At 39.6% G+C, this 72,089-nt stretch overlaps 1 protein-coding gene across 1 annotated transcript; it reads right to left on the bottom strand.

The window, feature by feature from the left end:
* Window positions 1–44,237: 44,237 nt before the first annotated feature.
* LOC124621960 (myogenesis-regulating glycosidase-like) lies at window positions 44,238–69,767 on the bottom strand. Its single transcript, XM_047147488.1, has 5 exons — window positions 69,571–69,767; window positions 58,365–58,517; window positions 51,991–53,447; window positions 48,741–48,897; window positions 44,238–47,727 (listed from the first exon to the last, which is right to left on the bottom strand). The coding sequence occupies exons 1-5, from the start codon at window positions 69,692–69,694 to the stop codon at window positions 47,531–47,533; spliced, it is 2,088 nt and encodes a 695-aa protein (XP_047003444.1). The 5' UTR covers window positions 69,695–69,767; the 3' UTR covers window positions 44,238–47,530.
* Window positions 69,768–72,089: the final 2,322 nt, after the last annotated feature.

The raw sequence follows: 72,089 nt of genomic DNA, 5'->3' as shown, positions 1-72,089 counted from the left end.
TCATTTGACTCACCCTCGTAATATAATTGCGTAGGCTTCCACAGCCAGAGTCAGTTGACATAAAAGTTTTCTGGGTATGGTACCATGTCATAATGTGTAAAACTACTGCTGCCGGAGAAAAAAGTAGTGCAAACTACTCTAGAGAGAAACCAGAGATTTCCTTCTTGATTTACTTCTTTTGCCTTTGATATCTGAGGACTATTGTTCTATTCTTCTTCTTCTTCTTTCTTTTTTCATTTTGCACACTTAATAAATGTGTTTGAGACTTGTAGATGGCTTGATGATTTCTGTCTTCTAATCCCCTCAAAAACCCATCATCATTTCACTATGCCCTTTTACTTATTCTTTTGATCATTTGTGAAATGTTCCAAATGCTGGACAATTTATTATATTTTCCTCTGTGATGTTCATGTTTTGTAAATCTTACCTAGTTTTGACTTGGCTGATTTTGACCTACCCTGAATAAATAATGAGCAGTATCTTTTGATGAGACAATTGTTGTTGATTCTATAAATATGATCATAGAATTTCAAGTGTATCTTGTGTACAGCTTTATTGAACTTATCTGTTTGCTGTCAAAGTCAGATATTCTCCCCTTCATCCAGATTCCATATTCTTATATGGAGCTACATATTTTCCTGAGAATTTTTTATTCATGTTTTCCAATTTTTGTAACTTTAGAATGTCCTCCTATAATTATTTTCTCTGATTCATGTAGCGTTTCTGGTAAAAGAACTGTCTTGTAATTTCAGTAGGAAAGTTCTCCTAGGATGTAAAACTTTAGAGTAAGGGAGACCATTCACCAAAAGGCACAAGCAAAAAAGAAAGAGAGCTTTCGAAATGAATCCTTTCTTGAACTAGAGTACGCACACACACACACACACACACACACACACACACACACACACACCTGCTTTGCAGTGTCTTGTAATTTTGTATTATGAGATATTATTTTTCTTTATAGTGGTTTCAAGTCATTCTGGTGCCTTTTGAAGTTTCATGGCTCTTTCTGTGTTTGCAATACTGTTGAACCCAGATGGCAGTATGATTTGTTCAAGGCATTTGAAGGAGGAACAAAATATAAGAAACATCAACTGTCTTAGAACTGAATTAGCTGGAAGAGATGAGATATAGTCTCCTGTGTGGAAGGATCAGATAACAAATGGCACAAGATTTACAACGTTTTTCTGAGGTACTTTGGTTCCTGCTGCCCCATTAGAGAAATGAAGACAAGGCTAACACACACTAACAAATGGAAGAAATAACAAACTCAGGATTCCTGTCAGTCTTGTCAAATGGCACAATGTTAATGGCCTAGATATCCTGTAATGATCAAGAAGACTGGATATTTTCAAACAAAAGTAATGCAGCTAAAAATATGCCTTTAAAGCAGAACTTTCAAACCTTAGACAATAGGTCCACAGTAATGTAATATCAGTCTACGAAAGTAAGCAAGCCCTCCTGGGCAATAAATAAGTATAGAACAATCCTCTCAACTAGCGACAACAAAATAAAATGCATTGCAAGTAATGTTAATATCATAAAGACCCAAATGCAGTTTTTAACCTTTTTAATAAACACTTCATATGAGCAACAGGTAACCCAACATAGACTGTAGACATGCACTAACAGATATTAAATCTCATAACTCAAGCAGCAGATTTTGAATCTGAAGAGTTTAATGAACATGCAATAAGAAATATAATCCTCACATCAATGAACAAATTCTCAGCTAGATGGAGTGATATGTCAATTGCTGTAACAAACACTTATCGAAGGACTCTTAAAATGGGCCTTGCACGCATAAGAAGGGAAATATTGAAAAAAAGGCTTAATTGTCACCCAATATCATTGATCCCTACCTTTAGTAAGGTTTCTGAAATGGTTATCCTTTCTTAGTTCTTCGATGTCATTAAAAAAAATAATAAATAAATAAAAGCAGACTAGGAACAAAAAACAAAGGCATCAAGGTTAATTGCCTAGCATTTGCAGATGATATGGCCCTACTAGCTGAAACATGGGAAGAAGCCAAAGAACAGATCCTCGAATTACAGAAACAAGCAGAGAAAATAGGCCTTAAAATTTCTTTTGAAAAAACCAAAATAATCACAAATATAAAAAAGCCAATGAAATATCTTAAAGTAAGAGACCAAAAGATCGAAATTGTTAAAGAATTCAAATATCTTGGTGAATGGATTAGCTGGAACGCCCTTGAGAAAAAAGCAATAGAATTAAGAAGAAACAAAGTTGAACTAGCCTTTCAGCTTACTAAAAATACTTATAATAAAAAGTCCCTCTCATGGAATTCAAAAATAAAACATTACAACACTGTCATTAAACCAGAAGCACTATATGCAGCTGAGACATTATCTACCACTAACCATGGCCCAATTGAAAGGCTAGAGATCAAAGAAAGAAAAATATTGAGAAAAATTTTAGGCCCCAAATTTCATAACGACAAACTAATTCATACCAAAAATGAAACACTCTACAAAACCATAGAAAAACTTTCGGATACAATGAGGAAAAGAAGAATTGAGTTTTATGGGCACATTCTCAGAATGAACCCAAATAGACTTACAAAAAGAATGTTTGACTACTTCAGGAATAAATATCCAAACCAAATTGGTTTATCCAAACAGAGAAAGACTTAAGAGAACTACACATCACAGAAAAAATGCTCACAGACAGGACCGCAAAAATGGAAATGGAAATGAGCGTTTGGCGTCATCGGCCGGGAGGCCCCTCGCGGGGCAGGTCCGGCCGCCATATCGCAGGTCTTATTACATTCGGCGCCACATTGGGCGACCTGCACGCCGGATGGGGATGAAATGATGATGAACACAACACAACACCCAGTCCCTGAGCGGAGAAAATCTCCGACCCAGCCGGGAATCGAACCCGGGCCCAGAGGACGGCAATCCGTCACGCTGACCACTCAGCTACTGGGGCGGACGCCGCAAAAATGATAAGCAAAGACAGAAAAGAGGGATTCCAGCTCCAAAATAGAAAGAAAAGAACGATTGTCATCTCTGATGAGGAAAGAAAAGCAAGATCAGAAAGAATGAAGCAGTACTGGGTGAAAAGAAAGGCACAGAACACACAGAAGTGATTGATTCAACGTACCCCAAAGTTGGGTGAAACGAAGAAGAAGAAGAAGAAAAGCAGACTGTTAAGAGAAACACAGTAGGGCGTTAGGAAAGAATTGAGAACAACTACTGCAGTTACTGAATTTCTTCATTAAGTTTATAGTCTCCTAGGTGAAACCATAATAACAGAAGGTGAATCTGTAAATCTTCCTAAAGCCTTTGCCCCAGTTAAGATGGGCAAATTATGAAGAAACTGCAGATAACATCATGAACTCATGCAGGCAGTTACTGTCTGCATACTTACCAAACTGCAAGCACAACACTAAATTTTCATACAAAAAATGTAACATGGATGTAGCTGGCATCAGTTTAAAGTGTGAGAACAATGAACCAATACCATGTCCATATAAGGAAGAAGAATGCATGCACAGCTAAACTCAACACTTTATTTCTAACGTCGCATAGAGTGATGTACATATAATACCTTAAAAGAAAAAAATAATATTCAGTTAAGCACAATCAGTGTCTCCATCAACAACCAAGCAAAAAAGTAACAAGTAAAGAAAAGTTCAATGCTCAGCAAATAGCAGTCAACTGCCAGTGCTCCTTTCTAAACAGCCCCCCCCCCCTCCCTCCCCACGGGAGAGCAGAGTGTTGTCCTCTGCATTGCCCTAGGCATCATTTATGTAATTTGCTGGGAAGCCCACATTGTGACCAGAGTGCATCTTATGAGCAGGCATCATTGTTGAGGGTCATGGAGCTGGCTGCTCTGCAACAGTTGCAGAGTGGGCTTGGTAGGAGGGGGATGGATACTGGCAGGCTCTTCTATGACAAACACGGGTCTGACATGTTTTATAGAGATGGTATTTCATTTTCCATTGACTATGATCTTGAATGTTTTGTCATCTATGGTCACAGCTCAGTGTGGGGTTGTACACAGTGTGGCTGAATTCCTTCCCTGCATAGCATCACACGTATACATTCGCTTAATTCCTTATGTACAAAAGTTTGGGGCCCACATTGTCAGGATGCTGTTCTTGCACAGATATGTGAGATTCTCTCTCTTAGGCCGTCAGTGAAATTTGGACAGTCTGTGCTGTCTTTTGGTATGGTGACCAAATCAAAAAACCCACCTGACAGGTGTAAGGTTTCACTGTACACTAATACGAGGGCTACCCACAAAGTACATTACGTTTTCATTTGTGTCCGTTAGGGGCAGGGCTAGCGCGGCCATCTTGGTGTCATGGCATTCTACTGCTCAGTCGGCATCCTGCCGTGCTAGTGAGAGGTTCGTGCTGTACTCCGTTGAGTTACTGTGACAGTTTGAAATGTCAGCGTTAATTGAAAATACTGCGAAGTGTGAAGTGTGTGCTGTAATAAGGTTTCTGACTGCAAAAAACTGTACACCGATAGAAATCTATTGGCAGTTTTGTGAAGTGTATGGGGATAACATAATCACTGAAGGTGGAGTGCGTCAATGGGTCATAAAATTTAAAAATGGCCGAACTAACGTTCACGACGAAGAGCGAAGTGAAAGACCCAGCATAGTGACTGCCGAACTTGTCGAAAAAGTCGATGCCATGGTCCGTGAAAACCGTAATTTCACAATAACGGAACTCTCTATGAGTTTTCCACAAATTTCACGAAGTTTGTTGCACGAAATCATTACCGAAAAGCTTAGTTACCACAAGTTTTGTGCAAGATGGATACCAAAAATCTTGACAGAGATTCACAAAAATCAGCGAATGGCTGCAGCGTTAACGTTTTTGGACGCTTACGAGAAAGATGGTGACTCATTACTCGATCGCATCGTTACTGGTGATGAAACATGGGTTAAGCATGTGAACTGCAAGACAAAATTGCAGTCAATGCAGTGGGGGCACACAAATTCCCCCCAAAAAACCCAAGAAATGCACGCAGACAATGTCGGCAAGGAAGGTGATGGCGACTGTCTTTTGGGACAGAAAAGGTGTGATTTTTGTGGATTTCCAGGAAAGAGGCACTACAATAAACTCTCAAAGGTATTGCCAAACTCTGCACAACCTCAGAAGAGCAATACAAAACAAGCGCAGGGGAAAGTTCGGCTCAAAGATCTTGCTGATTCACAACAACACCCGGGTGCACATGGCAAATGCCACTCGTGAAGTTCTCGAATCTTTTAAGTGGGAGTTGTTTCCTCATCGGCCGTACAGTCCTGACCTGGCACCAAGCGACTTCCACTTATTCCCAGCAATGAAGAAGTGGTTGGCTATGCAGCGTTTTGATGACGACGCACAGCTTCAAGAAGAGGTAACCACGTGGTTGAAGGCGCAGGCGGCCGAATTTTATGATGAAGGAATTTCCAAGCTCGTCCATCACTATGATAAGTGCCTTAATTTAAATGGCAACTATATAGAAAAGTAGTATTTAAGTGTGGATTTCATCTGTATATAATAAAAAAAATTTGCAATACATTATTTATTTTTAATTCCAAAACGTAATGTACTTTGTGGATAGCCCTCGTAATTCAACTAGTGATGCATCCAAGTCTGGCTTGCGTATTGTCCCAACCCCAGTAGAACTAGTGATAAGGCTGACATCCAGTTTTTCCCATGGCACATTACGGCCACCTTAAGGGAAGAGTACCACTGTCCTACCATGCCATTGCTGGTGGGCTGGTAGCTCTTAGTAGAATAGTGAACTGCTCCACAGAAGTTGCTCAGTGTGTAGGTATTGTGGAATTTTCACCCTTTGTTCCATAGTTATATGGAGCAGGCATCCAGAATGTGCAACCCACTATGACATAATGGTGGTGTGGAGATATTATCAACTGGAACTGCCTCTAAGTAATGTGTAAATGTGTCCGAGACAGTTAGTAAATAACTTTGTTCTTCAGAGGGGGCAGGGGCCTGACAACATCGCTGTGTATATGCGCAAAATCTTCCTATTGTATCAGGGAAGCTGCCTACTGCTGAGTGCACATGCCATTCTGTTTTACCACACTGACGTTGTGTACACACATGGGACCACTGCTGGCAATCCTTCTCCACTCCTGGCCAGACGTAATGGCTGAAATCTAGTTTCACTGCTGCCTTACCTCCCACATGGCAGACTATGCAGAGTTTGAAATACTTGTCTATGGAGTGGTGCCAGCATGAACAGCCTAGTTTTGCCATAAACTCCAGTATCTGAGGCTATAACTTCAGCAAGCTTGAACTGTAAGTCCATTGCAGTGTCACATGGGCAATTACAAAGATCCATGTCAGATTCTTAAGCTTTTGCCTAATGCACCAAGTCAAAAATATGTGTTACAACTCTTATGCAGGATAAACAGACTGTGACCAAAATGTACCACATGTTCCTAGAAAACTCTGAGATAAACTCTAGCTGGAGAACACTTATCGTTATTTTGCCAGAATGCAAATGTTAAAGGTTTGTGGTCTGCACAGATCTGTAAAAACCCTGGCCTTGAGCCGCATATGAATTTTTTTTTTTTAGTGTTGTATATGGCTAACAATACTCAGGTCAATGGAAGCATCCAATTCCACCCATCTGCTTTGAACCGAGACATAAGGGTGTTGTGCTGTGTGACGTCATTACGGCACGGTGTTTATGAGTTGGTTGTGTTTATAGATGTCACCTTGTTGGGTTTAATGCTGTCCTCTAGCAGTGTGTGTGTATGTGCTGAGTATAATATGTGTTGTATTGGGTTCAACTGAACCTTGGTGTTGGATGCGTGAAGTCATTGGCAGTGTTTGTAATTCAAAATGCAAGGTTTGGAAGTTTTTTTTTTCAATGAGTTATCAATTATTTTTGTTTATGTGTTTGGTGTTTTTGTTAGGTGTTATTGGTTTGTTGTTTGTAGTGTGGTAAGGCGTTTAATTTGTGTGCGTGTGCATGTATGTGTGTGGGAAGAGGGGGGGGGGGGGGGGGGGGGGGGGCAACCCACCTAGTTTGCAGTGCTGGAATTTGTTGGTGGTAAGTAACTGTGGTTTTGCTCTATTCTTCTCAAGCTGTGATGTTTTGTGTATTTATGGTGTACTGAATGTGTTTTAGTTTATGTATGAATTTGTGGATATTTGAGGTTGTGGTTTTGCTTTTATTTTTTGTAGTTGTAGGTGTTGGTGTTTTGGTATTTTCATCTGAGGTTGACCTGCTACGTAGGTCAAGGGAAATGTCCAATTCGAATTTTCGTAGTTTTAGTTGTATGTGATGGTGTTTTGGTATTGTCATATGTGGGAAATGTCTGATTCCAATTTTTGTAGTTTCATTTGTAGGTATTGGTGTTTTGGTATTGTCACCTGTGGTTGACCTATATAGGTCAAGGGAAGTGTCCGATTCTAGCAGATGATTGATTGATTTTGTGTGTGTGTAGCAGAATGTTGTAACTTTTCTTTTTTTTATTTTTGCTCATCATTTTGGGATCTTGGCCGGTTTTTTTTTTAGTCATCTGTCACAAGTCTGAATCACCGCCTTTTGCAGTGCAAACTGCTGTGAAACATGCAGGAAGAGAATTAATGGGGTTTTGGAAGGTACCGACTGGCGTCTGGAGTCATACCAACTCCAGAGCTGTGGCCCGCTGCACTAGGTTTCTCGATTTTGAGAATTCGTGGCATGAACATCGCAATTGAGGTGGTTTCACAGGTTCTTGATTGGTTTTAAATCCAGGAAGTTTGATGGCAAGGGGAGTATGATAAATTCCTCCTGGTGTTCTTTGAACCATGCATACACACTGTGAGTTACGTGACATGTTGCATTGTCCTGGTCCTAGATGGCATTGTGCCAAGGAAAAATGAACTGCATGTAGGGGTTGACATGGTCCCCAAGGATAGATGCATACTTAGGGAATTCCACAAAAACATTCCCCACACCATAACACATTGATGATTGTTGCAGGGTGTTTGCTTTCAGGTGTTTCATGCTAATGGTCATCTGTCCGATGGAACACAAAGCATGATTCATCTGAGATGGCCACTTTTCACCATTCAGTGGCTGTCCAGTTGCAGTATGGGCATACAAATTCCAGCTTTCATTGTTGATGAACAGCAGTCAACATTGGTAATGGGTGCATGAACCAGAAGCCTGTTGCGGGTGCCCAGTGATGGTTTTGGATAGCACCATTTTGCCATGCATGGTATACTTTAACCATGGTGGCATGCAGACAATTTACAAACTTAGCCACTTTGGAAATGCTTCCACCCTTGGCCTGACTTCAATGATCATGACCTTTTGGATGTCAGATAAATCCCTCTGTTACTGCATTATGACAATGACTGCACTGTTTTCCCTGTCCACTAGACACACTTTATATACCCTCCACTGATAGTGTTGCCACCTACCATCTGTTAGTGGTTATTTGCACACTGACATCAGACATAGGCAGTGGTCATGTTAATGTAACTGGACCATATAATACAGTGTTCCAAATTTTACTGACAGAGTAAGCCTTGTTTTTTTTTATTAAGTTGTCTGCCAGTCTAATTTCAGTTAATTCCTTTAAAACACAATTTCAATGACAAGATGTAGTGTCAAACATTTGTGTCTTATCATATAACATTCTTTGTCCCTCAATAAGACAGTGCTCCATCACTGCCAATTTCTGAGTATGTCATGATTTTGTGTGGTGAGGGTGCTCATTGCATCTGTCATGAATGGTGTTTACAGTCTTTCCAACACAGATTTTCCCACAATAGGAAGGGTTTTGTAAACACTGGACTTCCTCCATCCTAGGTCATCAGTTACTGAACCAGGGAGTGCTCTAATCTTGTCTGGTGGACAGAACATGCTTTTGATATTATATCTTTTTAAAATATATCCTATCTTTGAAGGTATGTCCCCAGCATATGGTTCTGGTGATGGTCCAAACTCAAAGACATGGATCACAAAGCATGATTCATCTGAAACGGCCACTTTTCACCATTCAGTGGCTGTCCAGTTGTGGTATGCGCATACAAATTCCAGCTTTCATTGTTGATGAACAGCAGTCAACATTGGTAATGGGTGCATGAACCAGAAGCCTGTTGTGGGTGCCCAGTGATGGTTTTGCCATGCATGATATCTGATCTGTTTGTCAGTGTAGCAATTCTGCTTCAGCATGAACTTAAGATGTTCAACTCTTGTGTCGTTTTCTGCCTCTGAGATAGCACAACCTCTCTTTGCCAATATCTGCAGGACCCAAGCATGTTGGTACAGTGAATGACAACTGGTTGCATGTAGATAGCAGCCCATTTGCTGTTTTTGGTAAAAATTACAGCCTTCATTCTTTCTGTAGATTAGCACATCCAGAAATGGAAGCTTTCCAACACTTTTGACCTCCACTGTGAACTTGATGCTGGGATGAAGGCAGTTAAAACATTATGGACTGTATATTTTTGTTCCAACTTACCACGATGGCTGAGTATTGCTTGTTGCCTGATTTGCAAGCAGTCCACACAATGTAACTATTTGTCAGGTCCTTTGATCATCTTTCAGTATAGTCATTTGACCATACAAAAGGGTATTTTTTCAGCTAGCTGTTTTATTTCTGCATGTAAGTATAAACATACGTACATCTCATCAACTTTGCATCATGTTTGTTTCAAACTTTCAGTGTTTGAACATAAAACATTTCTCCACATCACAAAACAATAATTCTTAATGCATGCAGAAAAATACCACTTTTTATAGTTTATAATCATGATTTAATTCTAAACTACATATAAAAATAATCATCTTAGTTCACCATATTAGTGTGCATAGCAATAAATGCATTACAGCACATCACACAAACAAAAAAATACATCTATTTTTGCGGTGTCCATTTGTTGATGTATTCCTTTGTTGTAAAAATTGCTGCTGTTTCTTTATGTGTAGTGCTGCATTGAGACACATAGACAATTTGCAAGTATTATCAATTACCCCTTTGATTTGATTGTCCTTCATAGTTACTGTTATTTCTTATATTGTATTTAGCTTAGAACCTATATGGATGGTACACTGTTAAATATTTCTCTCTTTGAAGCAGAACCATACAAAATTTGCAAATCTAAGTTGTTTCACATTTATCTGCGGGGAACCCAAACTGGCTCTGGTAGGAAATTTCATTTTTCCATTGTTTGAAGTGGAACAGGTTCATGCTGCTTCAAGTGAGCTGACAGACTACTAAGTGGATCTTTATATGGTGCTCTCCGTGTTTCATTAGAGGATGGGCTGGGCATATCTCTCTTCTGGGTGAGGACAACCTTCATTATCATCATCAACAATGTAGTATTTGACCACCAATAGGCGAGGCTCCTTATACTTTTTTCTTTCTCTGTATTCAAAGCATTGTAAATTATAAACAAATTGAAAAGTCCACAGCTTATTATATAAAGGATGACTTTATTTGTTCATTTCAATTCAAGGATAAAATAGTATGAAAGGTACAGATCCACATGATAAAATCATTTCATATGGGCCCTGTATTGATTTACATACACAGCTTTCAATATATCCTCTTCAGTTTTTGTATTTTTCTTTCCTGTATTAAGATGGAAGCATCATGAATTCACCTTTTCTAAAGAAGACTATGTCACTTTATTCTTGATGCTCTAGCTTTCAGAATTTGCTGTAAAGCTCTGTTCACGCTGATAGTACCACAGACTCTGGCACTGTTTTACAGTTGTAATTCTGCATTAGAGCAGTACAACAATTATTCTGGTAGATATGGTGCCACATATCAAGATAAGGGCCAAGAACTGAGAGGTATTGCAGATACAGCCTGTGTCATTCTCACACACCATCCTAATAAGTAGCCCGCACTTTGTAGTCTTTGCAGCATTGTATGTTCAAAACTTCAGGTTTTCTCTCCAAAGAATCATCCATTCATCCAGAGACAATTGTTGCTCTTGTTTGTAAAGTCTCCTGAATTTATTGGGGAAATAATTCATTACTCTGAAGAGCCTCCCAGACATAATGTTCAATTTTGTGTTGTCATTAAAATGACACAATATTCTGTTCTGTTCAAATCTATTGCAACTCATAATCTGTGAAAATACTATGGTTGCTATCAGAGGGTATGTTGATCAATAATCTTTCCTTCTAACCTTTCTTGTTGGTCCTATTAGAAGAATTAGGCTAAGGAGTTTCTTCATGCCTCTTTGTGCAACAGGAGGTCACTTGAATGTTTAAAGCAATGTTTTACATTTCACTGAGGTTTGCTCATGATAGGAGCACAACTCCTCATGAAACGGTTCAAACAAGTCATCACCAAACATCAGATTAGTCATAGAGGCTACAGAGTGACATTGCTTTAGAAATGTACGGTAACAGCTGCAGTACGATCTTTGAACAGCCAAAAGAGTGATGGAGTGTCAGTTTCACACCAATTATTGATATCGTTATGACACAATGAGTCATTCACATGAACAGAATCACCTTCATCATTATTGCCAGAATTACTTGATAACACTGCCACCACCTGCTCCTTCACAGGCCTAAAAATGTCACTGTCTCTGTAATTGCCCTCAGAATCATAAATACATTCCTACACACAGTTATCTGCATCCTCATTCTACTGAGAATATCTGAATACTCAGCAAAAACCTCCTAAAGCATTTCAGAATTGTTCATTTCCTTCTGTTTTCTGAATAGGACCACCTCTGAAAGGAGGAGGAACTTCAGGGTGGAAATGATAACTCAGAGTGCTAACTAAGCAAGAGTTACAGGAAGGTAACTGCATTTGCTATGTTGGCTATGCTATTTGAAATACTGAAATACACTCACAGTGCTAAATAAGCAAGAGTTACATCAAGGTAACTGCATTTGCTATGTTGGCTATGGGTGTAAACATCTAACTAAATGAAGTCTACAGGTGGTGTGTAGTAAACGCAAGTTATCTCATGATCCATCCACAACAGATGGTGTGTAAAACATTAATAAAATTTGGAACCACCGCCGCTGTGTTAAAACAACCTAGGAAACAGTTCAGAGGGTCTGTTCCATGTGTCCACACCATAAAAGTATCAGTGCACCTCTAAAAACAGGTAGGTTTTAAAAACCCTGTCCTCAGAGCCCTGACTTCCAAATCTTCTATTAATAAATTACTAACTATGGGGGACAATCGACATCCCATAGCCATTCCATCAGTTTCCATTTGTTTCTAGACATACTGCCCTACAGAAAGGATGACAGACACAGTGTTTATTGAAAAACCAATGCACACATACTGTTATCCATAAGCAGCAAGCTGTCATCCACAGTATTGATGCATGGGGGCCCTGCGGACATTGGCAAAAAGGGCTTATGTTATCTCAAATGCAGAAAATTTGACACAAGAGCTGTAACACCTTAGGATTATGTTCAAGCAGAAAAGCTACACATACAAACAGATCTGCTGTGTCTTTGAGTTTGGATCTTTGCCACAATCAGTAGAAGATACGCATAGATCACTGGATTTCCTACCATATGATTGGGGTACATCTTCAAACATATGAAGGATTAAAAAAAAAAATAATCAAAAGTATATCTCATCAACCAGCCAATATTAGAGCACTCCATGGCTCAGTAAAAGATGACCTAAGATTGAGGCAGTCAGCATTTACAAATTCCCTTGCAGCTGTATGAAAACCTATATTGGCCAAACCATCCATGCCATTCATGAAAGATGAGTTGAGTGCTATCACAACACATCATTATTCTTATGTGTGGGCAATTTCAGAAATCACACATCCATACAGTTCACATGTCTGCTTATAGAGGCCATCTGGGTCACCCCCTGGCATGCTGTAACCTGTATCACTGTTGTCCAGTCAATGTGTTCAGTGCTATCCACAATCTGTACTTCACTGAATCTTTAGTGTTGCTCTGTAAAGTACCGTGTTCCCTAAATTGTGTTGTTCTTGCTATGCAAACGTGGTGACTAGTGAGGGTTACCTTTTCTCTAAATGTTAGTGTCAGAGCTCAGTCACTCACCAAATATCTTGATGGAAGGAATACTCCAATGTATCACTACCCAGCAGCAAGCTTTTCCAAAACAGCAGCAAGCTCTCACCACTGCTCTTAATCAAATAGCATCTGCGTATTCATGTCAGGTTACTCTCTCATCATTGCAACCATCACCCTTTCCAGCATATGATGAATTTGCTGATGACTGGAACTCCTACAAGATACAGATACACCAACATTTCCAGGTTTTTCACGTGGTGATGCAAACCTGTGCAGGGCTTTCTTCCTTTCCTAGCTTTCAACACGCTGTTATCAGTTGTTGTGCCAACTTGTGTCTTTGCAAGAACTGGCCAGCTTATCATTTGATGAAATGTGCAAGCTCCTCTCAACCTACTACTGTGACAGAACACATATAATGGCAACACATGTGGAATTTTAGCATTGTCATAAATGCCCAAACTAATCTTACAAAGTCTGTACTGCAGAATTACATGGGTTGAGTTGTCATTGTAAATTTGTCACTAGTAAACATCACAAATCCTGATGTGATCACATGGTGCATTATGGTATTATTCATCTGGTCCCAGATAGGGAAGTTCATGAAAAAGCACTTCAAAGTGAGAATCCGAAGATTACGGATGTGCGCAATATAGCACAACACTCCTCTGATGTGTCATGGGCTTCAGGCAATCAGATTGCTGCATGGAGGGTGGGGGAGGGTGGGGGGGTGGGTGGGGGGTGGGTGGGGGAAGGTATTGAAATTTGCTCAGTCAACCTCTTTTAGGCCCACTACAAGTGTTCAGGATGATGGGGAAGCCATTGCAGCTATACAATCTTTGACTCAGCATCACACGGAGCAGCGTCAGTTATGGGCACAACAGTAACAGGCTGCATCACAAAGCAGCTGAGTCAACCCCTTTTGTCTTGCCCACACTGCTTCATACAACAGAGTGTGCTGCATGCCCCAAGTGTTGGGCAGTTAGCAACAACTGTTGAAAAGAAAGGTCACATTGCATCAGTGTGTAATTCCTCTTCAAATGTGGCAGACACAGTAGTACCAATGGACATAAACTGTATCTCTACAGTGGCTGTTTCACAGAACAGATTGTTTATTGACTTGTATGTATTTATTAAACCACCAAAAATGGAAGTGTACACAGCAGTTGCAGTAACTTAAGTAAACACACAAACGTAGGTGGACTTGGGCTCTGTTCCCCTTATAAGTGCTTCACAGAAGTTGGTTAGTTACAACAGACAGGAGATTCTGATCCCAGGTCAGTTCTCTGCTCCTGTCTCTTACAAATTTGTTGTTCACTATCTCACCTTCCTTGTTGTGAATCATTCCCATGTTTGGGTTAGATCCATTTAATACTTTTAGTTTCTCCTAAATTTAGTGTCAGATCAAATTCCATATGAGTAAATGGAGTCCCTCTGCTCTGAATTTTTATCTCTGTTTCCCCTGGGCTCAGCTGTGCTATTGGCTTCCACACCCACATTACCATGAAAGAGTCCACCTGCCCTCGTTTTTTGCAGGCACAACAGGTGCCTGTCGCATTACATGACTTTGTCAAGGCCAAATTGGACCATTTGACATCACTCGATGTCATTCGACCCATTTCTTTCAGTGAATGGGCTACACCACCAGTCATCATTAAGAAACTGATGTATAAGCTTCACCTCTGTGGTGATTTCCGTGTCACGATTAATGCACAGTCCATGATAGGTATGTACCCTTTGCCACACCATGATTAGATGCTCGCAAAATTATTAGGTAGCCACTGCTTTTTCAAGATTTATTTGTTGGAAGTGTACCTCCAGCTCCCCTTGGATGAGGCCATGAGGCAGCTTCTCATTGTCAATACACCTTTCGGCCTATCCCAGTATCAACATTTCAGAAGGCTTTTGACACCATTCCTCACAAGTGTCTTCTAACCAAACTGCATGCCTATGGAATATCACCTCAGTTGTGTGACTGGATTAGTGATTTCCTGCCAGAAATATCACAGTTCATAGTAATAGATGGAAAGTCATCGAGTAAAACAGAAATAATATCTGGCATTCCACAAGGAAGTGTTATAGGCCCTCTATTGTTCCTGATCTATATTAACGACATAGGAGACAATCTTAGTAGCCATCTTAGATTGTTTGCAGATGACGCTGTCATTTACTGTCTTGTAAAGTCATCAGATGACCGAAACGAATTGCAAAATGATTTAGATAAGATATCTGTATGGTAAAAATGTAGCAATTGACCCTGAATAAAGAAAATTGTGAAGTTATTCACATGAATACTAAAAGAAATCCACTAAATTTTGATTACGTGATAAGTCACACAAATCAGAAGGCTGTAAATTCAATTAAATACTTAGGGATTACAATTACAAAAACCCTAAATTGGAATGATCACATGGATAATGTTGTGGTTAGAGCCAACCAAAGACTGTGGTTCTCTGGCAGAACACTTAGAAAATGCAACAGGTCTACTAAAGAGACTGCTTACACCACACTTGTCTGTCCTATTCTGGAGTATTGCTGTGCGGTGTGGGATCTGTATCAGATGGGACTGACAGGTGACATCGATAAAGTACAAAGAAGGGCAGCTTGTTTTGTATTATCGCGAAGTAGGGGAGATAGTGCCACAAACACAATACATGAATTGGAGTGGCAATCATTAAAACAAAGGCGTTTTTCATTGCGATGGGATCTTCTCATTAAATTTCAATCACCTGTTTTCTCCTCTGATTATGAAAAAATTCTGTTGGCACCCACTTACATAGGGAGAAAAGATCATCATGATAAAATAAGAGAAATCAGGGCTCACACAGAAAAATTAAGTGCTCGTTTTTCCTGCGTTCTGTTCAAGAGTGGAATGGTAGAGAGACAGCTTGAAGGTGGTTCACTGAACCCTCTGCTAGGCACTTTATTGTGAATAGCAGAGTAATCACGTAGATGTAGATTTTTAGCATTGCTAATGCGCCCACAATTTTTCAGCATTTTTAGGACAAGTGACAGCCCCTGTGCATCAATTACCTGAACAATACTGTTGTGTCGGATTCTTCCACTGAAGACCAGCATAGCAATATCTGATCGTTGTTTTCTGTTTTGCGGTCTGAGGTCAAGTACAATCTTGCCAAAACTCAATTTTTTCAGCCATCGATTCAGTACCTAGGTTCTGGATTTTCTTGCACTGGGGTCAAACTGTTGCGTCACCATGTTGACTCAATTGCAGCTTTGCTGTGGCCAACTTCCATTAAGGAACTGCATACGTTTCTAGGTAAAGTCGCATACTATCATAAGTTTTTGCTAGATGCATCCACTGTTGCTGAGCCCCTGCCCACACTTCTGCACAAAAATGTGCATTTTTCTGGTCCCCAGCTTGTGACCAAGCTTTTGCTTTGCTTAAATCTGAGCTGCAATCTTCACCGTGTCTGGCCACTTCTCAGCCAGGTCAGCACCTCGTCTTGGCTACAGATGCCTCTCAGCATGGTATTGGTATACAAATACATGGACCAGTCTGAATATCCCATTGCTTATGCTTCTAAGACGTTAGCTCCTGCTTAGTAGCAGTATTCCATATTGAAAAGTAGGCTTTGTGTTTGCTCTAAAGAAATTTCACATCTTCTTGTAAGGTTGTAAGTTCCAGTTAATCACAGATCACACGCTTTTTAACCCTTCAGCTTCCATGCTGGAAAAGGCAGCACATCATATGCATTGGTGGGTTCTCTTCTTCTCCTGTTATCATTATCAGATCCATTACAGGGACAGCTCAGCACACCGACGCTGATGCCTTATCTCGCCTTCCGACTGGGCTGGACCCAGCATTTGATCAGGATGAATTGCTTTGTTTCTATTTAGATATTGAGAATGAGAACACAGTCAGTGGTTTTCCCATCACTAGTACTATGATAGCACCTGCCATTGCCGCGGATCCTGTACTTAGTTTGGTCCTCTCTTTTGTGCAGCACAGGGGCCGGAAAAGCTCCCAGGCCATGCCTTAGATCACTTGTGTAATTACTTCTCCCTCCAGCACTTCCTTTTAGTGTTTGACGGATTTCTTTTGTTAGCTAAGTAGAACAATGCTTTCCGGGTTGTGATTCTTAATTCCTTGTGCCGTAATGTACTGTGGCTTCTGCGTGCCAGTCATTGGGGGACCTCTCGCACCAAAGCTTTGGCCTGTTGGCACGTGTATTGCCTGGGCTTAGATGGGGCATTATGCTGCTTGCGCTCACTGTGTTCAACAACAGGCAGCCCCACAGGCATCTTTTTCACCCTGGATGACATTGCAGTGCCTATGGGAGAGTCTACATGTTGATTACCAATAATGGCCCCCAGTTTGTTTCTCAAGAATTTGCATCTTTTTGTCAGGCTAGTGGTGTTCAACCTCTCACAGCTCCTCCATTTCATCCTCAATCTAATGGCGAGGCCAAGCACATTGGACAGATGTGGAAAAATGTATCTGGTTCATCCGCTGGTGGACAAGAGCTCATTGGAGCTCCTACATGGGCACCAACCATGAGCCCTCCTTCACCTGCTGCAGCTGAGACTGTGTCCACCAGGGTCGCCGGCACTATGACAGTTCTGGCCAGGTATGCCTGTCTGGGCTTGTGGTTTTGGGTGTTGGCTGAACAGCCGTCATTGGGCTTTGCTGGGGCCAGCATCTGTGTGTCTCCACACTCCTGACGTGCAGACATCCCATCACTTTCATCAACTTGTAGCTGTTCTGCCTGCTTTATTTATTTCTTCGCTTGTTTGTTGTCCTTGGCTTAAATGTACTGGCTGCTACACTGGCTGAAAAATAGGTTGTGGAAGTACAACTACTGTCTACTGTAACTGATGTAGCCGACAGATGCACAGTTGCGTTTCACAGTCTTTTACTTTCACTTTTCACAACCCCTCATATACACATTTATATGGCCAGTGCACTATTGTTTAACTTTTGATAAGCCTCATTAATAGGTTGCAGGTGAACACCCACGTACTGCTATGATAGTTTCCTGTTGACCATCTATGAGCAGTAAAACATAACCATAGAGTTCACATTTCTTGAAGAATAATCAGGTACATATGGTTTAACATACGGCCTATTGGTGTAACACTTATTTCACTGTTAAGTTGGTTCATTGTTGTCATTCTAACCAACAGAAGGTTCCTCGTCTGAAACTCAGCCGTGGACAGACTGTCTTGTGACCAAAAATTGGGCCCTTACATATCATCACAATAATAGGTGCTGAAACTACACATTGTTTGAAGTTTAATTTACAGAAATTACAATTAAAACCTAACTCATTCAATTAACTGAATACATCGAAAAATTGGTTCTTTTTAACAGTTTCTTCTACTGCAAGAGTTAGGCCAAATTATTTGTTTAAATCATGAAATTAACAAATATAGTTATGCAAACAATACTTTTGACAAAACTCTTAATTATTTTGGAATTAATTAAGTGCTGGCTTTGCTAACATGTTTTCAAATAGAGCCAAATAAATACTTTAAGATTACTAGTATTTTGTCTTTCAAATGTTTATAATTAGTACAGAATTTATATTTGTTTATAAGTCAACAATAGAATTTAAGTTACGAAACAATTACTAATATCACTCTATAACAAAAGATACTAACTAGCAATAGTCAAAATAAATTAGAAAATCAATTACATACATAAAACTAAGCACAAAATTAGATCTGGCGTTAAATTCTTTCAAACTGAGGGCCAACCTTTCTCTATTATGAAAATGCAGATTATACTCACATATGTTAATGGTAATTAGTTAAAAAATGAAATAAAAAAACGAATTTAAGTAGGCAGATGGCAAAACAAGAGGGGAAGTAAAATTATCCCAGGTTGCTTCATCACAAGCTGTGGCTGTGAATGGTGGGGCCTGTTCCAGAGGGCCGACTGCCTCCCCCACCCCCGCTGCTGCCAATACCTGTTCCTGTGTTGCAGATGGTCTGTTTCACACCACAGTGGGGATAGCTGCCTGGCAGATTGCTATCTGAGATCCCTGTCTCCACCCCCACCACCAGACTGCCATCACCAATGCAGCTCCCACTGTACCTGAGGCCGCAGCTGTAGCTGTGTCCATTGCTGGGTTCTGTGTGTTCCTTGTCTCCAACATCCCAGCTTATGCCACCAGTGCCGATAGCTGATCTCAATGAGGAAGTCACTGTGGAGAATCTGTCCTCCCCTAAGCCTCCTCAGAAGATCAAGGACACTGTTTTAAAAACATAATTCTGTGTCTGTGTTAAATATTTGTTCACCACATTGAACTTTTGTGAATAGACTGTTAGGTTAGAGCACTCAAATAATATTACAGGTCATCAACAGAGTGTAATATGTGGCTATACACTTATCTGTGGATAATTTAAGTCAATGAGACTCGAACTGGCCGTAAGCAGCAGTTTATTCAACATCATGATGCAATTAAAGTGTTTGAACTGTAATCTTGCTGTAGATTAAATCATTGACAATAGCCTACTTTTGACAACCACTGTTCAGCCAGATTTGATGAAGTAATATCTACCAAAGGTATATGTGTGCAGGTAACAGCTAGGCTACAGTGTGTTATGATACACCATTGGCACTAATGGTAGATGCCAGCCAGAATACCAGAGGAACAGGAATTATCACTGGAAATATCAGGAAATCATTTGGAAACATCGCAGTTCACAGTCTGACCCTATTGTCGCAGTTTTGCACTAATTATTATTGGAAGATTAACATTAATTATACAAACATTGTCCAATTACTCATTTAAAACAGTCACTGGATTATTGAGTAAACTCCTAGACATGAAATTTAGTTAAATTCTGGTACACTTTCTGATATAATTTATGCTACATCATCTGGGGCACATTTCCCCATATCAGTGGACAGGGGTCTTACTTCTTTCAAATTCACCACAGATTGATCTAAAATTGCTTCCAACTTGCCTCTTTTATAAGTTCACAATAACTAAAACTGAATTAACATATTGTTGTTTGCTGGATTTTCATAAAAAATGAAGTGAGTGTATGGCATCATTGGCTGGGTGGCCCCTATCCAGGGCAGTTCGGCCGCCAAGTGCAAGTCTTATTTCAGTCAATACCACATTGGGTGACTTGTCCATCAGTGATGAGGATGAAATGATAATGAGGAAAAAAAAGCACCCAGTCCCCGAGCGGAGAAAATCTCCTACCTGGCCGGGAATTGAACCCGGGCCTGCTTACATGGGAGGCTAGCATGTTACCACATAGCTAAGTAAGTGGACAGGATTTTCATAAATTACAACTAAAGATTTACATTCCTGAGTAACTGAATAGTGGGGGATATTCATTTTAACAAGAACTTTTAGATACAACAAAAACTTCTATTGAATTATGCTGGTTAGTTTGCCTAAATAAGGTATTCTATTCCAATAATGATATTTTAACTAAGGAGCTCAATTACTCAAACTAAATGGGTGCAGTTGTTGCTAACATATTTTTGTCTTTGATTGTATGAGTGCTTTATGACTGTGCTGTACTGTTTTATTTGCTGGAAAAACTGTCTGAGTTGCTTTGCGTGCTATTCTGTTGAGACAGAATACCAATATGTCATCCATACAACAGAATACAAAGTCCAAACCTCTTAGAACATGATGGATGAACTGTTTGCACGTTTTTGACGCATTCTTAATTCTTTACAATGTGAATTTGTACTTGAATAAGCCAGACAGTATTATAATGGCTGTTTTCTTAACATCTGGTATTTTTGAGTAAGCTTTCTCATAGTCAATGAAGCTAAATATCTGGGAATTTTCAGTTGTATTGTTTAAGTAAAACATTTGCAGAATCAGATATCTGTCTGGCACAGTCCCTGTATTCAATGCCCTGTAGTTACCGCACAAGTGCCACGTGTTGTTTTCTTTAAGACCCTATGGAGCAGCAATGTCCACTGACTGTCAAAAGGTACCATTATACCAGCCTGTATCTGATAGTTTAGGTCATTTTGAGCTGCCACAAATTTTTATGGGTGTTAGTTAGTGACACTTTGCTGCCACTGGAGATCCAGACAACGTCCTAATATAAGGCATGGTGCTGTGTCTGTACATCCTCATTACCATTGATGATGGTGGTGTTAGTTCCAGGAAGTCTTGTAAAATGCTGTGAAAAGATAGGCTTCCCTGCAGTAGAGCCGTCTCCATTAGGAACTGCCTGCTGTTGACATCAGCTGAGAGGCATACATGTGGATGAAGTTGGTACCTAGAATTAGGTCCATAATGTCAGCTACAATGAAGCACCAATGAAATATCTTGTGGGTGCTGAGATCCAGTTCCATGTACCTCCTTCCACACAAGTAGATAGATGAGTTGTTAGCTGCTGTCAGTATCTGTGCTGTTATTGTATTCTCCACCTTAAAATAGTGTAGAAGAAATACACTGAGATCTGATGCTGTGCCCACCAGGAATGTGGTTCCTGATATATCTGTCACAAAAAGTCAGTGTGAGCCACCCTCTGCTACTTGCATGAAACTGGCTTGCTTTGATGTGTTGCTGTCTGCAGTTTTGTGGCTGATGTAGTAGCTGTAACTCCAATGTGATAACTTGAGCATAGGTGGGCGGCTGTTGCAACAAATTTTTTGTGAACATCTTCACACATGGTGCAACTGGTTGCACTCTGTGGGTGTTTGCATGAATGAATGTTTCCTTTGAAATTGGCATGGTAGTCCTAAGGGGTGTCAGGGGTCAGAAATGGGGAGCGATGCCTACTTTTGTGTTTTTGATTTGATTTTAACAGGGAAGCTAAAACAGTTTAAGTCTAACCCGCCACTGCCCACAATGAAACTAAGTTAATTGTGTGGTATCACTCCCTGTATATCTAGTAAAGCCAACTAATGCCCTTAAATAGTGCGAGGAGTCTCTCTACCAGTTTTTTGTTAGACACAATTTCTTCAGATTCCGATGTCCCAAAGATTCTGTGTCTTTTACTCTCCAATGCCATGAATTTGAAGATTATGTGTGATGCAGTTTCTTCACCCTCTTCACAGATCCTACTTTTGGAGTCCTCTTCCATTATACCCATTGTGCGTATGTGTTTTTTGGAATTCCCATTGCCAACCATCAGTCCAGTCATGAGTTTGATCTCTTTCCTGTTCCATCCCAGGATTACGGAGCTTCTTTTAAAACATGGCTTGAGAATCATTACCTTACCATGTATTTGTTTATGGATCTTGGTCCAATATCCTACGTGCTATTTCCTAAGCCAGTTCTGTAGTTCTAATTTGATCATAGCCTTGGTGATTGTCAGGACAGGTTCTGGTCCAATAAATGGAGCTGTTGCCACCATCCTAGCCAATCTGTCAGCTTGTTCATTACCACAGATCCCTGAGTGGCCAGGGACCCACACTAGGTTTACCCTATTGCTTCCCTTTAGCTCCACCAGAGTCCTGTGGCATTTTGCAGCAATCTTAGATCTTGTTGCAGGAGCTACGGTCTTTGTAGCACCTTCACATATTTTCCTCCACACATGTCCTGACTGCAGTAATTTTAGCTTGGAATACCGAGGCCAGTTTTCCTAGAGAGATGATGCCCTTCAGTCTTGGCTGAAGCCCGTACACCCCTGCCCCAATGCCTTGGTCTATTTTCAACCCATTGGTGAACCAAACTATATCCCCCACACGGTGTCGAGCTGTTTTTTCCCACTGCTCCCTGCTTCCAGTTATTATATTGTAAGGCTTGTCGAAGCAGTTGGGAGTTATTATACAGTCGGCAGGCATTTCCCCAGCCATTCCTATATTTACCTCACTCACTATGTTAGTGTGTGATTCTGGATATCTGAATGAGACCCAGTTTTTGCCAGTTTTAAGTCTGTGTGCCCCCGCTGCTGCCTCCATCTTGACCCACAGGTGTAGTGGAGGCATGTCCAAAATGGCTTCCATTCCAGCAGTTGGTGTGCTGCTAATTCCACCTGTTATGGCTAAGCAGGCCAATCTCTGCACCTTAGCAAGCTCCTTAGCTGCAACCCACTATTCCACCATCTTCCACCACACTACAGCCCCTTAGGAAATCCTAGGTCTAACCACTGTGGTGTATATCCAACGCATATCCCTGGGGCTTAGACCCCTTACCATGGAATCAAAGGTTGTGTTACTAAAGGCCCCCTTGATATCCAAGAAGATGCAGAGGGCTATTTCTTGGAAGTGAAGTGATTTCTCCACCTCACCAACGAGTTGGTGGAGAGCTGTCTCACATGATTTACTTGGTTGATATGCATGTTGGTTTGAATGCAGAGGGGCCCTACTTAGCTGTCTCTCCCCAACTTATACATTAACCAGTTTTTCAAATGTTTTGAGATTGAAGGAGGACATACTGATTGGTCTCATTTCCTTGGCCTTGGTATGATCAATTCTTCCTGGCTTTGGAATGAAGACGACCTTCACTGCCCTCCAAGCATTGGGAATGCTTCCTATTGCTAGGCTAACCTTGAATAGCTTGCATAGGACTCTTATGAGCTTCTCTCCTGCCTGTTGCAGGAGAGCTGGAAAAAATTCATCTGGGTCACGTGACTTGAATGGTTGGAAGTTCCCACTATCCATTGGATTTTATTAAAGTTCACACACTCCTTGGGCGATTCCCAGTCCTCTCTTCAAGTGCCTGAGAACTATTGTCTCTCTGGGAGCACATTCTGGTCTGTGTTGTCCGGCAGAGCATATTCAGGAAAGTGAGTTCTGAGGAGCAGTTCCAGTGTCTCATGTGCTGTCTTTGTGTATTTCCCATCCTCCTTCCTCAACGTACCTACTGGATTGGTTGGTGCTCTAGTGAGAATCTTGTGAAGTCTGGCTTGTGCAGCTGTGCTCTCCACTTTCTCACAGAATGCCTTCCAGGATGCATTCTTTGCTTGTCTGATTGCAAGGTTGTAATTGACAAGAGCCTCCTGATATTTAGCCCATTGTCCTTTACATCTCACAATATTAAACAGTCTCTGTACCTGTTTTCTTTGCATTACCAAATTGTTATTCCACCAAGGCACACTCCTATTTGTGCACTTCTTGGTGATTGTGCAGTTGTCCTGATATGAGTTACTATGGCAGAGGTAACAGCCTCTTTACTTCCTCAAATTCTACTGGATTCCTTATCAAGGTTTTAATTTTCGATAAGCCTAAATCAAGGTCCTTCATATATGTCTCCCAGTCTGTTTTCCTGGGATTCCTATAGGTCATGGTCCATCTGATTCCCATTTCAACCTTGAATTTAATGTACATGTGGTCCAATGAGGATGGCTCCATCACCACATGCCATTGTTTGACATAGCTGCCCATCATCATGGAACCAAAGGTTGTGTCAAGTACTTCTTCCCTTCGGCTATTTCTGAACGTAGGTTCATTGCCCCTATTTAGGACCTCTAAGTTGTTAGCTAAAAGAAATTCAAGAAGGTACTCACCTCTATTATTGGTGTCTTTGCTGCCCCACACTAGGTTGTGTTCATTGGTGTCACATCCTACCAGCAGTTGTTCACCTTGCCTAACACAAGTCTCTACCAGTCTCCTCACCTCCAAGGGAGGAGGAGAGCTGTCTTCGTAAGGAAAGTATGCTGAGGCCGAAACAGTTTCCCTCATGATACCATCCTCACATTGCTGCATTTTAATGGTCACTGTGTCCTTGGAGCAGAAATCCATCATTGGCATGAAAGAAATTCCATTTCTTACATAGATGCATGTTCTGGAGTTTCTTAGATTTCTAGCATAAATCAGCTTGCCTCCAGTGCCACCAAGGCTCGATACACTACCTTTATATAAATAGGGTTCTTGTATCAGGGCCACATATTCCAAGGCAGCGACTCAGGGCAGCAGAGGCCCCTTTACTGTGCTGCAGATTAACCTGAAGCACCTCCAGTCTCCATCTTGCTGTCATCTTTAAGGTCTTTAAGAACCCTGACGGTGACCTGAGAGACCCCTAAAAACAATTCCAGGTCCTGCTACCATATCACCTTCGGGGACTTCTCTCTGACCTCCACCATCAGGGTTCATACTTCCAGTGCAACCTTCTCGTTGATCACTCTCCAGTCTTCTGTAGAGACTTTTGGGTTCTGGGCCCCTATTTTCCCAAACAGAATCTTAGGAGAGACTTCCTTAAGGATCTTTGGTACCCATATTGATATATTTGCGGTCTTAAGAAGCTCCGCTACCATCTTAACCAGCAGCTTCGCATCTTCCCATGGGGATATCATGGGCACCTTGTCCTTGAGGCATTCCACTGTGTGCACCCCCTCACAGACAGAAATGGGGGCACCACGATCTAGATAGACCCTCATGAAGTTGGGTCCTGGGCCAGCACCCCCTCCCCCCCCCCCCCCCCCCCCCCAATCTTTTCAAAGAGGGCCATCTGTACCAATTCCTCCTGCTGCCGCTGCCAGGTGATGGCCACCAGTGGATAGCCTTCCTGGATAACTGTCATCCTAAAAGCTGAGACTGTAGTACTATAGGTCTGTTTCCCTACTTCTTACCTCAGTTTTTTCTGGACTTATCCAGGAAGGGGGGAGTCTTTGATTCCTCCATTATCCGCTTGCTACCTGTCTTTGATGTTGTGGGGGTCTGCATATCCCCTCCAACCCTAGACAGTTTCTCCCTAGGGGTCTTAGGTTCAAGTCCCTTTAATTCTCTCCACTTGTCTTTAGAAAGTCATTCTTTCCCTTCCTTTTACCTCTGTTCCCTGAGTTGTTTCCTCCTCTGGGCCCCAGAAAAGCCTTTGATCTTAATCTGGTCTAGCTTCTTGGTTACAGTTCCCACTTCTGACTTCAGTAGTGGGAATGCCTTCCATCAGTTCTGACCCCGATGTTTGGGTATCTGAGGTCTCAATTTGCCCATCAGTTTGTTTTCTTTAGTCTTGTCCATATTGGTCCCACGAGGTTTGGGGATCTGTGGTCCACACCACGAATACCCTGTGCGGTGTAAGGCTACTTACTCAGGGAGGTCACCCGGTATCCCTGAGGCTCAATTTGACACACATCTTCCCATGTGCCACACACTCCTCAGCACAGATTGCATCAAACCTTGAGTTGTGCACGATGGTAAGGCAACCACTCATGATAAGTGGTAAATCTGGGTTTGAGTCCTAGTCTGGCACAAATTTTCATTGTTGTCATTCCATTCTACAGCTGATAGTAGTCCTTATTCACAATTGTGAATTAATTTAATGTATTTCATAACTGATGCTTTTGTCACAGTGCCTGTTCCTTTGGACATGCATGCATGTCCAAAGGAACTTTGCATCATAATCAGTATAACACAGGAACTGCAATATCGAATATATTCTAGGTTGGGTGGGCAAAATGTTGGACAGAATGGACCTCTTTTTAGGGCATGATTAAAAAAAAATCATTCAGTCTCAGCATTTCTTCTCAGTAACTATTCCTTTCTATACTCCCTTTTACTTTTCTACAGGGCGGTTCTTTCCCTCATGTACAAACTAAGAGCGACTGATGAGAGGATATGGAACAAAAACAATCTAATGAACTTATATCTGGAAATGCATGGTTTCTTTGCTAGAGATCACTTACTCAGTCATACGTTGTTACAGGGACTGCAGTCTAATACTTGCTGCATCATGCAGCCAGAGTTAAGAGTATGTGTTGAAAATGGTTTCCATGTCCCTCAACAGCATGTACTTGCTGTAGCATGTTCTGTCTCATATGTTCACATCAGCCAGGCTGCATCCGAACAGTGTCAAAGGCGGCATGAATATGCTGCTCTAATGTCTCCGTATCTGGAATGGGCCCAGCATACATGATACTTTTGAGATAGCCCCATAAATCACATGTGTTAGGATCCAGTGAACAAGCAGGTCATGCTACTGGACCCTCTCATCCTGTCAGTTGACCAGGGTTTGGCACTTTTTCCAGCAGAGGACGCAAAGTCACCCACTAGAAACCTCTATACCTGTACGAGATGAGTGGGCAGGACCCCACAGCACACACCTCCCCGCCCAATCCCAAAACACAAAATGATGAACAAAAAGGAAAAAAAAACAAAATTACAACATTCTGCTAAAAAATAATAATATAATAATAATAATAATAATAATAATAATCCCCGCGGAGGCCCGGGAAAAGAATAGGCCTCCGGTATGTTCTGCCAGTCGTAAAAGGCGACGAAAAGAACAGACCACTAATAGGGCTAACCCCCCTTTTAGTGTGATTAGTTGGTTCAGGACAGAACTAAAGAAGCCTCGGACAAGCGCCGTCATGGTCGGGGACGACGCTTGAACCCTATGCCCACCCACAATGGTAACGACACTGCTAGCCAACTGGAAAATGATTTAAATCCAAATAGAGGTGTTTTGCAGGATATGCTTCCTGCAACCACTCTAGAAGGAAAACAAAGACAGAGGATGAGATGGTCAGATGAAGTTAATCGTCACCTCATGTTCTGTTATTACCAAGCAACAAACCTAGGAACCAACACAAATGGATACAGATCACAAGTATACACAACATTTATTACCAGTGAACCATGGACCTTGCCGTTGGTGGGGAGGCTTGCGTGCCTCAGCGATACAGATAGCCGTACCGTAGGTGCAACCACAATGGAGGGGTATCTGTTGAGAGGCCAGACAAACGTGTGGTTCCTGAAGAGGGGCAGCAGCCTTTTCAGTAGTTGCAAGGGCAACAGTCTGGATGATTGACTGATCTGGCCTTGTAACAATAACCAAAACGGCCTTGCTGTGCTGGTACTGCGAACGGCTGAAAGCAAGGGGAAACTACAGCCGTAATTTTTCCCGAGGGCATGCAGCTTTACTGTATGATTAGAATAGAAGCTTTCGAAATGTGGTGCTACAGAAGAATGCTGAAGATTAGATGGGTAGATCACATAACTAATGAGGAAGTATTGAATAGGATTGGGGAGAAGAGAAGTTTGTGGCACAACTTGACCAGAAGAAGGGATCGGTTGGTAGGACATGTTCTGAGGCATCAAGGGATCACCAATTTAGTATTGGAGGGCACCGTGGAGGGTAAAAATCGTAGAGGGAGACCAAGAGATGAATACACTAAGCAGATTCAGAGGGATGTAGGTTGCAGTAGGTACTGGGAGATGAAAAAGCTTGCACAGGATAGAGTAGCATGGAGAGCTGCATCAAACCAGTCTCAGGACTGAAGACCACAACAACAACAACAACCCAGAATTAAAATTTTTAACAGAACAACGACTAGCTGATCAGATCCGTGTAATAATAAAAAATAACAGGATACCCCAGTCAGAATTAGAAAACATCAAACAACAAGTACAACAAATACTGGAACAAAATAATGTGCAATCAGAAGAAGAAGAAAATACAGTAATGGACTCAAACATCCCAGGGCAAACAAACAAAGAACAACACGCACCAATTAAACAATCAGAGGAAAACGAAATCTTAAGACAGCCACCAGAACAAGCACAAATAGAACACGAAGTGACACAGATGTTAGATATAGAAGAAAGATTTCAGCTAACATATATAGAATACAAAGACACAAATACAGACATTAGACCATTCTTGCATAGACCACCAAATAACCCACAAGTCGAAACAACAATAAAAACTATCAACACAATCATACACAACAAAATAAATGAAAACACAACTATGGAAGAGTTACAACTACTGGTTTATATAGGAGCACTCACTACACTAAATATACACTCTAGGCAGAAACCCACAAAACCAGCATGGCAACACAGGCTACAGATCAAAATAGAAAAACTGAGAAAAGACATCGGACAGCTAACACAATTTATAAGAAATGAAATCTCGGAAAAAAAACGAAAAAGGTTAGGTAAAATCTCACAACAAGAAGCGACAGAGCAATTAGACGAAAAGAAGCAGAAATTACAAGCATTAGCCAAACGACTCAGAAGATACAAAAAAAGTGAAAATAGAAGGAAACAAAACCAAACATTCAACACAAACCAAAAGAAATTTTACCAGACAATAGATAACACACACATTAAAATAAACAATCCACCAAACATAACAGACATGGAACACTTCTGGAGCAACATATGGTCAAACCCGGTACAACATAACAGGCATGCACGGTGGATACAAGCAGAAACAGACACATACAAGATGATACCACAAATGCCTGAAGTGATAATTTTGCAACATGAAGTCACCCAAGCAATTAATTCTACTCACAATTGGAAAGCCCTTGGGAATGATAAAATAGCAAATTTCTGGTTAAAGAAGTTCACCTCAACACATTCACATCTAACTAAATTATTTAACAGTTACATTGCAGACCCATACACATTCTCTCATACACTTACACACGGAATAACATATCTGAAACCTAAAGATCAAGCAGACACAGCGAACCCAGCTAAATATCGCCCCATAACATGCCTACCAACAATATACAAAAATTAACTTCAGTCATTAAACAGAAATTAATGTCACATACAACACAGAACAAAATTATAAATGAAGAACAAAAAGGCTGTTGCAAAGGAGCACGAGGATGTAAAGAGCAACTGATAATAGATGCAGAGGTGACATATCAAGCTAAAACTAAACAAAGGTCGCTACACTACGCATACATTGATTACCAAAAAGCTTTTGATAGTGTACCCCACTCATGGTTACTACAAATATTGGAAATATATAAAGTAGATCCTAAATTGATACAGTTCCTAAACATAGTAATGAAAAATTGGAAAACTACACTTAATATCCAAACAAATTCAAATAATATCACATCACAGCCAATACAGATTAAGCGTGGAATATACCAAGGAGACTCATTAAGTCCTTTCTGGTTCTGCCTTGCTCTGGACCCACTATCCAACATGCTAAATAATACAAATTATGGATACAATATTACTGGAACATACCCACACAAAATCACACATTTGCTATACATGGATGATCTAAAACTACTGGCAGCAACAAATCAACAACTCAACCAATTACTAAAGATAACAGAAGGATTCAGCAATGATATAAGTATGGCTTTTGGAACAGACAAATGTAAGAAAAATAGCATAGTCAAGGGAAAACACACTAAACAAGAAGATTACATATTGGATAACCACAGCGACTGCATAGAAGCGATGGAAAAAACGGATGCCTATAAAAATCTAGGATACAGACAAAAAATAGGAATAGATAATACAAATATTAAAGAAGAACTAAAAGAAAAATATAGACAAAGACTAACAAAAATACTGAAAACAGAATTGACAGCAAGAAACAAGACAAAAGCTATAAATACTTATGCTATACCAATATTGACCTACTCATTTGGAGTAGTGAAATGGAGTAACACAGACCTAGAAGCACCAAATACACTTACACGATCACAATGCCACAAATATAGAATACATCACATACATTCAGCAACAGAAAGATTCACATTAAGCAGAAAGGAAGGAGGAAGGGGATTTATCGACATAAAAAACCTACATTATGGACAGGTAGACAATTTAAGAAAATTCTTTCTAGAACGAGCAGAAACTAGCAAAATACACAAGGCAATCACTCATATAAATACATCGGCTACACCACTGCAATTTCATAACCACTTCTACAACCCTTTAGATCACATAACATCAACAGATATGAAGAAAGTAAATTGGAAAAAGAAAACACTTCATGGCAAGCACCCGTATCATCTAACACAGCCACACATCGATCAAGACGCATCCAACACATGGCTAAGAAAAGGCAATATATACAGTGAGACAGAAGGATTCATGATTGAAATACAGGATCAAACAATAAACACCAGGTATTACAGCAAGCATATTATTAAAGATCCCTATACCACAACGGATAAATGCAGACTTTGTAAACAACAAATAGAAACAGTAGATCACATCACAAGCGAATGTAAAATACTAGCAAATACAGAATACCCCAGAAGACATGACAATGTCGCAAAAATAATACATCAACAGCTTGCCTTACAACATAAACTTTTAAAACAACACGTTCCTACATACAAGTATACACCACAAAATGTACTGGAGAATGATGAATACAAATTATACTGGAACAGAACCATTATAACAGATAAAACAACGCCACATAACAAACCTGACATCATACTCACCAATAAAAAGAAGAAATTAACACAACTAATCGAAATATCCATACCCAATACAACAAATATACAAAAGAAAACAGGAGAAAAAATTGAAAAATACATCCAACTGGCTGAGGAAGTCAAAGACGTGTGGCATCAGGATAAAGTTGACATCATACCAATTATACTATCAACTACAGGAGTCATACCACACAATATCCACCAGTACATCAATGCAATACAGCTACATCCAAACATATATATACAACTACAGAAATCCGTAATTATTGATACATGTTCAATTACCTGAAAGTTCCTAAATGCAATATAACACATACCATACAGTTAAAAGGAAGTGACGCTTGATCAAGGTCCGTGTCACTCCATTTTTAATCGGACCTAACGTCTGAGAAAGTGAAGGAAATAATAATAATAATAATAATAATAATAATAATAATAATAATCTGCAGGAATCAGACACTTCCCTTAACCTATATAGGTCAACCACTGGTGATGATACTGAAACACCAACACCTACAACTAAAACTATGAAAATTGAAATTGGACATTTCCCTGGACTTATATAGCTCAACCACAGATGACAATACCAAAACACCAACACCTACACCTATGAAAAATAAAACCGAAGCCACAACCTCAAAAATCGACAAATCAAACACCCCTACATAAATTAAAACACATTCAGTACACCACAAATACACAAAATATCACAACTCGAGAAGAATAGATTACTTACCACCAACAAATTCCGGCACTGCAAACTAGGTCAGCAAGTCCCCCCCCCCCCCCCTCCCACACACACGCACAAATTAAATGTCTTACCACACTACAAACAAGAAACCAATAACATGTAACCAAAATGCACCAAACACATAAACAAAAAAATTGATAATTGGAAAAGCTTTCAAACCTTAAGTTTCGAATTACAAACTTTTCACACATCCAACACCAAGGCTCAAATGAACCCAATACAACACATTATACTCAGCACATACACACACACACACACACACACCACCAGAGGGTAGCATGAAGCACAAGATGACATCTACAAACACAACCAACTCATAAACACCATGCCATAATGACGTCACACACCACAACACCCTTATGTCACAGGTCAAAGCAGACAGGTGGGATCGGACGCTTCCATTGGGCAGTGTATCTGATATTGAAAAACAATGGTCATTGAGTCAGCAAGCAGAATGTACATTAGTACTTGATAGCGATTCATCATTTTTGCCAATTTTCATCAAAGGGGCACTGTGCCTTCACTTGTTTTAGGTGGCATCAGTGTGAATTTCTGGGGCGTGTGTTGTTAGTCTTCTGAGGTGTACAAAAGTGCTGCCATTCATGGTATGAATCAGATTCTGCAAGCATTCTCACCTAAAGATGGTCGGCAGATGGACCATAGAAACACTGTAGCTAGATATCTGCATGATCTGGCTGTAGACCTAACAAGAACATAATTGGTCTACTAATAGTAGGTTTGTACAGCTATTCAGTGTTACTAGCAACCTCATTTTGACAGCAGTGAGAGGCATGTTAAAATGGGACTTGAGATGATGATTATAACTGCCAACAAGGCACAGATTTCAGTGGTACCAGTCAGGAATATAGGTGGTAAACCACTGGGCTACCACCTAGACATCGGACACACACCAATGTTTTCAACATTGCAGGAATGGCACCTATGACATGACAGTCACACAGCATCCACTACTGCAAAGTGTGACCACCAGGGGGAGAGGCCACAGCTGGGCAACCATGCACAGCAACTGCACAGTCACCTTCGAGGACCTCCTGTGACACATCGTATACCTCCGTGATCACTGCTTGGATATCACCCTTAGTCTTCTCTCACTCATCATACTATTTACCACACCAGTTAGAACTGTAGTGTACCTAATTTGCTACATGGCTATACCATTCATTGTATCTCTTGTGAACCATTATCTCGTGAGATCTTTAAATATACTTGTTCTGTGTGTGTCATGTAATGTTTTTTATGTTAGTTATGACATAACTGGTGATGATAGTGGGCATGTTTCATGTTCGTTATGTGACCATGGACTCTGTGCACTAGGCTTCCTTACTGGATGTGTCGATGGAAATCATGTTACATCAATCCCTGCAACAGCAGTTACAGGGACAGAAATATAAGCAAGTCTTGTTGTCCATGTTGCTCTCCCACCTGTCAGCTACAAATTCACCACCATTGCTGCCTTATGATGAGATGACAGAAGAGTGAGCAGCATATGAGAAGCACCTATGGCAGCACTTTCCCACATTCCAGATAATGGATCCAGTCATGATAAAATCTTTTTTTCTGTCTTGGGTGTCACCCAGTACATACCGGCTTTTGTGCAACTGGCCCCTCTGAATGAATCACAAACCTGACTTTTGACAAAATGTGTGCTGTATATGTTCATTATTTCACTGATACTGCCATCATGTCATTGCATCCTGGGTGAAATTTTATCAGTGTTGCAAACAGCCTAATCAGTCTTATCGCATGAGGGTGGCTGAACTGTAGAGCCTCAGAAGGAAATGCCATTTTGTGACTCCAGTAACTAAGGAATTGCTGCAGAGGTAATGATTAGGGATGCAATCATCTGGGTGGCTCCATATAAGGAGGTGCATCAGAAAGCTCTACAATCTGAGGATCTCGTTTTGGAGGAGGATGTTTCAAAAATGGCTCCAGAGTTCCCCAGGCTGTGGGCCATTGATTAGAATTTTATAGCAAGGTGGTGCTGACACATAAAACCTGGGAGAGGAGTCCAACTTTGGCAACACAGCAAATGCAGGAACAGTAGAGCTCAAACATGGTTACACTCCATCTCCATCTCATAAACAAGGAAAGAAGTCTTGTCCCTCCGACTGGCACTCATTTCAGTCATGCCATAACTATTTTCAAACCCATACCAGAGGAATGAGCCCTGACATGTGGTCACAGTGCAAGGAATGCTGCAAGCAAGGACATCTTGCATCTATCTGCTATGCTCTGGATAAAGAACAGCTGTCTCATCAGGAAGTAATGGACATTAATGTGATTTTGTCGGAGTCTCACGCCACAGCAGTATCACCTAAGAAACTGTTCATCATGCTCACTTAACATAATAAACAAGTTCAACTAAAGTTTGACAGCTGTGCTTTTGAATCCCTGCTAAACTTTCAAACATATCTCCAGCTGAGAACCCCGACCCTTTAATCCACAGCTCACTGCTTGGTGGCATACAACAAACAACACTTTCCGCTCAAATGACAACACATAATTGTGGTGACATACAAAAATGTCATGTGACATCTCACCTGCATTGTGGTTCACAGATTGAATACAGAGAATCTATTCAGTATTCCTGCTTTTTCCACTTTCAGATTTGCCATCCATGACTTGGTCCAACTAGTCTCAGAACAAGTGCAGTTTGGAAACTGGAAAGACCCAGTAAGGAGTACCCAGACTTTTTCTCTTGGGGTCTAGAGAAAGTGAAGAACCTTACAGTGTACACTACATTACAAAAAATCAGTGCATCCTTGCTTCTTCCATGCACAACCTGTGCCCCTTGCAGTGGCGGATGGCATCATGAATGAGTTAAATAGACTAACAGCCTTGGACGTCACTGAATTTGTGTTTGCAAGTGAATAGTCAGTGCCTTCAGTTATTGTGAAAAAAAGGTTAAGGAAACTGCACCTGTGTGTATACTTTAAGGTTACACTCAGTTCCCAGTCAGAGATCGATATTCCAAAACCAGACAAGATTTTTTCTGCACTCAAGGGAGGCCACTATTTTTTGAAGGTCAATCTCTCTAAGCTTACTTACATCTACCCCTGGATGAGGAATTGCAGAAAGTCTTGGTAATAAACATGCAGCATGAATTATATCATTTCAAATGTTTAGTTTTCAGGATGGCCAGAATCCCAGCAATCTTTCACAGGTTCATCGAGCAACTACTGCAGGATATACCAGTCTGCATAAATGATCTAGATGACATTGTTGGGACAGGGATCACAATGGAAGGAACACTTAGCAAACTGGTGGTGGCTGTTCCACACTTTCCACTCCACAGGCCTCAATTTCAATCTTGAGAAATCTCTCTTTTTTTGGTGGAATACCTAGGACATATCATCTCTCACATAGGTATTAGGTTCACATAGAAGTTGGTCAAAGCTGCCACTGCACCTCCTCGTCTAGTGGAGCTCCAGTCCTTCGGAAAAATAACATATTACTGAAAATTTACCCTGGGTGTGGTGTCAATTGTGCACCCACTCAGCTATCTGCAGGAGGAGGACAAGTCTTTTGTATGGTCGGAGGCACATGGACAAGCATTCAAAATCTTGAAGCAGGGCCTCCTATTGGCACTGCATCTCACCACATTTCAACTGAGCAAACAGCTAGTGGTGGTGGTAGATGCCACTGAACAGGGCCAGGAGGCCATTGTGCACATAGTGGTGTGAACAGCTCTGAACACACGACTGCATTTGCATCAAAGATGCTCAGTGCTGCACAGAAGAGATATTTGCAAATTGAAAAAGAGGCACTTGTGATTATCTTTGCAGTGGAGATACTGTGCTTCTGGACAGATGAATAGCTGGTGGACATTTTTCCTGTCATGGAGGGGGGGGGGGGGGCATGTGGCTGTGGCCATGCCTGACAACACTATCTTCCAACAGGTTCAGCTCAATGTGGCATTACTTCCGCCTCCACCACCAGCTGATCCTGATGGGCAGAGTTATAGAGTTATCTACTAAACACGGATAAGTGCTTTCCCCAGGTCGCCCACCGGAACCTCTGCACCGGACGGTCTTACAGCTCTTGCACTAAGGTCACTGGGGCACTTCGCAGACTAAACTGCTCACCTGGCACCATGTGTACTGCCCGGGCATAGACCCACCCATTGAACATCTTGTGCACAACTGTCATCAGTGCGAGCAACAGCAACTGAATCCCCACCAAATGTTCTCATCATACCTTTCCACTCTCCTGTCGGACCCTCTGCTATCTCCTGTCCTGCTTTTAAGCTGTTCCTGCCCTCTGGTTATCAGCACTGTTCACCAACCATGGCCACACCCTCATTTCCCTCCGTTTATAGGCCACCTGACATCATCTGGGTGTTGGAGGAAGATCTGGCTGCAGTACCGGCACCTCTGGCACAACAGCACCCTTTTATGTCAGGAACCAACATGGACATGGAGTGGCCTCTGCTACCAGCATTGGAACCATCAAGACTCCGGATTCACCACCAGGCAGGACCTTTTGGCCTCATATGCCGGCTGGGAGCTGGTAAAACTAGAGGAGCCATCCAACTCTTCCACGAACATTGCCATGGTACAGAGTGCTGCCCAGGTGCCCACCTGAGTGGGGGTAACTCACCAAGATGCAGCTCACTGGTTCACCTTGGAGGATGGGGTTGGTAACCCACTGAGGTACCACCTGGACGTCGGGCACCAGCCAATGTCTTTGATGTCTGCTGTAATCACATGACTGACACATACTGCATGACAGTCACTCTGCATCCATTATTGTGAAACGTGACCACCAGGCAAAGAGACCATACGCAATGGCAGCCCAGATGCATCACAGTACTACCTGCAACGTGAAATATATACATGCGATTGCTGTCCAGTGACTGCCCTCAGTCTGCTCTCTCTTATTGTGCTATTTACTATGCTAGATAGAACTGTACTGTACTTCTCTTGCCACATAGCTATGCCATCAGTTATATCCATTGTGATCTACTGTCCTGTGACATCATTAAATATACGTGTTCCGCAAGTGTCGTCTCATGTTTTTATGTTGTGAGTTACAACAGTATTCAAAAGGTGGTTATACTATACACAGCCTACACCAGATTAGGAGAGTGAAAGGTTAGTTGGTGAAGCGACAGTATAGTAGGTGGATCTGTTCTTGCTCAAGGCCAAATTCCGGTGATAACATGTAGAAGGGCTAGACCTTTCTTAGTATGAAGTCGGATAATAGTATCACTTCTTTAGCAAGGGTTCCTTTAGCTCTCAACTGGGCACGCCTATGTATAAAGTGCACCAACCACAAATAACACTGTCTTGTAACATTCCATTGATGTTTTACAGTTGTGATCCTGTACTTGTTCCTTCATCATTGCTTCAACCAACACAGTGAAAAGTTGCGTTGTTATATGTCCAAGTGAGCAGGAGTTATGTAAAATAAAGCTATGTGAGAAAAAATTTAAGGTCCGTGCAAGAAAATGACCCAGACTCTGAGCTAGCAGCACAGTCCCACAATGAGGCAATTGTCTGTGAGATAATTAGTAGTCAAGTAAGTATTTGGCAGGGATATGATGCAACTATGCTGGTTAATGCTCCAAGACGGTCATTACAGTGGGGTAACACTTGTATGCGGCGACAGAGTGATACAATGAAAGTTTGTTTTATTAAACGGTGATTTATCTCATGTAATATAACTTTATTTTAACATGACTTAATTAAGCTAAGATTAAACTGTGATTTTGCTCATACATGTTTTTATATATGTTAGACAGTTATTTTTTACATGTGCACTCACTCATGTTACGGAAATTGCCATGTCCACTTGAGGGTTGATGCTGAAAGTTACTTCAATAAGTGGGAAAAGCATGTCAGAAGTCATAGTACACTTAAAACTAAACTCTGCCTGAACAGGCCATGAAGGCCCCATGGTACCAACCGGCTGCCATGTCATCCTCAGCCCGAAGGCGTCATTGGATGCGGATATGGAGGGGCATGTGGCCAGCACATCACTCTCCCAGCCATATGCCAGTTTACAAGACAGGAGCCACTACTTCTCAATCAAGTAGCTCTTCAGTTTGCCTCACAAGAGCTGAGCGCACCTGCTTGCCAACAGTGCTCGGCAGACCAGATGGTCACCCATCCACGTGGTAGCCCAGCCTGACAGCACTTAACTTCAGTGATCTGATGATGGGAACCAGTGTTACCACTGCGGCAAGGCCGTTGGCCATAGTACACTTATTAAAATATTAGGAGAATTAAAATAGCTGAATTGCTAAGGAGCTTGACACTGTCATTAGTTGTATCTCACAGGAACATCTATGTAGTGAAGAAATACTAATGCTTCCTTTGAAGAGGTACAGTTATTTCATTTCTATTCAAGAAGTTCTCAGCAGAAGGGAGGATTTATGACAAGAATGATGTTACATTATATAGAGTTGAGATACCAAAACTTTCTAAAGATCAAATCTTTTGAGGTTGTGCAGGAGTTTGGATTACCAAGAAAAAACTTTTCATTATAGGCCTCTACAGTTCAGACTACAGGCTATTCCTCTCCAGACTTGTGCGTTAACCTCACTTCTTAAGAAAGATTTTGTTTGGGGATTTTAAAACAAACTTTCTAATTAATTCTCCAAAGAAAAGAATGTTAATGGATTTACTTGTAGCTTTCAATTTGGTACAGACACAATACTTTCCAACTATAGTTCAGGGAAGCAGCGGCATGATCATAGACAATATCTTCATAAATTGTTTGCCATTTGAAAGACATAGTGTGGGAAGAAATAATAATGGACTGTCAGATCATGATGGACAGATAGTAATATTGAAGGTAATTAGGTAGCGTTATATCGGAAAGTAGTGAACAAAAGATTTAGAGATACAACAACACTTGCAATTCAGAAGTTTAAAATCAACCTGAAAAGGGAAACAGTCTCTACTGACCTCACTGCCAATGAGACATAAACTCTAATCTCCTTTCTTTTTAAGAGGAAACTTGGCATGAAGGTCTACAATACAGAACAATATACAGGGCAGTCCACTGATCGTGACTGGGCCAAATATCTCACAAAATAAGTGTCAAACGAAAAAACTACAAAGAGCGAAACTTGTCTAGCTTGAAGGGAGAAACCAGATGGCGCTATGGTTCGCCCGCTAGATGGCGCTGCCATAGGTCAAACGGATATCAACTGCATTTTTTAAAAAAAATAGGAATCCCCATTTTTATTACATATTCGTGTAGTACGTAAAGAAATATGAATGTTTTAGTTGGACCACTTTTTTCGTTTTGTGATAGATGGCGCTGTAATAGTCACAAACATATAGCTCACAATTTTTTGACAAACAGTTGGTAACATGTAGGGTTTTTAAATTAAAATACAGAACGTAGATACATTTGAACATTTTATTTTGGTTGTTCCAATGTGATACATGTACCTTTGTGAACTTACCAATTCTGAGAATGCATGCTGTTACAGCATGGTTATCTGTAAATACAATATTAATGCAATAAATGCTCAAAATGATGTCTGTCAACCTCAATGCATTTGGCAATACATGTAACGACATTCCTCTCAACAGCGAGTAGTTCACATGCACTGACAATGTGCTGACGCATGTTGTCATGCATTGTCGGTGGATCACGATAGCAAATATCCTTCAACTTCCCCCACAGAAAGAAATCCGGGGACGTCAGATCCGGTGAATGTATGGTGCTTTGACGACCAATCCACCTGTCATGAAATATGCTATTCAATACCGCTTAAACCGCACGCGAGCTATGTGCCGGGCATCCATCATGTTGGAAGTACATCGCCATTCTATCATGCAGTGAAACATCTTGTAGTAACATCAGCAGAACATTATGTAGGAAATCAGCACACATTGCACCATTTAGATTGCCATCGATAAAATGGGGGCCAATTACCCTTCCTCCCATAATGCCGTACCATACATTAACCCACCAAGGTCACTGATGTTCCACTTGTCGCAGCCATTGTGGATTTTCCGTTGCCCAGTAGTGCATATTGTGTCGGTTTACGTTACCGCTGTTGGTTAATGACGCTTCGTCGATAAATAGAACATGTGCACAAAATCTGTCATCGTCCCGTAATTTCTCTTGTGCCCAGTGGCAGAATTGTACATGACGTTCAAAGTCGTTGCCATGCAATTCCTGGTGCATAGAAATATGGTACGGGTGCAGTCGATGTTGATGTAGCATTCTCAACACCGACAGTTTTGAGATTCCCGATTCTCACGCAATTTGTCTGCTACTGATGTGCGGATTAGCCGCGACAGCAACTAAAACACCTACTTGGGCATCATCATTTGTTGCAGGGCGTGGTTGACGTTTAACATGTTGCTGAACACTTCCTGTTTCCTTAAATAACGTAACTATCCGGCGAACGGTCCGAACACTTGGATGATGTCGTCCAGGATATTGAGCAGCATACATAGCACACACCCAATGGGCATTTTGATCACAATAGCCTTACATCAACACAATATCGACTTTTTCCGCAATTGGTAAACGCTCCATTTTAACACGGGTAATGTATCACGAAGTAAATACCATCCTCACTGGCATCTAGCGGGCCAACCATAGCGCCATCTGGTTTCCCCCTTCAAGCTAGACAAGTTCCGTTCTTTGTAGTTTTTTCATTTGATGCTTATTTGGTGAGATATTTGGACCGGTCACTATCAATGGACCACCCTGTATATATAAAATAACAATAAATATATGATAAATCTTTATCAAATTCCTTTATACCACTTTCCCATTAAAAAAATTGCAGGCAGACTTGCATTTCTAATAAGCAACTGATGTGGATAATTTGGAGTGTGTAAGTGTCTGGTTGTACGTGTGTACATCAACTTTAAAAAAAAAAAAAAGTAGTAGTGAATAGTGTTCTCTGTTATGTGTGTCTATATTCTCCACATCAGTCTGCTACCAGTGAGTGAGTGCCTTTGTCTTACTTTACGTATTGTTCCATCCAGGAATTTTCATTACTGTTATAACAGCATTAGAAAATCATGAAGGTGGGAATGGGAGCTATATCATTATCTGAAGGACAGTCAGAGAGCCTGGTAACGGATTTTCAATTACTGCAAAGTGCTGAGAAATGTCATCAAACAGGTAAATACAATGCATTGGACCAAGAGAATTAATAGCTTTCAGAACAGAATTAAAACTATGCAGTGAATTAAGAAAGAGGTATCAAAGCAGAATGTGGGTGCTCAACATATTACATTTCTTGTATGAGAATGAAACTGTTAGTGATCTACCAGAGCTGTACAAAAATTTAATTATCTCTTCTTGTTAATAATCAACAAGTTAAATCAAAATTTTGTTGTTACAGATAAATAAGAACTACTTTTGAAAGCTGTTGTTCCTGGACAGCTGTATCACATGGAGCTACAGGAAACAACCGCAGAAGAAACTAAATCAATTACTACATCACTAAAGAGTACAGACTCCCAATGGTATAATAAAATTTCAGGTGGAATTATGATCAGTGTACAATACAGTAGTTCTGTATTCAGTTACCTGTGTTATTTATTTGTATATTCTCTTGCAAATTTTCAGGCTTTAGCAATTATTTTGTTTGTAAATTTTAAATAGTTTCTGAAAATTCTGTATTGATCCATTTCTTGGCCAAGTAGCTGTGGCTCACATGGTTCTACAGAACCTGATGGATAAATAAATAAACAAACAGCTGCAGTCCAGCTATGCTGTTTCGTAGCTGCCCTCATTGCAAGTTTAGTCTGCTGTTCCAGCCAAAGTGGTGAGAGGAGGACATCACCACACTGTTCCAAGTCAGCACTCCAGATACACCAGGACTGATCCATTGTCTCTTGTTGTGACTGTCAGTTTGTGATGGTTTGCAACACTCCTGGGACAATCACAGGCACACTAAAATCAGATGTGACAACTAGACCATGGACTACCAAGTCTTTTCATTCCATCCTTAAGACAATCACAGTCTCCAAAGCCGTAAGACAACCAGCATCTGCCCTTTCATCACAGCCACTTCTGATTCGCTCTCCCTATGTTCCAATCACAGACAACATCACTGGAAGTGGATGTACCAACATGCCCACTGTCTTCCCCTTCAAGGGGTGCCCTGAGGCAAAGGACAGCCAAAGAACCATTACTGGCACACTACTTACACCAAATAGAAACATCAGCACTGCACGATCACATGCCAGGCATCCTGTCCCTCATTTGGCTATGCCATTTTGGGCCCTTTGGGATGGTACAAGAGGAGAGGTATTTTGCAGCCCACAACCAAACTGGAAAACACATAACTGGTGTGTAACAGCTACAGCATCTCTTGGAGACTGTTAGCCACCCGGTGTATGGTCCCTTGCAGTATGCCTCATTACTAGCCGCCAATACAATAAAAGCTGCTTCAGCACTTTGCTATCACAGCATTCCACAGAGATCTCTGTCAACTTTGCTATTCCTTGTATCGTATTTGGTTTGCTATTTGGACTTCAATATTTTCGTCTGTGGCAGGTTTTCTTATCATCTCTTGTCTGTCTTACACTACTGGCCATTAAAATTGCTGCACAATGAAGATGACGAGCTACAGACGCAAAATTTAACCGACAGTAAGAAGATGCTGTGGTACGCAAATGATTAGCTTTTCAGAGCATTCACACAAGGTTGGCGCCGGTGGCGACACCTACAACGTGCTAACATGTGGAAAGTTTCCAACCGATTTCTCATACAAAAACAGCAGTTGACTGCGTTGCCTGGTGAAATGTTGTTGTGATGCCTCGTGTAAGGAGGAGAAATGCGTACCATCATGTATCTGACTTTGATAAAGGTCCGATTGTACCCTATCGCGATTGCGGTTTATCATATCGCGACATTGCTGCTCATATTGGTCAAGAGCCAATGACTGTTAGCAGAATATGTAATTGGTGGGTTCAGGAGGGGAATATGGAACGCCGTGCTGGATCCCGACAGCCTCGTATCACTAGCAGTCGAGATGACAGGCATCTTATCCGCATTGCTGTAATGGATCGTGCAGCCACGTCTCGATCCCTGAGTCAACAGATCAGGACGTTTGCAAGACAACAACCATCTGCACCAACAGTTCGACAATATTTGCAGCAGCAGGGACTATCAGCTCAGAGACCATGGCTGCGGTTACCCTTGACGCTGCCTCACAGACAGGAGCGCCTGCGATGGTGTTCTCAACGACACACCTGGGTGCACAAATGGCAAAACGTCATTTTTTCGCATGAATCCAGTTTCTGTTCACAGCATCATGATGGTCGCATCCGTGTTTGGCGACATTGCGGTTAACGCACATTGGAAGTGTGTATTCGTCATCGCCAAACTGGTGTATCACCTGGCGTGATGGTATGGGGTGCCATTGGTTACGTGTCTCGGTCACCTCTTGTTCGCATTGACGGCACTTTGAACAGTGGACGTTACATTTCAGATGTGTTACGACCTGTGGCTCTACCCTTCATTCGATCCCTGGGGAACCCTACATTTCAGCAGGATAATGCATGACCGCATGTTGCAGGTCCTGTACGGGCCTTTCTTGATACATAAAATGTTCGACTGCTGCCCTGGCCAGCAGATTCTCCCGATCTCTCACCAATTGAAAACAACTGATTAATGGTGGCTGAGCAACTGGCTCGTCACAATACGCCAGTCACTACTCTTGATGAAGTGTGGTTTTGTGTTGAAGCTGCATGGGCAGCTGTACCTGTACATGCCATCCAAGATCTGTTTGACTCAATGGCCAGGCGTATCACGGCTGTTATTACAGCCAGAGGTGGTTGTTCTGGGTACTGATTTCTCAGGATCTATGCACCCAAATTGCGTGAAAATGTAATCACATGTCAGTTCTAGTATAATATATTTGTCCAATAAATACCTGTTTATCATCTGCATTTCTTCTTGGTGTAGCAATTTTAATGGCCAGTAGTGTAGTTTATTATGCACATACCAATTTTCTGGTTTTAATGCCACACTTGTTAGATGTTTTGTGCTGAAGTTATTATCAAAATAAATGTAGAGTGCTTTCTACAAAATTTGGCACCTATGCTGTTTCACTGCCTGTGCATTTCACTTTGTTCCTTTTTCTGAGAAAATCATCTTAATTTGTAATATCACTATGTAGGCCCTATGTAATTCACATTACTTCATACACATTTGTTAAGTGTATGCATAAAATCTGACACTATTTTTCCCTACTTTACTTAGCAGTTGGGTTCATTGAAATGATGAATGTGAACGTTCTTTATCTGCTGCAGCAACACAAATCTAATATGATGATGTACTATGCAACTTTTATCACAATATCTACAATACACAGCCATTTTTCTGATTAGATGTTTACAGAATTTCTTGTTTGCATTTATAGTTATATTTACTATTCAACAAACAAGTCACAGGGCTTATCACAAGCCAAAAGGAGACTTTGATACACAACAGAAAGGGGAAATCGAAAATAATATAGTACACAGTATTTAAGTAACATTTATTTCTTCGTTTGAATAACTTATATGTAAAAATATATGTATTCTTTATTTATATTCAAGATAATATTTCTCCTTAAACGTATTATAAATAGCTTACTCAAATCCAGTACATGCAAACACTGCCAATGCATGGCAGAAATGATCTTAAAAATGGATTTACAAGTTACACAGCTGACAGTTCCCACACATTTTTACTCTTCTGGAATGACATACCAATGTAATTACAAAGAGAAAGGAGTGGCAGGAAAGCAATCAATCATCAGTTGCTGCAATGAAATACAATTACATAAAAAAGTACACATTTAACAGCAACATTTTATGACAATTCTCTCTATTAGTTGTTAATATTTAACGTTAGTGGATTTGATGATGGCCAGTGAAAGACTGGGTTTAGTGCAAAAATAACAATATCGAGTTATGTTTCATACACCACAATCCATGGGAATGTAAAATAAAATACAACACGTCTGCAGATATATGGTCACTGTAAGCACTTTCCACTCATTCTTGTCAGGTTAATAGTTACTGTTAATCTACACTGTTTAGCAACTATCTGTTTGTATTAATTACAGTCATTTTCTATCATCATATCCTCTGGAAATCATCACAGAATTGATTCTTTGTTTTTAATCTGTATCAGATTTTCTCTCATCATCTACGCCAGTAACAAATTGTATTTATGTCACAATGTTATTGAACAATTGTGAAAGTATCTGTTACCTTTCTGCTAACCAATATTCATAAATATACCTGCCATTTTATACTAACAAAATTGTTTCAGAGTTGATACTAATTGATATTTGGACTCCTGTTTACAATATATATTTATGAACTGTATAAATCATGTATCAATCGGACAGAAATGAACTTCAGAAACAATACTAGATTGCAAAATACAAGTGTATTTCCAAAAGAAACTGCAGAATACTGTAATGTTAACGTACCAGAAGCTCTTTGTTTTTGTGTACTCCTAAGGATCAGTCTTAGATGTCAAATGTTACACTCATACTATGATGAAAAAAAATGAACTTGTCAGAAAGCACCTGTCTAGTCCATTTATTCCTACCACAGTTGAGACAACATAAATTATCAGCACAATAAAACACCATAGGCATTTCCAGACCCAATCTCTAATTACCTTCATATCATCACCACATAAGATCTACTAAAATCTGGCATTTGCAAGGAATATAGAGAACAAAAACATGGATCAATCAAACAGCCAAAGAAATAAATGTACGCAATTATAACTACAAATGACACAGTTGATTAAAACAATGGATCTTTGATGTATCACGATTCACATTCCAGCCTGGTAATACTAATTTATGTTTCTGATTGTTTGAAACAATTTCATTCAAATGTAAGGATTCTCTCTTCAATACCCACATGATCAAATCCTTCATTTGCGCTCACCTAACTGAGAAAATAAGCTGTCTCTAATGACCTTCCTATTCACAAGACACAGTCCTCCTTTCAATATGATTCCTATTTTAAACAAACTTGATTTAACAAGCATGCCTTTCAAACCAAATTATTTCTTCAATGTCTTTAACCCCATTACTACTGCTTATACATGGCTTCACATATTTGCTCCCCATAATTTAAATCTGCTGACTGTTCTTTGTATAGTATTTAGATTTTAATGATTGCTATTTTCTGATCACTGCACATGTCAACACCATCCTTTTGCATTAAATGGTCCCAACAAATTCATTAATAGGCTATGGAATCTGAAATCCACATATTTACTCAAGAAAGAGAAACAATTCTGACTGTAAAGGAGCATCTAGAAATGACAACGTATTTTTATGGAAAACTATAATCATTCTTACTATTTAGCACTCAAATTTTCTCAATCTATGGCAAATTCACAGACTATTGCTGAACTTGTGTGTCATTCAGTAAAATACAATCAAGACAAATGTGTTTTATTGGAAATAAATTATAAATCATATGGTTAAATGATTTGAACATGCTCCTACAGTAATTGTATTATGCTGCAGGGCATATGTACTTACATTACACATTATTTGTATAAATAAATCAAAACAGAAAAATTGGCATTCCAATGTACAGTGATTTGATGGGTGCATTGTAGAACTTGATGCTCTACAAACAATCTATCTATATGTACACTTTTTAGTGCCAATGAATATATTGATCCATTTACTTATATACTGTCAATGAAGGTATGGAGGTGTTGGGTTTAATGTCTCACTGATAATGAGCGCATTAGAGATGGACCACAAGCTTCGATTTTGGTATGATGGGGAAGGAAATTGGCCACTTCCTTTTTGCAGAAAACATCCTAACATTTGATTTATTCGTTTTAGGGAAATATTGAAAATCGTGAGTTTGGTTGCCCAAATGGGGGGCTTGAAGTACCGTCGTCCTTGATGCGAGTCCAGCACTTAACAACTGTGAACCTCATTTGGAATATACTGTATGTGTAAATAAATTATAATTATGCAAACTAGAAAACTTTAAGGAAGTTATAATTTGCAACAAGCTCTACATTGTGAAAACAACAAGCAGAACAATGTTTTTCTTCTATCCTTTCCAAGAGTTGATAAAAATTTCATTTATCTAATTACAGCAACTCCACTGCTGTAATTTGATCTGCTAATGACATAAGAACAATCCAAAATTTGTAAAAAATATGACTGTGCAATAAAAATAAAAACTACAATTCAAGATAGCAACAAGCAAACTTGAAACGCAGGTTTAATAATTCAGATATTAATATCAGTATACAAACTTAGTAACATAATAACTATGTATACAGTATAACACAAAGTTTCACAGCCTTTGCATTCCACAGTGTATAAATATGCACACAAGTTTCAACTCACAAAATAAAAGCATATAAGAGAGCACTGAAAGTGTAACACCATGAAATATTTAACACAATGCATGACAAACACTTCAACTTTTGATGAGAATCAGCAATTTATAAAATTATACTCTGAAAATTAAAAATATGAAACTAAAAAGTTACATTAAAGAGAGACAATGTGACCAAAATTCTGGGCTACAGACAGGCTAAACGACATCATAGGTTCATATAACTGAACCAGAGAATTCACTTTAGAGAAAAGATCTTCATCTCTTCTTACTTATCTTCAGAACATACAACTTCATGAATGCCTGACAATAAGTGTTACACATTTCATGTGGCTGTTTGCGCTACTATGGCTCATAACTCTCCAAATACATGAACGATTAATACATTGCATACGAATTTAAATATTTTTACAACTGTATGAACTTATTCATGACACGCGTACAAAATACGCCAACTCATCAAGTTCAACTCTATAACCTTTGATCCATGCAGGGCCACTAATAACAGTTGTTGCATCACTTCTCACTTTCTGTTCCCACGTTCCAACAGGTAAATATATGTCTCTGCTTGTTGCTCCTTCTTCTAGTATTGGTGCCACAAGCAAATTCTCACCCAATAGATATTCTGAAATGGGTAACACACTTTTCAAATATCTGTAAACATATACAAGGGATATTGCAATACCTTCAAAAGCAAATGTATGTTCCATTTATTCCTCATGTACTGTTCAAAATATTAACATTATAAGATGTTATGAGAAAGGCATAAAAAGAGAGAAAATCAAAATAAATTATGGAAAATGTCACAGGTAGTGGTTGAAAAACTACATAAAGATATAAAAAATATTTACCTAGCAACAGATCAATAAACATGTCTATAAGAAGGTTTCAGATAAATCAGAACCAATGAATTTTCATCACATAAATTTTAAAAGAGTGTTATTAATGATGATGATGACAGTGATGACTAATTAAGAGGAGGAGGAGGAGGACAAGGAAATAGTGACAGGGGAGAGGAGAAAGGAAGGCTGATGGGAAGCAGTGAGTAAGAAGCAGAGCGTAAAATGTTGGAGGAAATGACACTTTTTCAACATTATACAGCGAAGTCCAACATGGACATGGGAGATACTACAGGAAAAGATGAAAATCAAACATTAAATCCATTTTTGTTCTTTGCCCCATATTTCCACTGAACCAAAGCCATACATAACTATCTTGTCCTTCCCCCTCCAATTTCACTGATTAAAGAAATCTCCACAAGAAAAATTTATCTGTCTCTCTACATCCAATTGGCTCTTTCAATCTGCTACTGTCCCCCAGTAGGTAGACTTCTTTCCCACTTTGCTTGGTTTCATTTCATTTAAGAGTACTCACTGCTATTAGTTTCATTGTAAATTTACACTCAAAAGAATAATGGAAAATATCAAAAAATGAAAGAAGAGGCAGCTATAGGATAATCAGTTATTTCATGAAAGTATTGACTATTCAACAGTGATGGGCATCAATGTCACAACTTAACATGCATTTTTTTCAAAATTCCTCAAGTACTCATGTGCCCTACATGAATTACACACAATTTAACAGGTTACTCAATAACTTATGGTTATCAATTAACTTAAGATAAAACATTTTTCTGACCTGAGTCTATTCCAAGTGCAGTTGTGTCAGCAGGATTAAGCCACCAGATTGGCAAATTAATAGGTGTTCCATTCGTAACCTTCTGTTCTGCTAAATCAATGATCATATTTCCATACTCTGCATGAAGGCTAGTAAACTTCTTTGCAATTTCTACTGTCTGTTAAAGAGATAAATACATAACATACAGCACAGCAAATCAAACAACGCAATACATTTAAAAAATATTCAGTTATTCTCCTCTGATTTTTAACAGACTGAACAGTAAAGAAGTTATAACTGAAAGATATTGTATCCAGAATTATAGACAGAAGTTCTGTGATCAATGTGAATAATTGCCCCAATATGTTTTTATGTTGATCAATTTGTTGGCACTTGTTATGACCACTAAATTGTACTGAAATCTACCAGAATATCTGAAACAAAACAAACCTGTATAGCCCTTTATTAGAATTAGGTTTAAACAAACAAAGCTCTATTTGAATTATATCTATGGCTGTGCGTCATAAGTTAGTTTTATTCATTTCACTTTTGAAGCTCTTCATTGCTCCAGTGACCTAGCACACATTACAACTATGGTTGGTTATTTAATTTGTGGGTGGGGACCAAACAGCAAGGTCGTTGGTCCTGTCAGGTTAGGGAAGGGAGTTGGCCATGCCGTTTGAAAGGACACATCCTGGCATTTGCCTGAAGTGATTTAGGGAAATCACGGAAAACCTAAATCAGGATGGGCAGATCTGGGTTTGAGCCATCATCCTTCTGAATGCGAGTCCAGTGTGCTAACCACTGTGCATGGTAATTACAACTATGAGGAAAGTAAGTTCCTTCACATAATCTACAGATACTTTATTAGCTCCATATCTATTTCCTTTGCTGAGTGATAATAGGCAATTTTTTTTTCTATTCCAAAAGCACTTACCTCAATATCTGTCATTTCCACATTCTTGTAATAACTAAAAGAAAGGATGATATTAAAAAATTATGCAGGGAAAGAACTTCACAAGACTAAATTTGTCGTTGAAATCTTTTTCTGTATTATTTCCAATTTTGGTGTCAGTATGACAACTGAGTGACTGTATAGATAATTTTGATCAATTTACTTGCTACAGAAGTTCAAACTTATTTTTTTGATGACTGGCATGCAAAATTTTATATTCTAAACTAAATGAATGCTGTTTGCATTTCTCACCTGTTTGTTTTGGTCTCGGGCAGCTTCAGTTTCTCAACAAGGATTTGATTTCATTTAAATCTGTGATGAAGTTTTCTTTGGATGGGTGATCTTTCATAGCCCTGACAACCTTGCTTGGGACATATCTTGGTTAGACTTATAGCAAAATACTCTTGAATTTTATTCATAAATACCCCACCAACCATCTCTCCAGATATGAATGTTTAATGTTGACCGCTTGGATCAATTGTCAGTGTGTTGATCCTTTTCTACATGTTACAGCTGTGTCATCAGTAAAGGCAATCTTAGTTCACTATGCTCTATTAACCTTAACACCATGTGAGTTCTTATCAGTATGAGACATTATTTTCAATGTTAAGAACCCATCTTTTGTATTGTCAGACGAACGCATTGAACGATTTTAAGTGCAGTCATTAATCAAATAGTACATACTGATCAATCCACCGTAGCAAAGACATTATTTTCTTTTTTAACTCGCTGATTGGATACCCACTTTAGTATCATACATATATCAGCAAAGGGAACATAAAACACAGTTCTACCATTAGCCTCAGAAGCAGTGTTGAATGATAATGGACTAGGGCTGGTCAATGTATTTGGTTTTTTGGAGTTTCTGAGTAGTTTGGACCTTGTGGTACTATTTGGCACTACAGAAGGCAGCAATAAGGAAATCAGAAACTGACTGAAGGAGGAAGGGGGTGGGGAAAGGGATCACATCTGGCCACCTGTGTTGCTGATTATCACAAGACACATTTAAATGCTGAATAAATCACAGTTATCAGCTTGAGCACTTCAGCCAATTATTTAAAGCATCAGAGGATTTGATGAGGGACAGAAATGAGGCATTCAGAACGGAGAAATTCCAATCTTTGTCACATTTGGGCAATGAAAGACTTGATTGGTGACAAATGAAAATTTGTACGAAGTTGAACCCGGGTCTCTTGCTTACTAGACAAGTGGGTTAACCATGTATGCCACCTTGGCATAGGTGTTAGACACAACTTCATGGACTTCCCAAGCATGCTTCCCCCTTCAATCCAAGTTCCCTTTTGCCATGCACAACCTCACCACTCCTTTTCCTCCCTTCCTCTTCAACCCTTCTGCCAGAAGAAGGAGCCCCTGGCTTTGAAAGCTAGCGGATTTCAATACCTTCATAGATGTTTTCTCCTGGTGCCACTTGGTGAACACATTTCTTTATCTATCCAATAACATTACATTTTCAAAAATTGATTATTTTTGTTGTTATTGTGGTGTCACCGCCAGACACCACACTTGCTAGGTGGTAGTTTCAAATCGGCCGCGGTCCATTAGTACATGTCGGACCCGCGTGTCGCCACTGTGTGATCGCAGACCGAGCGCCACCACAAGGCAGGTCTCGAGAGACTGACTAGCACTCGCCCCAGTTGTACGGACGACGTAGCTAGCGACTACACTGACGAAGCCTCGCTCCTTTGCCGAGCAGATAGTTAGAATAGCCTTCAGCTAAGTCAATGGCTACGACCTAGCAAGGCGCCATTAGTAACATTGCATGTATCTAAAGAGTCTCACTTGTATCGCCACAATCTCCAGATGTACCACAAGGATGGATTAAAGTTAAGTATTCCAGCAGCTACGTACTTTTCTTTATAGCATTCATTACGTATCCTGTTTCAGACCTCACGCCATCCTGCTTTAGCTTAGCGCGTGCCTTTCGGCTTCCTCTCATTGTGTCTAGGCTGTCTTGTCTAGACACAACAGTTATATTAGCTAGTGGGGATAAGACACTCCTGGCACACTGCTAGGGAATCAAGAAAGAGATGAAGTGTAAAAGTAATTGGAAACAACCACTATTAGTACCCAATTCATAGTTTTATGTAACTTTAGATTACAATTTATTTATAAAACATCTTACTTTACAAATAGTACACTGTATTTACTGTACACTATTAAAAACCTAAGTTTGTTGTTACCCTACACAAAGACTTCATTGCTTTTCCTATCTAATATAAAAATGGGGTAAACAAGGAATTGGGCTTTGGAAGACAATCATCAGCTAGATATGCCACAAAAATGAGTTTTACTTACTTCGTCATCGTAATCCCAAGGAGTGTACGAAAACTGAAGAGAAGGCATGAAGGTAGAGGCCTGCAACCAGCGTATGAAAAGTTCTTTGCTTGGTTTAGTACTATATCCATTTCCTCCAATCATATCAGGCAGAACAAATGAATACCCAACAATATTGAGTGATAATAAGGTTGGTATTAAAGACTTCAAGCCATCTTCATAACCCCAGGTAGATTCTTTATCTGGCATTCGCAAGAACACTGGCAGACCTTGATTCATGTACATTACTCTGAATTCAGTCATCAATTCATTTCTACTAAGTGATGCTGCATTTTCCACATACTGTGAAGTGAAAATATTTGGCTGCAGTCTTATAGGAGACTGAAGGTGTCCAACTTCTGGAGATCCAGGCATGTAAGAAGTTTCACCAGCATCAAATTTGAAACCATCAATTCCATAGTTGTCTCTTAAAGCTGTTAGTTTCCCATTCCACCAAGATGTTGCATTACGATTTGTGAAATCTACAAGACCAGCAATTCCATTCCACCATACAGTTTTGTCCCAACTTTGATCCAGATTTTTCACAAGATAGTTCCTTGACTTTGCTTCAGAATATGCTGAACATACAGTACTGACAAATGGATGAGCCCATAAGGTAACTCTAAAACCTTTATTGTTGAGGTCTTGAATAAACTGTCCAGGATCTGGGAATCCTTCATTAAATTTAAAATCACCATAGCAACTTTCCCACCGATCATCAACTTCTAAATGGCTCCTGTTAAACCCATACTCTGCTATCTGAGCAGCAAAGTCTGTTACAACTGTGGCATTTATTTCTCTCTTGTATCTGGCCCAAGTAGACCACACTGGGTTTTGTATCATTTCTTTGTCTGGAATGCCTGATGGAAGCCCCAAGAAACGTTTAACTGTTGCCCTGTACAGCTTCTGTGCATCATTGCTCTGGCAGTAATAAAGTTTCATATTAACAGTGGTTTCAGTATCTCGGAGGTAGGGTGACGCAAGTTTGCTTTGAAAACAAAGTTGGCGACTGTCTTGGGAGATAAACAATGGAACATCACGAGGAACATAAAAAACTTTTCCTCCAGATGTTATCCAGAATGATTCTGCAACTCCACTAATTGTGCCCTGTCCAGTGGCACGTGGCACATTCTGCATTTCATTTTTCTCACTGGGCCAGTACTGAGATGGTTTCAAAACTGGACCACCATACAGATGCTCTCCTGTTATGGACACACAAGATGTTATATCTGCATTCCAAGCAGCAGACACATTTAATTTATGGCATTCAACACCCTCACTTATCTGAAACTGCCTTAAAGTTAATTTTGCATTTGGAAGCTTGCTGCCTTCTTTTTCCCATTTCAGACACAGATCAAAAGAACTGTTGTCACATGAAACTGGGTTTCCAACATCTTCAGAGAAAGTCACTTGATTCTGCAGGAGCAGTGTTACATTTGCTGAAAATGAAATATATGTAGATGAGTGAAAACATATAATTAAGGACTGTAGGAGAAAGAGAGAGAGAAAGAAAGAGAGAGAGAGAGAGAGAGAGAAAGAGAGAGAGAGAGAGAGAGAGGGAGGAGGGGGAGGAGGAGGAGGGATGGAGGGAGGAAGTTTAAACTCTCAGTACATTTGACAGCACAAAAAACTGGAGGTTGCCCACCATGTTACATAGCAGCCAATCATGTTACAGACTACACATTACTGTTCATAAAAATAGAGGAGACTTGTAATTGGTGAGTGTAAATGAGGAAGTTATGCTTTATTGACATTCAGCACGAAGCCTCTAAAAATGCATAATCAAATCTGCTCCATCTCATTCCTAGGATTTCAGATGTGGAAAAGGCATTTGAAGTTGTGAGGTGGAATGACCAGTGAAACAACAGTAAGGAATGCTGGAATATCACAGTACTTAGTGTACGAAGTATGATAAAAAAAGTAAAGGGAATTTTTTAATTTCAAGGGATATATACATCCAATTTTTTTTTATCTTAAATGTTCCTGATGTATGTATGTATTTTAAGCTGTTTTGAGTATTTAGTATAATGTTGACAGTTAAAAACTTTATAAGTGTTTTCTAGTGCACGACTAATTTTTACTTTTGAAAAAGATGGATCAAAGAATCTGCATTAAATTTTGCTTGAAAAATGGAATAAAGTGCAATATCACATTCAAAATGCTGACTACGGCTTTTGGTGTATCTGCTGTGAATGAAACAAGACTTTACGAGTGGTATAAACATTTCAAAGAGGATTGAGAAGACATTAATGACGACGACCGCCCTGGACATCAATTACCGACGACAATGTGGAAGACGTAAAGAAACTTGTTCTGGAAAATTACCAAATCACCATCAGAGAGTTTGCTGATGATGTCAGCTTATCCTTTACCTAATGGCAAGCAATGCTTTTTTTAATTTTATTTTAATTTATTTATTTTTATTAAAAGCATGAAACTTTTAACAGCAAAATTTGTTTCAAAATTAATTACTTTTGACTACAAACAATGTCACATCACTCAGGAATTGCTGAATGAAGTCAACAGTGATCTAGAACTTCTAAAGAATGTTGTAACAGGTACTGGATATAACGGTATGACATTCAAATCAAGGCCGAATTGTCCCAATAGAAAATGCCTGAACAGCTAAGACCGAAAAAAAATTTGATAAGTTTGATCACTTGTGAAGGTTCATCTCACTGTTTTCTTTGATTACGATCGGATGGTGTATCACGAGTTCCCGCTTTATGGTCATATGGCAAAATGCAATACTATCTGGAAGTTATGCGCCATCTGCGTGAAGCAATCTGAAGAAAAGAACCAGAATTTTGGCAAAACCACTCACTGAAATTGTATCACAATAATGCTCCCGCTCACACTTCACTCCTCATTCATGATTTTTTGGCAACAAAGAAATCCGTTATGTTGCCTCTGCCACCGTAATCATTGAACATGGCCCCCTATGACTTCTTTCCGTGGCTGAAGAGAACAATGAAAGGACATTGTTTTCTAGCATTGATGAGCTAAAAACAGAATTGTTGAAGGAACTAAACACCATAACAAAAAGTGAGTTCCAGAAGCACTTCTAAGATTGGGAAAAACGTTGGCACAAGTGTGTTATATTTCAGGGATATTATTTTGATGAATAAATAAAGATTCTTTAAGAAAAAAAAACTTTTCTGTTACTTTCTGACCATACCTCATAGTGATTTTGTAGTTTGGTGACTGACATGCAACTGCACAATGGTGGGATTCAGATCACAGCACATGGTTTCTTTACCATTTCATATCCTCTCCAAAGGCCTTTGATGTCAATGAGCATCTGACATCCTGAGATTGAGCGAGCCTCATGCAAGTAATAAATCTCTTAGTTGCTGTCACCTTGCCCAAAGCACCGAGGACAACATTCTAAAGATCATTGTCACTTCTTAGCACTGAGTCAGGCCAATTTTCTGGCATAGCCCATATCATCTCCACACACGTTTTCAATGGGACTGCAGAAGGATATCAGTCAAAATGAGAAATCTCATCCTGTTCTGCAAACCATTCCTGCACTGCAGCTGACATGCATATTGCTGATTTATCCTGCCAGAAACAGATTTAGTATATAGTTGTCACCCTAATAGGATTTTAACATTATCCATAATATGAGCATACTGGATACCATCAAGTAGGCTATATATCCTTTGAAGAATCCCAAATATTCGGGAACACATCCAGCCCCAAACTGTTAGACATACGAGTACAACCATTGAGAGATGACTACTGGATATATTTTGGGTCAGAACAGAGATCAGGCAGCCTATGTATCCATACTGGACTATCATTCACTGTGAAAAGTACCGATTCATTGAAAAATATTACATTCTTCCGTTCAGAATAAATATTTTGCTGAATAAATGTTAGCTGATAGAGTCAGTAATTATTACAGAGATCCTCCCTGGCAGTCACACATTTTCTTTACAATCCAGCCTTATGCAGTCAGTATCAAGCCCCATCACTCGAACCGGGAAATGCAGTAGTATGTTTCAAGTGCACCGTGTTTAACAAAAGGTGCAGTGACAGACATAATGCACCATGTCAGACTGCCAATAAATGCTGAAGACTGCTACTGGCACATATGTCTAATATGATGAACTACTCCAAAATAATGGTTCACTTCAGATAAGGTGATCCTATAATGGAGTGAATTGTATCAAAAAGAAAATTCACCTTTAAAAACAAGTTATAAAATTATGGGGCAGAATTTCTGGCCAGAATTTACCTTCAGGATACAAAATTCCAGTACTGCCAATAGACACATATTAACATACACGGCACTATCCTAGCTTTCACAAATAATAGTTCTTGACTCAAGAAGAGGAGAGGGATAAGATCAAGAGGGTTAAAAGAAGAAGGCCAGATCACTTAGACTCACCTATTCTAAGGATGAGGGGAGACAGGATGTCAGAGAGAAAGGACACAGGTAGTATCTTGGCAAACACTCTGCCAGCTGGAATCAAAGGATGATGTGGTCAGAGTGAGAAGTAAAAAATGGATTACACTAAAGAGAAAGAAATAATAGAAGAAACACCTAGAGAAAGAGAGAGGGAGGGAGGGGAGGGGAGGGGAGGGGAGGGGGGGGGGAGGGAGAGGGAGGGAGGGAGGGAGAGGGAGGGAGGGAGAGAGAGAATGAAAAAGTGATAATGGGGAAAAAAGAGAGCAATAAATGTGTTAACACAGGTTAAGTCCAGGATGATGTCAGAGTGCAAGGATATGTTGGAGGCCAAGTTCCATTTTCAGAGTTCTGGGAAGCTAGTATTAGGACACCCTGTCCCAGATACAGACAGTTCTGTGGCCCATTCCTGTGCTCAGCCAGGGTAACTGGTGGCCATCTCTATATAGAAAGCCTTTTAGTGGACACAATATATTTCATGAACAGTATGTGTCATTTTGTAAGTTGCTCTGCCTTTAATATTGTAGGATTTACCAATGGTAAGCTACAATAGGTGGTAATGGGTGGGTGCATGGGACAGGTCTTACAGTGGGAACACTTGTGGGAGTACAAACTTTGGGATACGTATAATGGTTTCAGACTGTCATACAGACTGATTATTGAATGTTTGTGAAGTTAGAAGGGTGACAGGAGGTGACAATGGATGGTGTGTGGAGGATATCAGTGAGAGGGGGTCTCATTTCGGGGTTTGGCTTGATAAAGTTATAGCAAATACCATGTGGCCCTTGAATGCCTCACAATATTACTCCACCAAACTTATGACTTTAACACATCAAATCCTAAAATGTGATATCCCTATATCCCTTCGTGGGATACCAACATTGGAAGACTGGTGGTCAGGAGTTCAACACCCTTAAAAGCAAAGGATATAGCATATAGTTGGAAAGAGTACACTGACAGATATCTTCTCAATATAGTTCATGTACCCTATGACAGGGGGGAAAAGATCTGTTGCAGCTTATAATGGAATCAAATCTCTGCCTCTTTGCACAGAAAGCCTACCTTAACCATTCAGCTAAAGCAACGGCCTACAAATACTTCCCTATTAAGGGTAGTGTATTTATAGCTAATGACAGTGTCTTTTATTTGAAAAAGAGCTTTTGTGTGTTCTTGGAATAGATACAGAATACAGACAGGATCATTTTTGTGTAATATTTTAAGTAATAACTCATCTTTTGTGTGATTTCGCTGCTATCTGGGACAAGGCATGTTGCATTTCATTGGCACCAGTCTGAAATGGACTTCCACTCTGGTGCAGTTTTCCACAGAAACTTTTTGTGCTATCAAGTGTACAGTAACATAAGAAATAGGACAGTCACAAAATAATAAATGTGTTTCTACATTCACCAAATAAATACAAGAATCAGTATCTAACCTTAAAGTTCAGAATAACCACACCAGTAAATGTTATTCTGGTGCTCTTTATATCAAAAACAAATGTGATAAATTCATATATTCTGCCAAAAGAAAGAATTAGATTCAGCACTTCTCATTGACTTTGGTATACTATCATCTGACGGGCTATGACTAGTGTCAATGAATTGCCAACATCGGCACGCAATGCAAGAACTGCCAACACAAGTGCAGCATCAAATATGCTCTCAAAATTTAGTGGCTCCTGAAAACATCATTATATTGAATGTCACAATGTCCAACCTAAAACTGCATATAATGCTCCATTTTATACTGTTGTTCTGAATTATTTATCTTTCACATAACCCACATCACCACATAGAGCCAATTTACTAATATGCACAAATAATGGTACAGACACCACTTTATTCAATATAGGCAGTAACTTTGATCAGACACAAAGCCTGAAGATAGGAAAAAAAGATGAAAATTGGAGAAAGAAAATGAGTGAAACAAAACAATTTTTTACCACCAGAGACATCCCACATATAGATTTTTGCAGAATTTCTTGTAGACAAAAGATGGAAGACATTCTGTTGTAGTAAATTAGCTGAATGCTTGGTTTCTGCAACAATCCGATAAAATGCGCATCCAAAGACTGTCAGCACAATAAAGAGAATGCCTGCAAAGAAAAAAAACATACAATTAAAAAACAGAGATAATATATGACAGAGACAATCTATAAACCTGATCATTTTACAGATATGGCAGTACAGTTTCACATTTCTATTAAGTAACACGGAAAACCCCTCCATGAACCATGGACCTTGCCATTGGTGGGGAGGCTTGCGTGCCTCAGAGATACAGATAGCCGTACCGTAGGTGCAACCACAACGGAGGGGTATCTGTTGAGGGGCCAGACAAACGTGTGGTTCCTGAAGAGGGGCAACAGCCTTTTCAGTAGTTGCAGGGGCAACAGTCTGGATGATTGACTGATCTGGCCTTGTAACACTAACCAAAACGGCCTTGCTGTGCTGGTACTGCGAACGGCTGAAAGCAAGGGGAAACTACAGCCGTAATTTTTCCCGAGGGCATGCAGCTTTACTGTATGGTTAAATGATGATGGCATCCTCTTGGGTAAAATATTCCGGAGGTAAAATAGTCCCCCATTTGGATCTCTGGGCGGGGACTACTCAGGACGACGTCGTTATCAGGAGAAAGAAAACTGGCGTTCTACGGATCGGAGCGTGGAATGTCAGATCACTTAATCGGGCAGGTAGGTTAGAAAATTTAAAAAGGAAAATGGATAGGTTAAAGTTAGATATAGTAGGAATTAGTGAAGTTCAGTGGCAGGAGGAACAAGATTTTTGGTCAGGCGAGTACAGGGTTATAAATACAAAATCAAAACGGAGGAATGCAGGAGTAGGTTTAATAATGAATAAAAAAATAGGAGTGCGGGTAAGCTACTACAAACAGTATAGTGAACGCATTATTGTGGCCAAGATAGACACGAAGCCCACGCCTACCACAGTAGTACAAGTTTATATGCCAACTAGCTCTACAGATGACGAAGAAACTGAAGAAATGTATGATGAAATAAAAGAAATTATTCAGATAGTGAAGGGAGACGAAAATTTAATAGTCATGGGTGACTGGAATTCGGTAGTAGGAAAAGGAAGAGAAGGAAACGTAGTAGGTGAATATGGATTGGGGGGAAGAAATGAAAGAGGAAGCCGTCTGGTAGAATTTTGCACAGAGCACAACTTAATGATAGCTAACACTTGGTTCAAGAATCATAAAAGAAGGTTGTATACATGGAAGAAGCCTGGAGAAACTGACAGGTTTCAGATAGATTATATAATGGTAAGACAGAGATTTAGGAACCAGGTTTTAAATTGTAAGATGTTTCCAGGGGCAGATGTGGACTCTGACCACAATCTATTGGTTATGAACTGTGGATTAAAACTGAAGAAACTGCAAAAAGGTGGGAATTTAAGGAGATGGGACCTAGATAAACTGAAAGAACCAGAGATTGTACAGAGTTTCAAGGAGAGCATAAGGGAACAATTGACAGGAATGAGGGAAAGAAATACAGTAGAAGAAGAATGGGTAGCTTTGAGGGATGAAGTAGTGAAGGCAGCAGAGGATAAAGTAGGTAAAAAGACGAGGGCTACTAGAAATCCTTGGGTAACAGAAGAAATATTGAACTTAATTGATGAAAGGAGAAAATATAAAAATTCAGTAAATGAAGCAGGCAAAAAGGAATACAAACGTCTCAAAAATGAGATCGACAGGAAGTGCAAAATGGCTAAGCAGGGATGGCTAGAGGACAAATGTAAGGATGTAGAGGCTTGTCTCACCAGGGGTAAGATAGATACTGCCTACAGGAAAATTAAAGAGACCTTTAGAGAAAAGAGAACCACTTGTATGAATATCAAGAGCTCAGATGGAAAACCCAGTTGTAAGCAAAGAAGGGAAAGCAGAAAAGTGGAAGGAGTATATAGAGGGTCTATACAAGGACGATGTACTTGAGGACAATATTATGGAAATGGAAGAGGATGTAGATGAAGATGAAATGGGAGATATGATACTGCGTGAAGAGTTTGACAGAGCACTGAGAGATGTGAGTCGAAACAAGGCCCCGGGAGTAGACAACATTCCATTAGAACTACTGACAGCCTTGGGAGAGCCAGTCCTGACAAAACTCTACCATCTGGTGAGCAAGATATATGAGACAGGCGAAATACCCTCAGACTTCAAGAAGAATATAATAATTCCAATCCCAAAAAAGCAGGTGTTGACAGATGGGAAAATTACCGAACTATCAGTTTAATAAGTCACGGCTGCAAAATACTAACACAAATTCTTTACAGATAAATGGAAAAACTAGTAGAAGCCGACCTCGGGGAAGATCAGTTTGGATTCCATAAAAATATAGGAACACATGAGGCAATATTGACCCTACGACTTACCTTAGAAGCTAGATTAATGAAAGGCAAACCTCCGTTTCTAGCATTTGTAGACTTAGAGAAAGCTTTTGACAATGTTGACTGGAATACTCTCTTTAAAATTCTGAAGGTGGCAGGGGTAAAATACAGGGAGCGAAAGGCTATTTACAACTTGTACAGAAACCAGATGGCAGTTATAAGAGTCGAGGGACATGAAAGGGAAGCTGTGATTGGGAAGGGAGTGAGACAGGGTTGTAGCCTCTCCCCGATGTTATTCAATCTGTGTATTGAGCAAGCAGTGAAGGAAACAAAAGAAAAATTTGGAGTAGGTATTAAAATCCATGGAGAAGAAATAAAAACTTTGAGGTTTGCCGGTGACATTGTAATTCTGTCAGAGACAGCAAAGGACTTGGAAGAGCAGTCGAACAGAATGGATAGTGTCTTGAAAGGAGGATATAAGATTAACGTCAACAGAAGCAAAACGAGGATAATGGAACATAGTCGAATGAAGTCGGGTGATGCTGAGAGAATTAGATTAGGAAATGAGACACTTAAAGTAGTAAAGGAGTTTTGCTATTTGGGGAGCAAAATAACTGATGATGGTCAAAGTAGAGAGGATATAAAATGTAGACTGGCAATGGGAAGGAACGCGTTTCTGATGAAGAGAAATTTGTTAACATCGAGTATAGATTTAAATGTCAGGAAGTCTTTTCTGAAAGTATTTGTATGGAGTGTAGCCATGTATGGAAGTGAAACATGGGCGATAAATAGTTTGGACAAGAAGAGAATAGAAGCTTTCGAAATGTGGTCCTACAGAAGAATGGTGAAGATTAGATGGGTAGATCACATAACTAATGATGAGGTATTGAATAGGATTGGGGAGAAGAGAAATTTGTGGCACAACTTGACTAGTAGAAGGGATCGGTTGGTAGGACATGTTCTGAGGCATCAAGGGATCACCAATTTGGTATTGGAGGGCAGCGTGGAGGGTAAAAATCGTAGAGGGAGACCAAGAGATGAATACACTAAGCAGATTCAGAAGGATTTAGGTTGCAGTAGTTACTGGGAGATGAAGCAGCTTGCACAGGATAGAGTAGCATGGAGAGCTGCATCAAACCAGTCTCAAGACTGAGGACCACAATAACAACAACAACATGGAAAACTAATAATTATAACATTTACCAATTTGCACAGAAAAATATGGCTCACTGAACAATGGATGATGACTTAATTTCATATTTAGCTTCAAAGAAATAGCTCAACAATGAGTAAATACAAAATAAATGTTTACATGTAGACCTATGTGTGTACTTTACAAGCCAACGTGCAGTGCATGAAGGGTGGCAATTTGTTTGAATATCAGCCATTTACATTCATATTCATTTTCACATCAAGTGAAGGGTAAATAGTTTTATGCTTTAGTATGCACTCTAATCTCCCATATCTTACTTACTGTAACTATACGAAATACATAATGTGAGCACAGGAAATAATAGATAATCTTTGGAAAAGAGGAGTTACTGGCATAGGCCATCCATCTACTTTGATTGCTGAAATCATTAACAAAGCAACTTTCTGTGAAACATGCATAGCTCATTTGTTAAGCATTGATTGTCACTTTATCATTACCTAAACTGTACAAGACTGTAGGAATGCTGCTTTTGATCATATTTATTGGCTTTACCAATCCAGAACAGAACTATTACCATCCAAGCTAATCTAGACAGTGGGCTCTGTTACAGATTAGATCAGTCTGTTGCCACACCCTTCCTTCCGAATACTGCATGGATGCTAGTGACAGTAGCTGAAAGTTTAAATATGGTATGGAAAGTTCTTGCACAATGTAAATAAATTAGGAGTAATAGTAACGACTCACCAAATAATATAGGCGTTAGTCATCGTCAACAGGCACACAAAGGAGCCTAAAAAATTCACTATCCTGCAGATAAATCCCAGATCTATCACATATACTAAGCCATATCACAGCCAAATATTTGTTGAGCCGATCACACATTTGTGAAGGAACATCATATGTTTCTTTGTTGACTATTAGTTGACAATTTGATGAAGTGGTGAGTATCTTTGGAAATGTACGAAAACATACCTTAATTGCCACCTACGCCAATTATTTTCAAGATATCATGTGTGGTCGTTCTCCAACTCATTAACTTACCCTACCAATATGTCTCTTCTATTATTCTAAAATACTGTATCTCGCATTGAAACTTTCTGAGAGATGAAACTGAGCATCAAGTGGCAAATTAAATACGAACATTTGCAAATGTCTGAGTTTGACTTACTTGGTTAGGAAGTTTGTCATAACCACTGGTCACAATCTGAAAATGTTAGCATTCAAAAGTGGAACACTAGAAATAAAAAATGTGACCTTGATCATACATGGATAAATGTAACTGCAGCTCACAAAATAAGAAATTACACTCTCATAAAAATATCTGATAATCTCAGCACCAAATGAAAAGTATTACAGATAGCACAAACAACTTTAAAAACAAGCTGAAACAATTTCTCTGTGATAGCTCTTTATTGCCTCCATGACTATATTTACAACCGGATAGTTACTACGTGGTGGGAGAGAAATGTATTCAGTATGTAATGGCATTGTAAAAAAAAAAAGAAGCTGCACTGCAGTAATGTTTTATCAACAAGAATATCTCATAAGACGGCTACATATATGGATGTAGCAGAATAGAGATGTTAGCATGATCAAAGCACATAATACTAAACGGTTTGAGACCTACAGGTTCAGTCTTGTGGAGAGGACAAAAATAAAAACAAGACATGAGACTGCTTTGATAAAGGGATGAATGGTTTGATAAGGGGAATGGAAAAGAAGCTCCTTAACTTCTGGAATTTGAGAGATTTCTTAACCCATACTCTTACTGTTGTACATCCACTTCTCTGTTTCTGCACAAAATTTTCCTTATTCTTTTAGAGCTCTATGATCTAAGTGCTCATCTGTGAGCATCCCTACTATTCATATCTAATTATACTATTCCTTTTAAAGTAGTGAGCCATCTGTCACTGTCTGTAGGTTGAACCCTAAATATGCAATCTTTGATTGCAGTACATCCATTTTTTTCTTGGAGTTAAGACTGTTTTTCAAATTTATTATCATCATTTTTTTTACCTTCATTCATTCTAGAATTCCGACTGCCACTCAATCTATCCTCTTTTAATTTCCTTCTCTTGTCACAGTTTTAGAATCCCTTATCAACAATGTGTTGTACATAGAAAGTAAGCTTTTGACATTACACACATTGCATATTCTCAACAGCAGTCAGATAACACCAGCAATTGGAAACTAACAAATATATACCTCTTTGTATGTGTAAGAATCTAGACACTACAATACATGACTGTGGATACATTACATTACATCTAAACTACAAGAATCTTGCAGGAAAGTGATTCAGTACCTATAAACATCACCAATATCTGAATAATAATTTCATTACTTCATCAACATGGAATTAGTAAATAATGTGATACTGCACTGATGGACCAATAACATAATTAACATGGTGGAAATTAAAACCTCAAGAAATGACCAATGGGTGACATCACTAATAAGACAAAATGTTAGCAAAACATAAACACACACACGAATGGCATATCCATTAGAATAGGGTTTTGATTGGGGTTGTTCTTGTTTTCAAGCCTTCAGACACATTAAAAAGTTGAAAATATCAGACTAAGTTGGAAATTAGGGATTCTCATCTGGGATGTAAGGTAACAATGGACAGTACATGCGGAAAAAAAAAGAGTCATTGAAGGACAACAGTATCACGCTCTTCCATACATCCGCCATCTTCACTAGACCTATATACCCTGCCTCACAAAAAAGTGAGGCACTCGAAACACATGGTCAGAGGTCGATGTAAACCTGTACACGCACACACCACCGGCAGGTGTGAAAATTATTATAGTTGCAATTCTCTGTGACAGGTAGAATTGCCACCAGGAAGCTTGTGCTGTTCATGTTTAGCTTTGTTGCCAGGTAGGATATATAAGAGGTGAGAGGTGCAAACAGTGCCAGATGTTGAGTGATCACAGTGAAGTATGTGGAGATGCTGCATACTAATGTGAGACAGTGTTATCAGTACCTGAAAAAGAGTTCAAAAGGAGCATCACTGTGGAACTTCATTTGCCTGTCCAGTTGAAATATGCAGTACCCAGATCTGTGGGGCATTCAAATGCGATAGTGGCCGGACAAACTGCATGGGAACTTGAGGGGAGGCATACGTGTCGTCAAGGTTTCAATTGACCACATCTGACCACCAGTGGGAGTACTGACATACTGTGTAGGAAGCAGAAGCACTCCTTCACATCTGTGCTTGACATCTGAGAACAGGTAACACACTCACTGCAACAGTTCATGTCTTCCCACACCACTGGTGGGTGACTAGCAGCAGCAAGACTACAGAACTATCGCAAAATGCATAGACGGTCGTTAAAACCACAACACAAATGGCTATGTCTGGAATAGTGCCATGACCGGAAAGCATGCACTGCTGATGGAGGGTGTTGCATTGTCTTTATGAATCACATTTCTGCATTACCTTGGATGATCACTGTCGGCAAATATAGAGGAGACATAGGGAGAGGTCTGATTATTACAGTGTTGTGGAGAGACAAAGTGGTGTTACTCAAATAGTGGCACAATGAGTACGTAACATAAATCCAGCATCCTCATGTCCTACCTCTCATGAATCAGTACCATAGTGACATTTTTCAACAGGACAATGCTCACCCATACGTCATGTGTCTCTGTGAACTGTCTGCATGATGTTGAAGTACTACAATGGCCAGCAAGATACCCACATCTCTCCCTGGCAGAACATATGTGGGACCAGTTTGGACATAAACTCCTTCCCAGTGGCATTATGTAGCACCAGTTACAATAGTTGTTCTCCAGTTTGCCTCAGGAAAGGATAGAATGGCTTTATGCCACCCTTTCCGACTGAACCAGGGCACGCATTCAGGCCAGAGGAAGCTGCAATGTTATATTAATAAGTGGGCTGATACAGCCAAAGTTTTTGTAAATCTGTCTCGATTTTTTAATCACTGAAATAACATCACAGTCCATGAAGTTTCATTTCTTCTTCCCTTTTTGGGTGTTTCATTTTTTTGTAAGGTAGTGTATGTCTAGTAAATAATACGAACCAAGCCACCCACAAGAACTAAATGGAAAATTCTTAACAAAACACATGAAAGACGGAGACAAAACATTGCAGACACATTTTGCATAACATATGATGAAACATTTCAAGAATGTGCCATTGGCTTGCACTGTGTTAACTAGAATGTTATTGTATCAAACCACATTATGTCCCCTTCAACTCCAATGCAGCACTGGCAAGCAGAAACATAAAGGATGATACAGTAAATATTCAGTGATTTGACTTCCGAAAGTAGAGTGTATGGACCTGTACCAGCAGCTGTTAAACACTACACACTGGGAAGTATGGAAGAAAAGTGCAAGAATAATATTTGAAATAGTATGTGCACTTCTCCATAAGTTTCTCACATGCAGCTGTTACTATGCGGCCCCCTAGAACAATGCGCATTGTTTAAAAACTATGATACTGTATTATAGCCATACATCACTCCTTTATTGAAATGTCCAACAACAGACCATCATCAGACACTAAGAATGACACTAATTAAAGGCCATACATAATCATTTGTATTAAAATCATCATTAGCTATTAATGTATTGAAATTGTCTCTACCAGTTCACTTTCCACACTATAGCCCTGACCCCTTTCAATACCGTTTCCTGTCCCACTCAGTGTCATAGCATAACCCTCCTTACCAAAATCACTCCATGTTGCCTCATGTTTAACTTTGTTGCTTTCCCATATTTCATAGTTTTGATACAGCTAATGGGTAACAGTGATTTTGATACAAATGACTGTGTCCAGATACATGACCTGTAATTTATGTCACTCCTAATGCCCAAAAATGGTCTAAACTGGAAGTGTTTTAATAAAGAAGTGACATACTGTGTCTGAGAAGTATTTAAAAGTTTTAAGACATTGTGTAATATTGAAACAGTATCAAATAATGTAGTTCATGAAATAAGTTCGTGGCTTGTGGAAAACAATTTGATGCTAAATCACAGTAAGACTCAGTTTTTACAGTTTCTAACTCACAATTCAACAAGAACCGTTATTTTGATCAGACAGAATGGGCATATTAGAAGCGAGAGGGAACAGTTCAAGTTCCTAGGCGTTCGGATAGATAGTAAGCTGTTGTGGAAAGCCCATGTCCAGGATCTTGTTCAGAAACTAAATGCTGCTTTATTTACCATTAGAACAGTATCTGAAATAAGTGACACTTCAACAAGAAAAGTAGTGTACTTCGCATATTTTCATACGCTTATGTCGTATGGTATTATTTTTTGGGGTAATAATTCTGATCAAAAAGGGTATTTTTGGCTCGAAAACGGGCTGTTCGAGCTATATGTGGTGTAAGTTCGAGAACCTCTTGTCGATCCCTATTCAATAGTCTGGGAATTCCGACATTGCCTTCACAGTATATATTTTCTTTAATGTCGTTTGTTGTTAGCAATATTAGCCTATTCCCAAGAGTTAGCAGCTTTCACTCAGTTAATACTAGGCAGAAATCCAATCTGCGTGTGGAACGCACTTCCTTGACTCTTGTGCAGAAAGGAGTGCAGTATTCTGCTGCATCCATTTTCAATAAGCTACCACAAGAACTCAAAAATCTTAGCAGTAGCCCAAACTCTTTTAAGTCTAAACTGAAGAGTTTCCTCATGGCTCACTCCTTCTATTCTATCGAGGAGCTCCTGGAAGAGCTAAAAAATTAAGCAAATTCCAGTGTTACATTGTTGATTTTCTTTATTTAAACTTACGACTTGTCACCTGAATATGTTTTTTTATATTTCATTTTATCTGTTTCTAATATCGTGTTATAATTTCATGTAGGCCATTGACTTGTTCCATGACCATGGAGACTTCTCCTTAATTTGGTCCCATGGAACAATAAATAAATAAATAAAAGAATGAACACTGTGCTACTAGAAGTAGCCCTTCCTCCACTATCTCAAACAAAATCTTTGCTTCGGCAAAGAATAAGCACATGATGTTTAGATGCAAAAACCAACTCTTTCTCAGAAGATAATTGTGATGCATGTGCATGTTGACTGGTGTTATTACTGACAGTCTACCAACGAAAGTTGAGAAATAGCCCATCTTAATGAATAAAATGTACAAAAGCAAATTATAAGGAAGTATTGAGACTGGTGATATTTTAACTGTCTGCTACAACATACCTAAAATCTTTTACAGTGATGACTTTTTGCATTCGTGAAACTGCTTAGATCTTTCCCTAATCAGTTGCTGCTGACATTTAAATTATCAAACACGGAGCATAAGCTTAACTCGACAAGTTCTTGCAGAAGGAAAAATTCAGATATTCACTGGTTGTGAGGTAGGTAGGAATGTCTGGTCACTTACTGAACAATAGTTTTGAAGAGAAATGTAGAGTGAAGAAATCATCTATAGACTTGTGAAAATAACAAGGGTGGGATTTACCTGAAACACTTTATGGAAACAAAGGACATTGCTCAGGTGAACATGGTTCTGATGTTGCTTCTTTCTAGTACTGATACTGTACCTGAACAGTATGTCATACACTATACTACACCTCTCATTAAAAATTTTGGGTAATTACCACAGTACATAAGAATGAACTTACATGAAACTGACAATGTACTAGCATCTCACCGTAAGTAGCACATTTCACTGAACAGTTCCTGCCTAAGCTAATAAATGTTACTTTTTATAGCATCACTGTAGATTATTCAAGCCTAAATCGAAAATTTTAAGAGCAACTTGTTATTTACACTTCTTTACTGGCACAGAGTGTTGGTAGTCAGTGAACACCTGAAAAATGTACTTTGTATTTTTTACAAAACTAGGCTGTTTCCACTTCATTTACAATATCCTGTAGAATGTGTACAAAGGTACATTTGTCATCCGCTGAATTTTAGTTTGTCACAAATAATATATTGGCTATTATTACTTCCCCTTTATCTGTCAATAAAAACGCTAGGAACTTTCTCTATTAATCTCAACTATAAATACTTTCACTAAAAACTGTACCACTGGGCTTACTTCCACACATAGCAATTTCCATTGAACCAGTTACATGGATTAGTTATTGGCAGAATACACAAAACGGCTCCCGATTCCATATGAACAATTTGGACTGGCATGGATCACGGTGTAGTCAAGTACCTGATATGGTCAGAACTGATTATCAACAAAAGTAAGGATGTAAAGAAGCCGAATAACGGAAATTCTCTGGTAACACGTAAAACATATTAGCAGCAACTATGTACAGCGTTAAACCGAGATACATAAAATGAGTTCGGCAGACTTTCCTAAGAGCTAGGAATTCTACTGTATCAAATGTGTGGTGTGAGCAGTCTTCCTATACCGTCGGTATCCCCCGACGATAAGTGTGAAAAAAAACAAACAAAAAAAAAAAAACGGTATGGTTAATAAAATAATCAATGAAAAGATACAATTTCAGAGACTTTACTAGTCTCTTACAGATAAGATTTTACGCACACAGACAAGTGGTGAGTTAAATTTTGTACCAAGGCCGGGAATCAAAGGCAGGCCTCCTGCTTACTACGCAGGTGCGTTAGCCATTAAGCTTCACATTTTACGTTTAAGACGACAGGGCTAAATAACGCTAACAATCAGTGTAAAAAGTAAATTCCTCGTGACCCACCAATCCATTTCAACAATTTCTGCTTTCTAACGGCCCCAGCGTTTTTATGCCTAAATAGGCTTCCATTGTCGTGGAAAACAGCTGCAGAAGGCACTGTTGGCAGTGCTTCATATTTGCTGTCCATTGAGTACTTTCGCTTAATGAAATTTCTAATATTCAAGTTATGACAGATAACGAAAAAAACGTAACACAACAAACATAGGTCCTTTACGTGAAGATATGTCACTTGTCAACGCTGCTCGACTATCGATACAAATATAATATTTTCAGTGGATTTTGTTTTCAATTTGATTGAATGAAAAGTTCCCAGACAAATATATTAGACTACTAGATTTTGACTTCAATAAGTAAACGATTCTTTTGTTAAGTAATACGCATTACGTTAATAAAGTCTCTCATACGATCAACCTACACCACGTAACTTCAACAGGTGGGTATTGGATTTCGTTTTTTTTTGTTATTTTCCAAATGCCATTGTGGCTATATGGGACAATCACCCCGTTTTGGGGCCCTCAAAGTTGATTTCGTAAGCCGAATTTGCAATATATAAACCACAGTCCAACATGTTAGACTGTGATATAAACTCTGTAAAAATTGTGTATATGCATTTGAGCAGTTAGTCTTTTGTTTATCTGTTTATCTTACCCATTGTGACTGTCAATAAAAATATTATTTCAATTTTACTGCGGCAATTTTAATACGTTTGGTATAGCATACTCATTATAGAACGACACCGGTATGGAAATATCGCAGGTGGCATTGAAAATACTACTTTTCTGACGAAAGATGTAAAGATATGGTTGTTGCATACTCATTATAGAACGACACCGGTATGGAAATATCGCAATGGCATTGAAAATACGACTTTTCTGACGAAAGATATAAAGATATGGTTGTTGCAAATGGAGTCAATTTGTTACCTGAATATTAGCAACGCGATCATAGAATTTGAGATCACTTGCTAGCGAAACTGCTGCGCTAATTTCAGGTTTTATATCGCGACCATTATCAGCTTCCCCAAATCCTACACGTCTTATTACAGAATTTGAAATATCAGAGTTAAATAAAATCAAAAAATTGCTAACCGAAGTAGAACCAGGAGATAAGAAATCATCTACTTTGCTCTGAGATATGCATGCTCTTGTCGAAACGCGAGTAACCGATGACTTTTTAAGAACTATATTTCTTCAATCGACTACCAATCAATGCACGTTCTTTACTAGCAGCTAGTCAAGACGTAAATCTCGAAGCAATGGTTTCTGTGACCGACAAAATCTTGGGTGTTACAACGCCCAGTCAGTTCGTATATACTACGGAAAATGTTTCGTCTGTGTCTCAAGATGATAGACTTTCCCATCTGGAAAGACAGCCTTCGGAATTAACGATCCAGATTCAGAAATTACGAAGTGGGTCACGATCGAGAAGCAGTTCGTTATCACCGCGGCGTGCACAGAAACATTCCGTGCGCTGATATCATTACACACTGAAACAGTATACGAAGAAAAAACAACCGCCATGTCTATTTATTTCTCAACAGTCCGCTAAAGCTCAGACGGAAAACTAGTACGCTACTCACTTGGTGCATCACAGAGTGAGGAAACTGGATCATATCGCCGGCAGTTCATAATGTATCGCAACAAACATCTTCCGTTTTTGGTCGACCCCAGAACACACGTTTCGGTATTGCCAGCAACAGTATTAGATAACAAAAACGTTCTGAAACCACAACTCTATTACGAAAATAGTGTAGTAAAAGATTACTGATCCTCTAAACAGGCCTTCACCAAAGATTTTCATAGCCATTTCTTCTTGCAGGTGTTTGCCAGCCAGCGACTGGTGCCGATTTCTTGACTCATTATGGTCTGTTGCTTGATTTTAAGAAGATGAAGAACATGTAATACATCTGCAAGAGCTTCTTCAACAGCTGGATAAATATTATCTTAACATTAACGTGCGAACATGTATTTTGGGGAGAGAGACATATCATTCTTGAGTTATCATGTGCCACATCAAAGAATTTCATCATTAGAAGAAAAAGTGAAATAATCAAGGACTTCTCTCGTCCTGAAACAGTAGCAGAACTAGTAGTTTTTTAGGACTGATGAATTGCTACAGGTGTATACTAGAATATACTGCAGAAAGCCAACAACCTTTGCTTAACTTGTGCAAAAACGCTATGAGGAATGACAATCGCCATGTTACATAGACCAGAGAAGCAGACAGATCGTTCAAGAAGTTAAAAGAACAACTGACTAATGCATCTCAGCTTGCTCATCCTGCAACAGATATTCTCTTAATTTTTATGGATGATACTTCTATCTGTGCTACAGGTGCTTCTTTACACCAGATGAGAAAAGGAACATGTAAACCACTTGTATTTTTCTCCAGATCTATCACCAACACACAATGTAACTATAATACTTATGACCATGAATTGTTCGCTATGTATTCAGCCGTCAAACATTTTTGTTATCTTTGGAAACCAGGGAATTCACAATATTCACAGACCTCAAGCCATT

The sequence above is a fragment of the Schistocerca americana genome, chromosome 7 (genome assembly GCF_021461395.2).
Source record: "Schistocerca americana isolate TAMUIC-IGC-003095 chromosome 7, iqSchAmer2.1, whole genome shotgun sequence".
Lineage (NCBI taxonomy): Eukaryota > Metazoa > Arthropoda > Insecta > Orthoptera > Acrididae > Schistocerca > Schistocerca americana.
The sequence above is the reverse complement of the archived record's forward strand: the minus strand, read 5'-3'. Positions and strand labels throughout refer to the sequence as shown.

Excerpts from the sequence above, each read along its gene's own strand:
- LOC124621960 (XM_047147488.1), bottom strand. The coding sequence starts at position 69,694 with ATGGACAGCAAATATGAAGCACTGCCAACAGTGCCTTCTGCAGCTGTT. Across the intron at positions 58,518-69,570 it reads GAAATTGTTGAAATGGATTG|GCATTCTCTTTATTGTGCTG; the intron begins GTGGGTCACGAG and ends TTTTCTTTGCAG. Across the intron at positions 48,898-51,990 it reads CTTGGGATTACGATGACGAA|ACAGTAGAAATTGCAAAGAA; the intron begins GTAAGTAAAACT and ends TCTCTTTAACAG.